At 41.7% G+C, this 60,999-nt stretch overlaps 1 protein-coding gene across 4 annotated transcripts; it reads left to right on the top strand.

The window, feature by feature from the left end:
- The first annotated feature begins 11,142 nt into the window (after positions 1–11,142).
- Positions 11,143–59,092, top strand: B4GALT5 (beta-1,4-galactosyltransferase 5). 4 transcript variants are annotated; one of them, XM_023761750.1, is made up of 10 exons: positions 11,239–11,259; positions 32,352–32,382; positions 36,706–36,840; positions 48,944–49,057; positions 49,967–50,091; positions 50,949–51,065; positions 51,667–51,854; positions 52,535–52,657; positions 54,959–55,060; positions 55,929–59,092. In XM_023761750.1, exons 1-10 carry the CDS (start codon positions 11,254–11,256, stop codon positions 56,074–56,076), a joined length of 1,089 nt encoding a protein of 362 aa, XP_023617518.1. In that variant the 5' UTR covers positions 11,239–11,253; the 3' UTR covers positions 56,077–59,092. The 4 variants fall into 4 exon arrangements, with proteins under 4 accessions (XP_023617521.1, XP_023617518.1, XP_023617522.1 ...); XM_023761753.1 differs by lacking the exon at positions 32,352–32,382 and having other exon boundaries at positions 11,143–11,259; XM_023761754.1 differs by lacking the exon at positions 52,535–52,657.
- Positions 59,093–60,999: the final 1,907 nt, after the last annotated feature.

A 60,999-nucleotide genomic window follows, 5' to 3' on the forward strand; every position in this document is an offset into this window, starting at 1 on the left:
AGGGCTACCGTGAGGTTTAAAGGAGAGAATCTTTGTCAGATATTTGCAAGTCTTTGTACTAGATAGGTAATTCAACAGATAAATGTCTCCATCCCCTTTCACATTTCCTTATCACAGTGCTTAGTTGGAACAGAGAGAAAAGGGGAAGGAAAGATACTTCCTGCCAGTGTTAGCAATTCTGATGAATTGGTACATGGCAGAGCAGGGTTGAAACAGTTAATTACAACACATTTTTTTCCATTACCCTGTCCTTCTTGTGAACCCTGGAAATGTAGATCTGGAAGAACAAGGATCAGCATGTTTGCGAAGGATAAGCCCTCCCATGCTGTGTGGTACCTCCCAGGCTGTGCTGAGCTGGAGGGGCAGGTGCTATAGCCAAGGATGCTGAAAGCTCCGAGGTGTCCTGGGAGCAGAGGATTACTGCTGGCGTGTTACCACCTGTGTTCTTTTGGTTCCCTTGGGCTTTTTTTCAGAGGATAGATTGCTAATTTCTGTAGCTATTTACGCCAGCTTTGACCAAAGCCAATTGCAAAGCTTGCAACAGAAAGAATGGCAAAAATACCTCTTTTAGGACTTGTTTTGGCATAGCTTTTATGGTGTATGTTTAGTAACATTCTCCAGTAGCCACAAATTAAACACTAATACCAGTTTAATTTGAGTATTGTTAGTTCTATTAATTTAATAGTTCTGTTATTAAAATAGCAAAACAGTCTGCATGGATTGAAATTATTGTTTTAGGTTGTGTATTGTATGTGTGAAAAACTGACTCTTCATTGTGATACTTTTAAAAATTCTCACCCTAGGATATTTTTCCATTGATTTTTAGAGAGAGTGGAAGGGGGAGAGACAGAGAGAGAAACATCGATGTGAGAGAGAAAGATGAATTGGTTACCTCCTGCATGCGCCCCAACCAGGCCCTGGGCCAGGGCCAGGAGCCTGCAACCGAGGTACGTGCCCTAGACTGGAATCAAACCCCAGACCCTTCAGTCCGTAGGCAGACGCTCTATCCACTGAGCCAAACTGGCTAGGGCTCATTGTGATACTTGAACAAACACAGATTATTTATGTAAGCTTGTGTCCTCAGAAATATCTTAGAATCATGTTCAATTGGGATCTAACAAATGTTGCCACCCTGTTCTGTTGAACAGCATTCTAAAACTATAAATCAACTTTAAGAATGATAAAAGGAAATTAAATAATTTATTCATAATCTCTTAATCACAAGTGTTTTCTGTCTCATCTTTATACACACAGATATTTGAAAAATTTGCACGTTAGGAATTGCTAAGCTGAGAGAACTAATTTTAGAAGGGTAGTAGTAACCTAGTGTTTGTGCTAATATAACCTTTTACAATTTCTTTGCTATTACCTCTTTTCCTGGTTAATTCTGCTTGCCCACTAGAACTCCACATAATGCCTTGATATGAGGTTATTTTTGGCAAGAAATTCTTGAAAGGAAAGCTATAAAGAAAATGTACTTGCTGTTTTTACCAACATATGGAAAACTTGATGGGAAATTCTAGCCCCTTTGGTGACAAGTTGATTAAATCTCATTCCTAAATATTAACAAAATTAAATAGAATTTCCAAATTTCTTTAAATGTTCTAACAATGTGGCTACTTTAATATGAACGTATAATATTTGCTCTATCTCCTCTTTTGAGTGGATTCTACAAAGTAGAAGTAAAGGCTTTTTCAGAAACCTATTTGTACTTAGTGTTTATTTTTCCCCAGTCTGGTATTTTTTTGCCCAGTTTTCCTATTGTAAAGTATATCTATCAGTATGTACCCATGCTCTTTAATTTTTAAAGTTTACTTATTTTTATCACCATGGGCTTGTGACTTTAATGTTATTATCATTATTTATGTTCATGCTCAATTGTCCTGATTAGGCCAATAGGAACCCCTTTGCCCTGACATCTGTCCTTTTTATATATATCCATCATTCTTTAACATTTCTTTCCTGACATAATAAGATGTTCTAGGCACATTTTGTGCTTTCCTTATCCCAGACCTAGAATCACCTATTTCTCCACAGAACTGATTCCTTTTAGTGGAGAATGGGTATTTAGAAGTCAAGATCCAGGTGCCAGGTGCACTCATTGCTATTGGAGTGTTGTGGCTTCTAGGCTATCTCAGTGTATAGAGCTATGGAATATATGTGTGCATACACATGCACATATTGGCATCTATATTTAGTTCTACACACATCTATATATGGAAATTGTGAGTTCACACCAATACCTACTATTTAAATCCTACACCTCTGGGTTCATTCTAGCTTTCTTCCTTTCCATATTTGTAACTCCTCTCTTTGACAGTGAGAATCCTAACTCCTATTTTCCTTAATACATTTGATCAATCCCTTGTTTGTAACCATGCTACTCTATTCCCAGTCCCTTTTTGGACATTCTTCTCACCCCAAACATATTTCAGTTCTCTTTGCTGGGCTGTCCTTTCTCCTCACCCCTCTTGAGCTCCCACACCCTGCACCAGGCCACCTACCAGCATGGGTGCCCTCCTCACTCCACATGGGCTCTGACACCCTGTACAAGGCTGCTCCTTCTTCCCTGTGGGACACTCCTCTGAGCCCTGCTTGTACTCTGGTACCCACCCTGCCACCCTGCTCTTCCCTGCTGGATGCTCTCCTCACTCTCCTTGGCTGTGACGCCTCATGCATTGCAGCCTTCCTCATCCTGCTGTGCGCGGACATCCCACGGTGGCCCATTGGGTCTTCCCTGGCTGTCCTTGGCACAGACACATTGTTTTGGGAAGAAAAGGTGAAGGTGAAGGGGTTTTAGAAATCTTTTTGATTGGTAAATTCCCTTTATTTTTGGGGGGGGGGTATTTTTTTTAACCGTGTCACCTAGTTTTGCATTCTGAAAATATAGTCACCATACCTTTCTGAAAATTGTTTTAGACTGCTTCTCTGTCTCTCGATGCACAGGATAATCTTGATTTCTTCCTATAAACTGCACATTTTTAGCTAACCAGAGGGTGACAGAGTGAAACATTTAGCTCACGTGATTACGGTGAGTCTTTCTCCTCCTCTTCAATCTTTCCTATGACTTAGATAGGGACTGTGGTGTGTGAGAAAGCCTGTTTCCCAGAAGTGACTAACACTGGTCAGTAGTTTCCATTTCTGTTTCTCCCTTTCCACATCTTCAGTCCATCTTCCTGTCTCCCAACATGGCAGTGGCAGCAGGTGCTGCTTCCATTTGTTGAGCCGGTTCTATAGGTGTTTTGCATCTATTATCCTATTATTCATTAACCCCTAGCCCTGAAATGTAGTGTTTACAGATGAGGAGACTAGGCTTGTAGAGCTAAATAATTTATTCAAGGTCACATAACTTGTGAGGGGTGTAATTTGAATACAAGCGCTTGTTTTTTTTTTCTTTTTTCTAGAGCCTAAACTCTTTTTTTTTTTAATCTTTATTGTTAAAAGTATTACATAGGCTTTTCTTTTTCCCCCATTAACCTCTTCAAGCCCGCTCCCATCCTCCCCTAGAGGCTAAACCAGGGGTCCTCAAACTTTTTAAACAGGGGGCCAGTTCACTGTCCCTCAGACCGTTGGAGGGCCGGACTATAGTTTAAAAAAAAACTATGAACAAATTCCTATGCACACCGCACATATCTTATTTTGAAGTAAAAAAACAAAACGGGAACAAATACAATATTTGTATTTGCATGTGGCGCGGGCCGTAGTTTGAGGACCCCTGGCCTAAACTCTTGAATAAGTCTATGCTGCCTCTATAGGATCAGGATACATGTGATTAGATAAAGTTTTTCACTCACTGTTTTTTATTCCTTTTCATTTAAGAAGAGGAAATAGAAACTCTTGAAAGTTATAGTCAGAAGAAGAAAAATAGATGCTATTAGCTGCCTGGAAACAATGACCGTTAAATGACTATATTACTGGATTAGGCTGTAAGGAGTGGTAGTAGGTGTGAAGCCTGGATAAGTAATGTTTTTTTGTTTGTTTTTTCCTGATCTGGGGACAATTTCTGCCTTTATACAGAAAGGGCACTTTTGAATTATGAGGATCAGAACTTTTCTAACTTTTCTTTGGAAATGTGAAAAGTAAGGTCTTAAAGTGGACTTAATCCTACAAGTCGAGCAACGCTTTAGTCAGTAACCTATCTTAATAAATGTTCACTTAGTTAAGTCACTATAATTTCGGTTTGCAGTCAGATGCAAATTCTATAAAAGTAATATTCAAACTGAACCATAAAGGTTTTATACCTATAAATGTATAATTCACAGTGCAGGTATAGCAATTGTGAATCTTTATGTATGGAATAATGCAGGCTAAAATGAGTTGAGGAAAAAAGTTGGAAACATGAGGAGCAACTGGTAGAATCATGTGTCTAATGCTTCTTTATCTGACAGATCAAACAGCAACAAATAAACAAGTTTAGAGATCTAATAATAAAATGAAATAACTAGTAGAACAATACTGATTATTAAGCTCTCTGATGCTTTTTAAGAAAGAGCAGCTTAGACTTCTGCTGAGCTTACTTTATCAGCCTATCTCAGGTATGTTATTTTTGTGCGTGAATGGAGTGATGTGACTCCTTGTTAGGTTGAAAGTGGATGTCCATCATGTGGTTTTGACGTATTTTCTAGTTGCAAAGATTTTGTCCCCCTTCACATCAGCGCTCCCTTGTGTCTGGTGTTAGCCATTTGGGAGGGAGCTGTATGGAACTGGGGAACTTCCCCCAGGCTACTCCTTATGCAAAGAGTTGTTCTGTAGGCAAAGCTGCAGGCCTGTCTTGGAGTCACTGCTATAACCATGGAACTGAGGTAATCATATCTAAGCATAAACACACTGTCAGCCAGGCTTTTGAAAGTAAGCTTGTTTCTTAATGATGTATAACTGTGAGATAGTAAGTATATCTATATTCAATTCTCAGTCTCCTAGATATAAGAGGTATAGACTTTCTGTCTATCAACTAGTGGCCTAGTGCATGGATTCGTGCACATTGAAAGGAAATTAATTAGAAAAAAAAATTTGTGTTACATTACTGCAAAAAATTGCATGTCAAAATAGTATATATAATATAGTATTATAAAATTAAAACACACATGTGATTGGCACCAGCAAGAGCTTTACATGTATCACGCATGCACAAGTCAGCGTTTATTTTTAAATTACCAGTGCACGTCATATGTACCAGCCAGTTGGTCGGTCGGACGGTTGGGTGGGCGTACAGCCAGTCACTTAGCCTTTTATATCTCGATATCAATCATCTGTGTTGTGTTCTGTTTAGGACAAAGGGAATTTGCCTGTACCTGGGAGATATAAACCTCAGTGAGCTCTGGCCCTGGTTGAAGTTGCTTAGTGGTTAGTATCAGCCTGTGCACAAAAGGGTCTCGGGTTCCATTCCCGGTCAAGGGCACATATCTAGGTTGCAAGTTGATTCTGGCCATGGTCAGGGTGCATGCAGAGGAGGCAACCAGTTGATGTGTCTCTCACATCGATGTTTCCCTCCCTCCCTTGCTCCCTTCTCCTTCCCTTCCTTCCACTCTCTCTCAAAATCAATGGAAAAAAAATATCCTCAGGTGAGGATTAACAAAACAAAACAAAACAAAAAAAAAAAGAAAAGAAAAGAAAAGAAAAAGAAATAAACCTCAATGAGCTCTGGGGCCACATCTTCTGAGCTCAGTCCCAGCTCTTTAATTTGTGACTCTGGGCAAGTTTCTGAGCCAATCTGTTCCTATATCAGGTTTTTCATGGGATGGTAATAATTCCTACTTCATAGTGAAGTGGTTAGCAAGGTCCCTCTCTGGCAATGAATGATAGTTGCACCTGTGATTGATATTCTGCCTATTGGGAGACTGTGATCTTAGGTGTGTTTTCGGGACTAAGTCCATATATAGAACATAACAGGATCTGAAGAATTACAACATAAAAGAGTGGGAGAGGATAATCAAGATTACTGGAACAACCTCTGTGTTTTACAGATGGGGAAATGGAAACTTAGAGGTGGTAAAGGATTTACTCAGTCTTCCAGGCAATATCAAGACTAGAAATGATTCCCAGTGAGCTATTAAACCAAGGATTTTCATAAAGTTGGCATTGGGTAATGATAGTGATGATGTTGATGATGACGACGACGACATCAAGATTTTTTTTTTTTGATTGGCGGTGAGGCAGAGAGAGTTTTGTGTATAAATAGAAAAAGCACACTCAACATACTTATTGGTTTTGTAATGCAGACTACAGTGAATAAGTTAAAAAAAACAAAACTTGGCAGATGGAAATACACTGAAGATAATGAGAAAGCATGATTATAAGGAGCTTGGGTTAAAACAGTTGAATTATTTACTGTCTGTTATCCTTACAAACGTGTGGTAAGTGGAATTTCAGATATTTTGTTGCTGGAAAAACCAGGTTATATGTATCTTTGGGGTGAGCAGCAAGATTAAAATAGGTACAAAGGGCTTTGTAGCTCCTTAATCAGAGTATGATGGGGATCATTACAGGATGGAATGGCTAGCATTTTGGGCTTTTTTCCCCCCATGGTAGTGTTTATTTATTTTGAATTATAAATATAATATATTCAATGTATGAAATTTGGAAAATACAGCAAAGCATAAAGAAAATAAAGACAGCCTAAAATCTCATAACCCCAAAACAATTAATTCATTATTAACATTTGGGTGCTATTTCTTTCTTGGTATATGAAATTTTTCAGAAACATAATTGAGCTCAAATTATATGTACAGTTTTATATGCCACCTTAAAATGTTAAAAGTATATTCTAGAGCAGCGGTCGCCAACCGGTAGTCCCCGGACCACTGGTGGTCCGTGAGGTCTGAAAGGTTGGCGACCGCTGTTCTAGAGGCAGAATGACTATCTGGTTTTCAGTCCTATAAGAGAACGTGGACTTGACCATATGCCATAGAAGAGCATTCTTTTGTGTGTATTTTATGTAGTAGTAACGTCTAAAGCAGGCTGATAGTGCTGCACCTTAGTTTTTATCAGAATGACTCCTTTTCCCATCAATAGGTAGTCTCAGAAATGAAAATATTAAATTACTTGACCCTCAAGGAAGTTTTGCCTGGTTCAACAAGCACCGTTTTGATCACATAAAACTCTTTTCTGCTGAGTAATATTCTAGGACCAGTGTACAGGCACAATCTGCTAATTTATGTTAAATTAACTGGTTGCCAGATAAAGCCAGGTAACCACACTTCACAGCTGAGAGAGCAACCCATTTTTGCCAAGAAAGATTCGGTTTGGTCATATGCAGAAAGGAAAGCCGAATATTTAAGGAATATATAGTATAGATAAAATTGAAATCCAAACATGAGGATTCTTCGTTATTTTTCTAAGATTGACTCCTTCACACCAGAGACTTAAAGATTGTTCAAAATACAGCTTTGAAAAATAGTGGGTTAAAAATAGCACTTGTTCTTGGAGGGGGAAATGAGTATGGGGATTGACTGGGAATGGGCTTGAGGAAACGTGCAGGGGTGATGGGAGCGTTTCCCATCTTGATAGGGATTTGGGCTACACAGGTGTGTGCATTCTTCAGAGCTCAGCAAATGTACACTTACTCGTTTTATGAAATTTTACACCAAAAAGTTAAAAATGTATCCAAATATTGATCTCTTATTAATGATGTGTACTTAGATCTCTGCAATTTACTTGGAAATGCATGAAAAAATAAGATGAATTGATGAATGGATATATTTGTGATAAGAAAGTTAAGAGTATATGGGTGTTCACTAAAATTCTTTCTACGTTTGAAAATTTTTATAATAAAATGTTGGTTAGAAGGATGTTATACATTAGTACCTTTAAGGTTCTAGTTACAATTATTGGGCAGAAATGGAGCCATTTGAATCTGACACTGTCTTGATCATTTTACCTTTGAGATTGCTCAAGAGAGCTAAGAATTGTTGGATTCTTTATCTTTACTATGTTAAGGATCTCTTCATTTCTTTCTCATTGAGTCCAAAGATTATTTTTGTGATTATTGTACTGTCCTGGAAATGACCAGGTGGCATAAAGTTTATATTATTGTCAAATCGGTAGCACTTGTGTTCATTTCTACATAGAAGATCCATGGATACATAATCACTTTTGCCAGGACACTTTCCAAGGTTGGCACTCAGTACAAATCTATACCTTTCTGTTCACCTCCCTTACTCTCCATATTTTAGTCTAGATATTTTCTATTGTCCTGTCTTCTAGTTCACTAATTCTCCTTTTTTGCTGTGTCTAATCCAGTATTAAATTCATCTATTAAATTAATTGCAATTGTATTTCTCAGTTCTAGAATTTTTATTTGATACTTTTTCTAGATTCCAGTTTTATGGTGAAGTTCTCCATACCCCCGCCCCCATCTTTTTCTTTATTTTTTTCCTTTTATTTTCCTGAATGTAGTTATTTTAAAGCTCATGAATAATGGCTCCAATATCCATATCACCTGTGGATCTTTCCCTGTTGTCTGGTTCTTTTGATATTCAGTCATTTGGTCCCATCTCTTGGCATGCCTGATAATATTGATTGAAAACTGGAAGTTGTGTACAAAAAAATGTAGCAGCTGTAGATCATTTTAACCTCCTCTAAAGAAGGCTCACTCCATTTACTAGGCAGATAGAATGAGGACTGGTTCCATTTATCCTATCAGGGATTGAGTTGACCAAAGCTAGCCTGTGGTTTTGGTAAGGACCCATTTACTTCTGGTTTCCCTGTCTTCTTAGGGAGCAGCCCTCCAGGCGTTCCCGCTGAGAACCTTAGTTGTTCATCGAGACCCTTCTCCCATGGTGTGTCTTGAGCTTTAATCTTCGTCTCCTCAGCACTTGGGGTGGATGAAAACTCTGCTGCTCTTCAGAGGCTTTCTGTTTGGTCCGTAGTCTCCTGACCTGTGCAGCTTTAGGGTTTACAAATCTCTAAAGGGGAAACTCCTTCAAATCTTTCCACAGGGATCCTGGTCCCTTAAGTCACTATTTTTGTTTCTTCAGACCTGAGATACTGCCAAAGTTCTGTTGGTTTCTCTGCCTTATAGTAGTGGCTCCAGTCCTGTGCCCAAAGTGTTTGGCTGCTTCCTCAGACTTGTGCTTGGTACCCAGAATTAGCAAGTATTTTGAGGGACAAACCAACTGCAGTAAGTTGGCTCACTTCCAAGGGGGTTCATCCTTCTCTAGGATTTTGTTCCCTTAACTCCTTGTACGCTCAAAAACTCTCAAAAGTCTTCAGAGTTTCTCTCTCTCTCTCACACACATTTTACCTGGCTTTTCTGGTTATTCTGTGAGGGATCCCATGTCTACAGCAAGGTATTTATTTAGTCATAGTCAGAAGCAGAAGCTGCTTTACATAAATCCTGCTCATGTGTTTTAGTCTTTATCTTGTAAGGAAGACGTTTCCAATTTAAAATATATTAAGGAAGACGTTTCCAATTTAAAAGGAATTAAAAAGAAATATCTGTTTAATAATCTAAACGTGAACCAACCAGGCCCGATCAGCGTGGCTCAGTGGTTGAGTGTTGACCTATGAACCAGGAGGTCACGGTCCGATTCCTGGTCAGGGCACATGCCCAGGTTGCTGGCTCAATCCCCAGTGGTGGGCATGCAGGAGGCAGCCAATCAATGATTCTCTGTCATCATTGATGCTTCTATTTCTCTCTCTCTCTCTCCCCCTTCCTCTCTGCAATCAATTAAAAAATATATAAAAAAAGAACCAGCCATTACAAGCTTTATTAATACAAAACAACTATGTTTTCTGTCTAACAATATCAGTGGTAAGTGTTAGCATAAAGAAGTTAAATGGTTTAAACACGGGTTTCTCAGTCCCAGCACTAATGACATTTTGGGCTGGATAATTCTTTGTTGTTGGGGGCTGTCCTGTGCCGTGTAGAGTGTTTGGTAGCATCTCTAGCCTTTTACCTACTAGATCCAGTAGCTCCCTCTCCCCCAGCTTGTGATAACCAAACATGTCTCCAGATATTGCTAACTGTCTGCTAGGGAGCAAAATGACCCCTGGTTGAGAACTGCTGTCTCTTTTGATATATCTTACCAGAGACGCAGGATTGAGTTCTGAGTTACTGAAGTCATCGTCTTTCTTTCCTGATTGATCACTTGATGCCAGATTTGGGGGTCCTAAAATGGTTCTAAGAATAAATGGAGTGTTGCACCATTAGCTTGCCTGCAGTGATTTGGGAGCTTATGCCACACGTTTACATGTTCTAGGATTGAGAAGACGGACTCTTAATTCTAGGTGATATGAACTGTTCCAGGTCATGTGCGGGTATCTCCTTGGGCTTCTGCAGAGCAGTATTGTTGCAGTCTGTATTCATTATGATCTAACACATGTACAGTCTTTAAGCTGACAGAAGCAAATTAACACAAGAGAAGTCTACTCAGAATGTAAATAACCATTTGAAATTTAAGGTAGAAAGGACATAAAGAGGCCAAAATTAGGCCTAAAACTAAGGGTTAAAAGAGAAAAATATCACTTAGAATAACAGTGACTCAGAAGGGACATTTCTGAATGGCATGACACTGTCAAAAATCATTTAAGCTGTTTGCTATTCTTTCTTTTATTCTGTGGACATTTTCCTGTTTTCCAAATCATTCTGCTTTGATGCCAAGTCTTTTATTAATAATGCACGGCCTTTTTATGGTACTCGCTTCCCATCATGCCTTTTAGGTGCTGAGTCAGAGAAGATTGTTATAGCAGCAGCTCAGCACTAAGAGGAGAGATCCCTCTGCAATGCTCATGCTGCCGTTTTTCTTGCACATATATCTCGTAGCAAACGTTTCACCTTGATTACTGTAAAGCTCCAATTCAGAGGATGCTTTTTTCTTACTTCTAAGGAATAAAGCTTTAAAAACTATCCAGAAATGTCTATGACATGAGGTGTTTGAGAGCTCTTAAAGGTGGGGTCTGAAAAAAGAAAAAAGTTCTGAATGTTAGTGTGAATTGCATTCCATCTCTGGGGCAGTAGCTGTCCCCGTCCCCCCTCCCCCCCCATTCTAGCTGTTGTCTGCTGTGAGTCCCTGCTTTTCTATTTTGTAAAATTTAAACTGATATTTTCACATTACCTTTATGATAGGCAGCTGCTAGGAGTCAGACAGATATGAAGGAGTGGGACAAGAGATTGACTGATTGTTGGGTGAGCACTGGGATCCAGGCTTGGAGCCAGTATTTTCCTTCCTTCCTTTGCCAGCCCACAGCATTCTGGATGGCCACTCAGAGTCTGACCTTCGAGAGTGCAGCAGCTGCTATCCACGCTGCTTTCAAATGCAGGTCTGTCTGGGCCACAGTTTTTCATTTCCTGGTTGGTTAGGGCATGTTGTGTTGTGATGGGTCCTGGGGCAGAAAAGAAAAATTTGAAGCTATTGAGGATGAGTTGGGTGGATACCCACTGCACCTGCTGAAGCTTCTGTTGGAGATGGTAGCATGGAGAAGGTGTTGCTGGTTTGGCTCAGTGGATAGTGTGTCAGCCTGTGGACTGAAGGGTCCCGGATTCGATTCTGGTCAAGGGCACATGCCCAGGTTTTGGGCTCAATCCCCAGTGGGGGGCGTGCAGGAGGCAGCCAATCAGTTATTCTCTCTCATCATTGATGTTTCTACCACTCTTTCCCTCTCCCTTCCTCTTTGAAATCAATAAAAATATATTACAAAAAAAAATGGTATTCTGTTAAAAGGAGACAACCACCAGGCTACTCAGCACCTCCTCATTGCATCAAGGTGGGACTTGTATGCCTGTTTTTACCAGATCTTTCAATATTTCAAGAGAATCTAGAAATTTGGATTTTTATGTGAATAATAATAGCAAACATTTAAGTAAATGTGGTGCTTATTATGTTCCAGGCTTTCTTCTTAGTGTTTACAAATATTAACTCATTTATTTCTAAACGAGGTAGGGATATTGTTATCCCCATTTTATGGATGAAGAAACTGAGGCACAGAATAGTTAGGTAATTTGCCCAAGGTCATTCTAGGATTTATTACTAGGTGGTTCTCCAAAGTTGATACTTATAATTACCAAGCTATTTACCTGGCAATTCACAGTTTAAAGATGAAAGGAAAACTAGAAGACACCTGATCGGTCAAATAAAACACATTTGTTTGCAGATAGTTTGTTAACTTCTCATCTGATCATTAACTGTGAGGTTGAAACAATTTATTTCTAACCTAAGTGCTTCATTAATGATTTTCAGTTGAGAACTTTTATTTGTGGTATACAGCTTATTTCTAGTATATAATTTATCTTTATTTTTCTCTTACAAAGGAATATGAAGTTATGAAATTCAAACATTATAGTAATACTAGAGGCCCGATGCACGAAATTTGTGCAAGGGGCTCGGTCCTCGCAGCCGCGGTGGCTTGCCTTGGCCCCCGCAGCCGCGACTTCCTCCGGAAGGTCATTCGGCTGTATGATCTAATTGGCATATTACGCTTTTACTGTTATAGATGTAATCTTAAAAAGTCAAAAGTCCTGAATAATCTTACCTGTTCCTCCAAATGAAACAGATTTTTCTAAAACTGTTTTTTGTTTCTGAGTTCATTTCAGGTATATTAGTGTTGTTAAACATCAGAAGGCTTGCTTATTACTTTATTTGGTAAGTTCAAAATCTGGAGTTCTTACACATTGGCCTTTCAAATTTCATTAATGTTCTTGATTGTGGGGCAAAGAATTTACTATCCTTCCATCTTTGACTTTATTTGCATGATACATTATTTTTTCTTTTAAATATTGTTTATAAAAATTAGAGTTGCCAATTTTGTTAGCACAGGGTTGGTTTAGTTTTTGTGTATTCTTTAAAAATTTTTTTTTTGTTAATCCTCATCTGAGGATACTTTTCCATTGATTTTTGGAGAGAGTGGAAGGAAGAGGGAGACACACAGAGAGAGAGAAACATCGATGTGAGAGAGACGCATCAATTGGTTGCCTCCTGCACGTGCCTGACCAGGGCTGGGATTGAGCCTGCCCTTGACAGGTATGTGTCTTTGACAGGAATCAAATCCAGGATCCTTCAGCCCTCAGACTGACTCTATCCACTGAGCCAAACTGGCTAGGCCTGCTTTCTTTCTCTCTTTTTTTTTTGGGGGGGGGGGGCTTTATTTCTTTATCTTATTTTATTTTATGTGTTGTTAATCCTCATCTAAGAATTTTTTTCCATTGATTTTTTGTTTTGTTTTGTTATTTAGAGAAAGTAGAAGGTGGAAGGGAGGGAGAGAGGGGAGGTAAAGGGGGCTGGGGGAGAGAAAGAGAGAGATTGGTTGCCTCCTGCACAGCCCTAACCCGGGGGTCGAACCTGCAACCCAAGTACTTGCCCTTGACTGGGAATCGAACCCGAAACCCTTCAGTGTGCAGGGTGGTGCTCTAACAACTGAGAAACACTGGCCAGGGCCATACCTTTTATTTAAACTACTTTATTGAACAGGAGGTTTTTTTCTAGTGTTGGTCATTTCAGCTAAGAAGGTAAATATTGGAATAGAATAATAGAATATGTATAAATTAAGATATAGACTTCTGAAGATTAAAAAATAAAGTTCAGTAGGATATAAATTGGAGAGCTAAAGCTTGAAATAGGTTTCAGATTGTGAACACATGTGGCATTTATTACTTAATTGAAATTCTAAACTGGTGTTCAATTTTTTAAATCGAGAAATTTATCTTTAACTTTGTATTTGGAATGTGTTGTAAGCCAAGATTGTGTTTTCAGATTCTTTTAAGGTACAGATCCTAATTTCCCCAACCTTTTTTGTTAATCATTTGACTTTTTTTTAACCTCCTACAATTAGAATAGAAATCTTGAAATTTTGCCTTAGGCTCACTAACTATGCCATGATACTCTTTCAACTATATTTAACAAATATGTATTGTGTTGGAACTATATTCTAGGCCAGCTGTGGGCAAACTACGGCCCGTTTGAAATGAATAAAACTAAAAAAAAAAAGACCGTACCCTTTTATGTAATGATGTTTACTTTGAATTTATATTAGTTCACACAAACACTCCATCCATGCTTTTGTTCCGGCCCTCCGGTCCAGTTTAAGAACCCATTGTGGCCCTCGAGTCAAAAAGTTTGCCCACCCCTGTTCTAGGCACTGTTCTAGGCTCTGGATACACAACTAAAACGCAAAAAGATCCGCCTTCATGGAACTAATAATTATTCTAGTGTGTAGAGGTCAAGTCAGACAAAGAAAATTATGTGTCATATTTGACAGGTAGTGCTATGGAGAAAGATAAGCAGAGAAGGGGAGAAGTGTGGATAAGTGGATTTTTGGTGTGCGGGGGTTGCAGTTTTAACTAGAGTGTGGTTGGGGAAGGTCTCCCTGAAGTGACAGCTAAATAAAGACTTTCAGTAGTTGCACAAGCAAGCCTTGCAGTTGGTGTTGGGGGTGGAGGTTGCAGCCCAGCAGAGAAAGCAGCATTGGCAGTGACCTTGAGTGGGAGCTTGCCTGCGCCTGGGCAGTGACCTTGAGTGGGAGCTTGCCTAGGGTATCTTGGAGCTGCCAGGAGGCTCTTGTGGCTGGAGCAGAGCCAGTGAGGCAGAGTAAACAGAGAGGTGAGGATGAGGCACAAGTCATTTAGAGCAGAGGTGGGTAGGCTTAAATGGCCAGGAGTAAATGTTTTTGTCTTTGCAGTACTCAACTCCGCCTTGTAGCTTGTGGTGCTGAAGCAGTCATAGACAATACTGTACATAAATGAATAGGTGTGGCAGTGTTCCAGTAATACTTTGTTTATAAAAACAGGCAGTAGGTAGGATTTGGCCTCTAATGTTTGCTGACTCCTGATTCAGAGACTTGTAGGCCATTTTCCAGAGTTTGACTTTTACTCTGAGTGAGATGAGGTTTTTGAATAGAGAGGAGTGAGATCTTTGATTTCTATTTTTAAAAGATGCCCTGGCTGCCTGGTTGAGAAGACTGTCAAGGGCTGAGGGTGAAAGGGTAGAGTTACCATTAACCAGGACAGAAAGGCAACAGGTGGAGCAAGTTTGTGGGCTGGAAGGACAGTGTTTGGACAAGTTAAGTGAGGGAGGTCTGTTGGATGTTGAGGATGCAGTTGGTATACAGACTAGGTGTTCAGGGTAGAAATTAAGGCTGGATTTATAAATCTGGGAGTCTTCAGCATACACATGGCATTTAAAGTCATGAGACTGGATAAGAGAAGAATGAGACTGATTAGCTTAGTCTGGACTGTTTTGACACTTTGGGAGTGTTGATTCTTTTGACTCTTAAATGTATTTTAAGTTTAGAACCTTCATACCCCTTGGGTTAGGTTTATTATTTACCACCTTTAATCTTATTAAGTTACAACTCTGGTTTTTATATACAGCTTTTTTATTGTGGTAAAATGCATATAAAATTTATCATTGTAACCATTTTAAGTGTACAATCTAGCGGCATTAAGTCCATTCACAATATTGTGCAGCCATTACCACTGTCCATTTCCCTAACTTGTCATCCCAGATGGAAACTTCACACCCATTAAACAATTTCTCAGTTCCCCTTCCCCTGGCTCTGGGTAATCACATTTCTACTTTCTGTCTCTCTGAATTTGACTCTTCTAGGTACCTCATGTACGTGGAATCGTGCAATATTTGTGCTTTTGTGTTTGCCTTATTTCACTTAGTACAATGTTTTCAGTGTTCATGTTGTAGCATGTGTCAGTGCTTTTATTGTCTTTTAAAACTTCTTTGAATGATTAATATGAGCCTCTTGTATTGAGTCTTACTTGTAAGAGGAATTCTTTGCTACAGAGAGGTGTCTATAACTTTAGCCTTGTGTTCCGTGTTCCAAAGAAGTGTCTCTAGCCTATGAAGCTCTCTTTCTTATTTGTGCTCTGGTAAAATAATGACAATGATATTATGTAACTAGATGATTTACTCTCTGGCTAACGTGATATGATGGATTTTCTGATATTATGTGGCATTTTTAATTAAAGATAAGCTTGTCTCATTTGAAATAGAAAAACTGAAAAAGTGACAGCTTAAAAGTAGCAATCAAATCAGAATACATTCCTTCTGGAAATGGGCTGAGAGATAGTTTGGAGGCCATAATTTTTAGCTTGCTCATTTGACAAACTGCTGAGCTTGGGGTTAAATCCTATAATGTTTGCCTCTTGCTTTAGGCAGTTGTCGAGTTATTTGCAACATCTCCTAAATAATCTCTTCACTCTTCGCTTGATAACAGCAGTATTTATGGCAGTGAATGCATTGAGGGAAAACCTGGCTCTTCTGTGGAGTTCAGAAATTAAGGCCACTGAAATCTCCGCTGACATGTGAACAAGGCGTCGTTTGTTTAACCAACATTTGGTCTCATAGTCAAGTCTCAGTAATGCTCTTGACAGTGGTGGCAGAGAAGATGAAGGCTGGAATGAAAATTAAATTTTAGCTTAACTTCAGGACTGGCAATTGCAAAAAAAATCCTTGTTAGTTAAAAAAATTTTTGAGAAGAAAATTAGAGGCAAGAGGTTATTTCTAAGACAGCCCCAGTTTAGTCTTCCCAGTAGACCTTTCAGGTCATTTCCCATAATTCATTGAGGCATCCAACCAGTGCAGAAACCATCAGCTGTAATGAAAGTTGAAAAGATCAAAGTATCCATTGTTCTCTCCTTTTGAATTGTGGTTAGCTTTGGGTCTTGGCCCTAGATTTTCTTTTTTTATGTAATTATCTGTGGGCAAAGAATTAAATTAATATATCAGAGAAGTTGGAGTGGACTTTGCTTTGGGCTCTAGGAACCTGAGAACTTTTCACTTTGCTCGTTAACAGTAACAGCAACAACAGTGTCTGCATTGAAGTACATATGGAGGCCAAGCATCTCCAAGGTCTTGGGAGCAAACTTAGTGGGAGCGTTTAAGCCAGATCAAGGCAGTGATTGACTCTAGGCTTGTTTGCTATATAATTGAAATAATACTTATTTCATCTAAATTAAATGAAATCCTTCACTCTTAATTTTTTTATTTTGAATAAGGCTTGAGCAAGGAGGAAATTTCAGAAGAGTGTGTCCTTGTTACATATCCTATCTCACTTTATCCTCACAAAGACTGAGTTACTGGATGGCTTCCAGGGCTCAGTGATAGTGTATCTTATCAAGCATGCCTTGGTAGGCTTCTTTTCAAGACCTCATGGCCAGCTGATTATAAGTCTTGCCCTTCAGAGGCAGTGCCCACACCTCCCAAATGCACCCCCAACCAGTGGTGTATCCACCTAAGGCAGTGATGGTGAACCTTTTGAGCTCGGCGTGTCAGCATTTTGAAAAACCCTAACTTAACTCTGGTGCCGTGTCACATATAGAAATTTTTTGGTATTTGCAACCATAGTAAAACAAAGATTTATATTTTTGATATTTATTTTATATATTTAAATGCCATTTAACAAAGAAAAATCAACCAAAAAATGAGTTCGCGTGTCATAGGTTCGCCATCACTGACCTAAGGACTCAAGGCTGGTGCTTAGCTTGTGGCTGCAATAGGAAGGCATTTGCATTCTTTGAACAGCAGGTGAATAAACTTGGGAAAGGGCCTAAACTCTTGTCTAGCCAAATTATTATCCACCTGTCCTGGACTATAAATAATGCTATGACATGCATTCAGTCCTGTTTGATTTCTAGGATTGGTTCTGCTTTTCTATCTTGATTCCCTTGTGCTGTCTCTGGGAAGTTAATAACCGAGCTGACCTTCAACTTTTAATTTAGCCCAGGAGCCCTAGGCTGTATCTGATTGGCGTATCAGGAGGGGTGAGATATAGGCTCACTTCCAATGTCATCTTATTCTCTACCTTGCCATTCTCTTGTGCTCTGAAGAAATAAAATTTGTTTACTCTGTGTCCTAAGGTAGAAAATGTCTTTTAGAGCACATGCCGACATACGACTTAAAAGATATTTTACCTATCATATTACACAAATTCATATGTAATTTTGGAGGGTGTGACTTATTTTGTATTACATTCTGGTTTATTTAATTTTTGTTTCACCCATTCAGATGCATAATAAAAAGCAATTTCTACTCTTTCTCCATGTGGACAGTTAGACTTCAGAAATAGATTCTATAGAATCAAAGAAGCCTTACTTTAACAAGATCACCATCAGTATTTGCACTCAGCATTTGGGATCAGAGATCAGTGTGTTTAGCCTAAATGGTGTGAAAGGAGATTAAAAAATGGAAATAATAGTACACTTTAGCCAATGTTGAAGTTGTCAGTGGATTCAAGATAGTGCTGTTCTGGAGATACTGTTTTGGAGAAACTGGAGTAAGGGTATGGTGCTGAGAGGGATCAAGGGGTGGAAAATGATTTAGGAACATTTTACCAGACTTAATATCTGGAGTGTGTTCTTAGGGCCAGACTTTTGGGAGGGAGATTACTTGAAGATATCACATACTCAAGATGAACTTGTACTGTAGTTGCATGTGGCTCATTTTTTCGCAGTAGGTAGTATAGTTGTGGCTGTCCTATCTTTGAAACCTTGTGGTTCTCTTTCTAGTCCATGCTCTCCAGATGACATCAGAAAGTTGCAGTGCTCTCTGACTAATACTCTTAAGTTTTTTTCTGAAAAGGCTGTAAAAATACTGCAGGGAACAAAAGTCAGCAAAACTATAATACCTTTTAAAAGATAGGCACGCACACCTCATAGGGTGGTATTGGAATGCCCCAAACCCGTAATTTTTGAAAGATTGTGCCTAGTAGGTAGAAGTAATTCTCTGCTTCTCAGGATGACTCCTCTTCATTACTCAGGAGAAAGCAGCAGGTACTAGTCAAACATAATGTATGGATGCTGTTTCACCTGTTCTTTTAAAGAGTGAAAACTATTGCTGTGTAGTTTTTCCCTCTCCTTTCACCATCATGGGCCAGGACAGGCCATTTCACTGTTCTCTATCTGGTTGTGCCTCTCCTACATTCAGTTTTGTGTGTGCTTGCACTAGCCCTGCGACCAAGAAGCCTTCATTGATTTCACAGACACCACACAACTGCCAAGTGCAGAAAAGTTCATAGTAACAATGAACTTTTTAGAAGGAAGAGGTCAACTTTTGTGCTGGGCCTATAAGGTACTTACTCATTCATCCTCACTTTTTGGGGACAAGGTTAGTACATTCTTCAGTCAATAGCTTAGTTTCATTTAGGCTTTTATTAATATTCCCAGCATAAATTACTTAGCACAAATGCAGACATAATCTCATAAAATTACTTAATATTATTGTCCTGATGTGAGCATTTTCTTGAGTGTGTTGTGCTCTAACAAGTTAGCAAAGACACTTTAAGAAAAATCTTTCTGTAGCTTCATTTAGAAGAGTTGTTTAGGTGAAAAGTTATAATTGTTGCTACCTGATCTTTATTTTTCTTTAAGTGAATTTTCCTTTTATTCTTACATAGTTCACAGCTTTTTTAGAACAATGTTTTTAAAAAATGTTTTTATTGATTTTAGAGAGAGAGGAAGGGAGAGGGAGAGAGCGAGAAACATCAATGTGAGAAACATTGATAGGTTGCCTCCCAAATGCACCCCCAACCCCCCACCCCCAGGACCAAACCCAAACCGGCAACCTGGGCTTGTGCCCTGACTGGGAAGCAAACTGGCAACCTTTTGGTACACAGGACGATGCGCAACCAACTAAACCACACCGGCCAGAGCTAGAACAATATTTTTTTTAAATTAACTTTTTACCTGATGATATTTTAATCCCTTAAAAATTTGTCAGTTACCTTATCAGTGGGCTGAGTCATTTTGTGAGCAAAGACTCAGAAACTGCCAAGCTATGTTGGGGGAGTTGGGGAAGAGGCAGTAATAAAACTCAGAGCCTATAGTTATGTGAGTTTAAGAATTAGGTTTGGTTTAGGGTGGTCTCATAGTACAGTGACCCTGCTTGATAGATGAAGTCATACTCTCACCTCTTTAAAGATTTGCAAGATTGTTGAAGTAAAGTCTAGAGCTGAAAATTTTGCTCCTTTTTAACAGTGTTCTAATTGTGAAAAGCACAGATGGCCACCGACAGTTTACGAATGGTAGGCATTTGCTGATTTTAAAAATAACTGTGAGAAGGGAAAACCAAGGTGAGAAGACAGACTAAGAATCAAATAGCCACATTAGGTTTGGGATTCAGACTGCAGAAGAAGCAAAACAAAATACAGGCATACTAAGTTTGCTCAGGTGCTTATACGCTGAACCCCTAATGCATTGATTGTAATAGGTTATTGGGCTGAGGCCTCTGCTGACAAACCCACAGGGTCTTAACCTTGAACCCAAGAGACTCGTTGTTAGGTGTGGTGGGAAATGTTAATTGGCCTCTGAGTGAGTACTGCGAGGATTCTTATCCCTTGATAAACATACTCCCTCTGGCAGTCTTGTTAATATTTAAAAACAAAGTGCTAAATCTATTACAAAGCAACATAATTTAATTTTTGCAGCATTTCAGTGCTACATGGTTGCCTGCAGAGGGTCAGTATCTTAAGGTCGTTGGGCGCACTGAGTTGTATTCAGCACTTAACCTTTGCAGTTTTTTTTATTGTGGGGTGTACAAGCCTAGGAATTGATTTTAGTCTGAGAGTAAGGCCAATGTCAGGAATTAACCATTTTTCTTTTGGTAAACCTACTGTCAACATGAGGTGCCCAAACCTGTAGAGAATTTTTATGAGTTTATTTCAATCAAACTGATGACAATTGCCTGGAAGCAAAATCTCAACGGATTGAGAAAATGCCCCAGAAAATGGTGGTTTTACCACTTATTTTACACATCAGAATCACAGGAGGAGACATAAGGGGGTTACATGAAATCCATTGGTGATAGATTAGGGAAATAAGAAAGCAAAGTGGGGAGATCTGAGATTGGATAAAAAGTAAAACAGACACATACTTTTACATCGGTAGAGGTATAGGTTAGTTAATAATATTTACAGCACATAGAGCTGTAAGTGGGAGAACAGATAACAATGAGTGGTTCTGTGGCCTCCTGGTGGGAGATTGTGCCCTGATAACATCCCAAAGGTATGTTATCATAGATGCAATAGACAGGCTCAGGTAAGGCAAAGACTGACCTTTGTCAAGGAAGCTATAGACCTAGGATATGACTACCTCAGTGACTCACTTTTAGTTAAGGTGTTAAGTTCAGCCCATCCTATGTATGTGGTTACTTTAGGTCTCTGAGTTGGTAAGGCCCGCCATGCAGGCCGTCCCAGAGCTTGCCCTCCCCTGAGTTTGTGGTCCCTTTTTTTTTTTTTTTAAATATATTTTATTGATTTTTTACAGAGAGGAAGGGAGAGAGATACAGAGTTAGAAACATCGATGAGAGAGAAACATCGACCAGCTGCCTCCTGCACATCTCCCACTGGGGATGTGCCCGCAACCCAGGTACATGCCCTTGACCGGAATCGAACCTGGGACCTTTCAGTCCGCAGGCCGACGCTCTATCCACTGAGCCAAACCGGTTTCGGCTTGTGGTCCCTTTTTAATCCACACTAGGAATGTAATTGAACAGGTCCACGAACAAGCCAACTTTAGGAATTCTACATGGTAAAGGCAAGGGATGCAAAGATGGGTTTGGACTTCACTAGAATTTCCCCCCTCCTCTCCCTTTTCATCCTGAGCTCATGCTTTTGTTATGATAGTTGATTTTTCCTGAGATTTTTTCTTATCTTCATCTTGTGTTTTGTGTCTTTAATTGTTGGACAATATGAGCACATTGTCTGATATCTTGGCTGGTTTCAGAGAATTGCTGATGCCCATTGTGGTTGGAATTGAGGAGTGGCAAGATCTGAGAGAGGGGCCCAAGGTTTTATGGATTCTTCTAAGACATGCTAACCATGAGGAATTTGAGCTTGACTGTGAAGGCAGTGGAAAGCCATTCAAAGATTAAGTGAGAGAGTAACAGAAAGATTTCTTTATCATTTCTCTTTAGCTCTCCTGTGAAATTATAGCTAGAGAGTAAATGCAATTCTTGGTTCCAATAGCAAATTAAAGAAGGGGGAGGGGCATAGAATAGCTGCTGAAGTGTTAACTTCTGATGTGAACATTATTAAGGTATTTTCTCCCTGTATTATAATTTTGGACACATTTACAGGATTCTTAGTATGATTATGGTATTAGTGTACTTTATTTTAGTTGGCAATTTACATACATCCAAAAAAAAAAGTTAAACATACAGAGCAGTTAAAAGAACACAATGAATACATAATCCTCCACCTAGAGTCAACAAATATTTCCATTTTGCTTTATTTATTTTAACTCTGGCTTTCTTTTTACCCCCCTAAACCATGTGAAATTAAATTGTAAAATGATATCAATATACTTAACCTCTGAATACATCAGCATGCATCTTTTTTAAAAATAAGGATAGTATTCTCTTATATAATCACAATATTATTATAACCACTAAGAAAATTAAGTGTACTTTCCTAATATCTTCTAATATCCAGTCCATATCCAAATTTCCCCAGTGGTGTTCAGAATGTTATTTATAGTTGCCCTCCCCCAAAATCATGTATTTGATTATATCTCTTTGGTCTCAGTCTTAGCCACCTCCTCAACCCCATTCCCCCATTATAGTAACTTTTTTTGAGTCTAGGCCAGTGTTTTATAGACTGTTTACATTCTATAATTACCAGGTATCACTCTGATGTGTTCCTTAATCCCCTGTATTTTTGTAAACAGGAAGATAGCTTACAATCTTGGTTAGATTTAGGTTAAAAGTTTTTGGCGAGAATACTTTGGCTTGTTGGCTTGTTCCAATGTTAGTGAGGCCCAGTTTGATCCCTTGGGCAAAAGGTGCTTGTCTGATCTCTCCATAGTAAATGTGCATTTTCCTCTTTGCAATCAAGTCATCTCTGAGAAGAAGTCATTTTTAATGTTCGAGTCATCTTACAAGTTTTGACCATGCATTGTGCTTTTCAACATTCCCTTGTAGAGTAGGTTGGGCCTTCTGTTTCTGTGGACTTGGTGGGTCTTGCATTGCTCTATCAGGTGAACTAAAGAAAGAAAGTTAATGTCTGATCATTCTGGATCCAGTGAAAGACAAAGCAATATAATAGATGACAGAAAATGAGCGTTCTGCATGGCTCAGAGGACTCCTTTCTAGGACTATCATTTGATGTTTGAAAAAGTCAAGTCCTCTGGTCTGGAGGAAGGATTTCATACCTGCAGGGTATGTTTTCCTACGTGTTTTTGCCTTATAGTCAAGACATTTTCTTGTGCTTTCTCTGATAATTTTTGCCTTTCTATGGAAATCATGGCTCTGATTTCATGTGTTTGACAATTTGGGTGTTAATATTGGCTAGAATGATGCCTTCTGGAAACACTTAAATTCCCAAAGAGTAGATAACCCTGTTAGTCTGTTATGATCTTTCAGGCTAACAGTAATATGATTATAATATATTATCCCCATGACACAGAGAATAATCTCCTTTCCAAAAGAGGATCAGGAGGGAGACCAGAGAACTGCCAATAGAAGAATACTTTAGGATTGTCAGCTAGACAGAAGAAACTAGCTTGGTGAAGTTATAACGAGAAGCACCAAAGGTTTTAGGATAATTATAAATCATTGGGGGTAGGTGAAGGTGGAATAATAGTTTGGGATTGGGGAAATCATTTGTGTGTTGTTAAAAAGCAAAATTCAGTGAAGTAAACTTGATCTAATTGGCTTTATTAAGCAATTCATGAACCAGGCAGCATTTCATCCAGCAACTAAAAGGCTGCTCTGCGGGGTTGTACAAAATGGAAGGTTTCTATGGAAAGAAGGGTGGGGCAAGGGAGCTATAAACAGAAGAAAATAAAAGACACCTTTGGGGGGGTGGGGGGGGGCGGGGTGGAGAACCGGAAGGGTTTTTATCATGCAGATTGCCTCTCTCTATGGAGTGGAGGCTCCTCATTGGTGTTGATCAGAAAATTCAGTCTGTTTGATTAAGATGATATTTCTGGGAGAGGTTGAAACTGCAGTTAGATCAGCCATTAAATCTAGGTTTGGTGTCATGGGCTTTTAGCACTGGTGCCACCTGTGGTTTTCTCTTTAACAGCCCGGAGCAGTAAAAAGGGGAACTCCCATACGACAAAAGTTTGGTTGTGGGTGTTTGTTTTTTGTACCCTCCAATTAAAAAATGTATGATTATTGTTTTAAAAAATGAAAAGAAAGAAAAAGAGGATGTCATAAGGCAGCATTCATAGAAATTAAACATGGGCTGTGTAAAAAAGGCATTCCCAGTAACTCTGGAAACTTGAAATTTGAGGTCATTTCAAACAGATTTGGTTACTGCAAGAATTTTCAATGTTGGAACAGAGAATCTCTTTATCATACAAGAGTTTTTTTTCTGACAGTCATGGAAATGCTACGTAGTAACAAAGAAAAGAAAGTGCAGATGACCCATAATTCTAAGCAGAAACGACACTGAACATTTAAATGTACAATTTCTAAAATTGTTTTGTGCATATGTTTTCTTATGTCTTTTTCTTTAACACAAATATGATATACTATATACATTGTTATACAATATGATTTTAAAAAAATATTTTAATTGATTTTTAGAGAAAGTAGAAGGGAGAAACACCTGAGAGAAACATTGATTGGCTGCCTCTGGAACGCCCCCTACTGGGGATTAAGGCCAACACCTGGGCAGGTGCCCTGACCTGGAATTGAACTGGCAACCCTTTGGTGCCCAGGACAATGCCCAACCAACTGAGCCAACACCAGCCAGGGCTGCCTGGTACATATGATTTTGTTGTTGCTAAACCCACTGAGGTGATTTTCTCCATTGATTCCATTGATTTTCAGAGAGTGAAAGAGAGGGAGAGGGAGAGAGAGAGAGATCTCTCTGAGAGAGACATTGATTGGTTGCCTCCTACACTCACTCCAACCGGGCTGGGGATTGAACCTGCAACCCAGGTACATGCCCTTGACTGGGAATCGAACCCGAGACCCTTCAGTGTGCCGGCTAACTTCTTCACCAGGGAGCCACACTGGCCAGGGCATACAATATGATTTTTTTAAAAATGAAATAATGATAGCTTAGTTTTCTATAGTATGACTTTGACATAATTTTTCCTCCGAGTCCCTTTTGTTGCACATTTAGGTAGGTTTGGGGTTTTGCTTCGTTGGGGAAGGAACCAAACTTTCCTCTACCTTCAAGGCTCTTCTGGCTGATCTAATAATGAAATAGACATGAGGCAGATTAGCAAAAGAAAATAACCAAATTTACTATATACATATGTAAGGGAACCCTGCATCCCTGAGATGGTCAGAGACCCCACATTCAGGAGAGGTTCAGAGACAGAAAGGGAGGTTGAGGTATTGGACATCCTGAGGTGGGGATGTGGTAACTGGGGGCTTCAAAGGGTCTTTGCATAAAGCACGGACGTTTAGTAAACCGAAGCTCGCCCTGCCCTATAGACAGGTCAAAAGAAGTTATGTCTGATAGTCTCTTCTTATGGGCAAGACCCCTAATTCAAGTTCTTCTAGGTAGTTAAAGGGAGGGGTAGAAGTTTCTCTTGGGCCTGAAGCTAAAATTGCCTTTAGCTCAAAGTAATCTGCATACCACTGAGGCACATCTTGAGGTGGGTCCTCTGAACCCCCACAGCTTTTTATTAATACTGAGATAGACATCCTGAACATCTTGTTTGTCCAGTTGTTTCTTTAGAGTGAATACCTGAAAGGGGGGACTATTGGGTTAGAGTATGAGCGTTTCACTTTGGTATCTATTGCCAGGTTGCTCTCTATGGGATATGCCAATTTATGTTCTTTCCTGCAAGGTACGAGGTACCTATTTCCCCAATTCTCACCAGCATTCATTATGACCACTCTTTTGAATCATTTAGATAAGTAATTTCTAGCTTCATCTTAAAATCTTGCATTATGTATTTGCAAAGGGATAGAAGAAACTTAGTTGCAGGTGGAGAGCATTTCAGAATTCAGTTCTTTGCTGTAGAATTGTATTCTTTTAAATCATCGCTAAAATGCAACTTACCAGCATGTTAAGAGAGGAAGAAAGGAAATATAAAGAATTAGACCCATGTCCACTCTAGGTAACTCCAGTACAATCTCCTGACCAGTATGTATGAAGGAGGAGGTGGCTACGGAAATGTGCTTTTCCATCTAATTCAGGCACTACTCCCCAGCTTTAATCACAACGAGGGCTAGAGCATCATTGTTCTGGAAAGGAAAGCCAGCTGTGTAGGACAGTCACACTCTAATCCCCTATGGAAAGGGAGAAGAGGGAAGACAGTCGGATGTAAATCTGAGGTGTATGTAAACCAGATTTTCCAAAATGAAGGGAGGAGGGGAAAAAATGAAATTATAATTGTGGGGTTTTATTTTAGTATTTTAATTTATTTTTTAATTATAGTTGACATACAATATTATATTAGTTTCAGATGTACAACATAGTGATTCCACACTTATAAAACTTACAAAATGGTTGACCACAATAAGTTTAGTAACATCTGTCACTGTACATAATTACACTATATTATTGACTCTGTTCCCTATGCTGTACTTTCGAATTGTGGGATTTTAAGTTGAGAGAGACTTTGCAGTCTAGTGATTCTCAAGGTCCAAAGGGAAGGGAGAAGAGTCAGAATTTACAGGGGTTTGTGTAATTTGTAAAAGCATAGTCAATATTATATAATTTATATTTTGAAAACATTCAGTGTAAATACAAACTAAGGTTTTTATTTGCAAAAGGCCTCTGTATGAATGTGCTCTGGTGACATTAAAGCTCTAACTAATCTTTAATGGTTCTTTTCATAGCTTTTCAGTGTATCAGTGATGGGGGTCGGAGCTTGGTTGAAAAGACTGAGAAAGCCGTATCTAGTTCAACAAAACCATCTTCTAGATGTGGTGGCTGAGCCAGACAGAACTCACACCAATGTTATTGGCCTCCTTAGTCCAGGAGTTTCCCCTCCACCTTTCTTTCTTAGAAGGAAGATTTTTATAAGAGAGTAGGAGTGTGATAGTCTATGCTAGGTGTTTTACATTTGTTCTATTTATAAGGTTTCATAGCTTTTCCTTTTAAAGCTATATAAGATTCTGCCCTAGCTAGTTTGGCTCAGTGGATAGAGTGTTGGCTGGTGGACTGAAGGGTCCCGGGTTCAATTCCAGTCAAGGACACTTGCCCGGGTTGCAGGCTCTATCCCCCCAGTAGGGGGGGCGTGCAGGAGGCAGCCAGTCAGTGATTCTCTCTCATCATTGATGTTTCTATCTCTCCTCCTTCTCTGAAATCAATAAAAATATATTTTAAAAAATAAAAATAATGCTATATAAGATTCTGTCAAGTGTATGTATCAGTTAACTTACCTGTTATTTTGTTGTTGCTTTTGAGTTGTTTTCCAAGTTCTTTTAGAAATAATTTAATAATAAGCTGTGCACAGAATGTCCTCATGTTTGGGTTAATTTATGTGAAATTGTTAGATTAGAGGGTATGTCTCTTTGTCGAATGTGCAAATAGTTTTCCCAAAAGGTTATACCGATTTACACTTACACCAGCAAAGCTAGTCGAGTATCAGTTTCACTCTGCCCTTTTCTGGCTTACAGAATCTTTCTTCTGTGGTTGCAGAAAAATCATTGTACTTCTAACTTGAAAAAACATGGTGCCTTCACCGAGTGGCCACAGCATGCTGCGCACTAAGCAGTAATTTGTTAATTTAGTCAATTAGCTGAGTGTCTACTATTTATCAGACATTGTAGATGAAGAAAAGGATAAGACCACCGGTACTCTTAAGGAGTTACAGCCTGCTGGAAGGGACATGCTCAGAGTTCTAGGAGTTATGGATGGAAGTTTACGTGTCAGTTGGGAAGGAGCCAAGACACTTCTAATCGGGGAGGATGCTGTCAGGAAAAGCTATGAAAAGAGCCATTAAAGCTCGGTATGAGCAGTCGTCACCAGAGCACAGTCATGCAGAGGCGAGGTGTCAGCAGGGGCAGCAGGCATGGTTCTGCCTGGTCAGTGGGATAGAAAGGGGAGAGGTTAGGCCCAAGAGGTGGGCAGAGCCTTTGTTCAGAGTCAGCTCCAGAGAGCAGTGTTGCTCTGCTGGTCTGTGTCTCTTCTAGCACATGCCCATCAGGGACATCTGTACTCACTCTGAATCTTTACCCCCAGGCCAAAGTGGATACAGGCATTCAATGCAGACAGCACCCCAAAGGTAATTTACAGTTTCCTCTGACCCAGGGTTACATTTAGGTTATATATACAGTGCAAGATTTGGGCATCCTTGTTTGCTGAGCCCCTCTCTACGTCTGGATGTTGGTAATTGATCATGCTATTAAGAATTTGGGGAGAAACAAAGCTGAATCAGTTAAGTGATTACCATAGACCAGCGATTTTCAACCTTTTTTATCTTATGGCACACATAGACTAATTACTAAAATTCTGCAGCACACCAAAAACTATGTTATGTATTTTGCTGATCTGACCTAAAATATAGGTATAATTTTTATTCATTCACACCAGACGGCTATTGTTGTGTTGGTTCTTGTTATTTTTTTATTTGACAGTCTAAGGGGAGAGAGGTCAGTGCCCCTGACTAGTCAGGTATTGCATGCTTTAAGAATTCTTGTGGCACGCCTGCTGCAAATCACTGCTATAAACTACACAGCTAGTTAGTATCTGTTTAGGCAGCATTTTCATTTCTAATCTCATGTACAGTTTAATAATTTAACAGAACATAGACTAACAGGTCAGCGGAAATGTTTACAGGGTATTTCATAGCTGTTAAATTTTACCACTTGGGTTTGTTTGTTTTTTAATAGCTGGGGATAAAATCTAGAGAGAGGGTGGAAAACATAACCTATGACCGACTTGGTGGTTTTTCTGCCTCAGATGGGAAGGAGGAGGAAAGCAAAAGATTCATCAAATGAAATTTTCCCCCAAAAGTAATTGTTGGGATTCCTTACTCTTAATTCCTCCTCTTACCCCAACACAGTTTTCTTTAAATAATTTTTGTGTGAAAATTGTCACACAATTGCTCCAGAACATTAAAATAGATGTGTCAAAGGGTGAAATTTTATTGTAAAAAAATGTCTTGCATCTTAAAAAAAAAGTGTTTTTCTTTCTCAAATGTATCACCCACAACTTTGGACCTTACTATCTCTCAGTGTATAGTATGAGTATTGTTCGGTATTATTTTAAGTAAATCTCAAATGTAAAAATTCTAGGGTTCACATTAGAGCTTCAAACTTACAAAAAATTCTTATGGAACTTATTAAAAGTGTTAAGGATGCAGCCTATTTTATTGTGAGCATTGGAACCACTACTGAAGTGAAATAATGGGCCAATCATATATAAGATATCACCGGTAAAGGGCCAGGTGAAAGGAACCAGTAAGCAGAGTGTGGGGATGATAGCTGTGGATTCGAGGGCTTTCTGGGCATTGGGAAACTGAGAGACGATAGAACATGATTGTTCAACACTTGACTCTGAAGACAAAGGCTTCTTGTGAAATCTTAGCTCCACATAGTCCTTACTTATTTCAACCTCAGTCCCCTCGTTTACAAAATGAGGGTAATAATCTACCTCCTAGTTTCGTGTGAGGATGAAATGAGATAATGCTTACAGTATTTAGAGAAGCACTGGTTCATTGGGACTCCGTAAGTGTATACTTTTTACAGGAACCCATCTCTCTGTAAGTAGAATAAGTGGATTTATTTACACAACATCTGTTGTGCAGAGCAATGAACCCTGATAATCTTTGATTTGGGGGCTAGAGATCAATTATTTTTCAGGTTCTGTTTTTTCTCAGAAAATATTGATCAAAAAAGGTAGTGCAGGATTTGCAGATTTTTCAGCGTGGCAAAATCAAGCTTCAACAGTCCTCGGACACATTTCTGTTGTTTCCTATTAATTTTTATTGTATCTTTAATGTATATCATATATGAGAGGAGGGAAACAGTGAGAACCTTCCTGTGTTTTTTTTTTCTATTTATTGCTTTTCTGCTTCTGTTCCGTTCTCTCTCTTTCCCCTATCCTTTATTTTGAAAGCAGGGACCTACGAATTGGGGTATAACCCCTGGTCCATAGATTTGTTCTAGTGTTTTCATGGAATGTACTTGACTCTGTTATAAATCACACACCGTGTGGTCTGTAAGGGGTTTGCAGAACGAAGATGCATGATGTGAGTAAATCCAGGGAAAGAACACCGAGTCTGACAGGCCCACCCTAACACTGACTGCCAAATGCCTGCTTGCTGCCCCAGCTGCCCCGGCCTTGGTTATTATTAGTGGCACCGGCTTTATATCTTGACATCATCACTCCATCTTCTTGCTCCACGATTTGGCAGATACTGTATTCCTCCTGCTGATTCATGTACAGAATAAAAATACAACCTTGATCAGATTTGGACACCCAACTTTCAGTAACCAAATGGGATTCTACTTTCAGAACCCATTCAATTCATCCAGAGTCCCTCCCTTTAAGCAATTTGTGTGGATACTAAAAAGCTCAGTCTTTTATCTGGAGCCATGAGTTTGAGTTGGGTGAATTTACTCGTTTTGATTGATACCGCCTAGTTGGCACACCTGAAATCTGATCCGGGACCGTTTCTTCAATGTCCAGCCCCTAAATGTAGCACATAAAGCCCTTTGTGATCTTGCTCCCCTCTGTTTCTCTAGCCTCCTCTCAAGTGTTTGCCGTACATATCCTCCATCCAGCCACACCGAACTGCTTTTAGTTCCCCAAATGTGTTTTCTCCCTTTGTGCCCCTTTGTCTTCATTTGTGCCCTTCACTTTCCTATTTCAGAGCTTTTCTTTCAAGACCTTATCCTAGAATCACCTCTTGAATATTTTCCTGCCCCTGCCCTCACATTATGATTTAATAGCAGTTCTCCTGTGCTCCCTTATTAATGTATAACATGTATTAAGATGTGCTCAAATAAGTGAATACCTTGATGAATTTTTACAGAATGAGTATACCTATGTAACCAGTACCCAGGTCAAGAAATAAAAGATTACCAGAACCCCCCTTCAGCCCCCCTACCCCCATACCTATACTCCTGACTTCTAACACTGTAGATTTGTTGTGCTTGTGTTTGGACTTTCTGTACATGGAATTATACCTGTTTGGTGTCATTTTACATAATGTATGAGAGATTCATCTGTGAGGTTGCATATAGTCGTAGTTTGCTTATTCTAATCACTGCTGAAATTCAAATAGGCTACAGAATTTTAATCTGTTCTCCTATTGATGGACTTCTGGGCTCTTTTCAGATTGGGCTATTTTGAATGGTTCCTCATATTACAAATAATGTTGCACAAGGTTTTGAATAAATGTGTGCCTTATATTAAGGAACATTACAAAACCAAACAATTTTGTGAGGAGTGAGAGTACCAGAGAACTTTTGGGGGGGAGGGGCGGGGAGAGGGGGTGATGAGCTCTGCTCAATTGGTAAAAAGGAATTGCTGAACTTTTCTTAGGAACAGGTTAGTGCGGTGAAGCTGGTTAACTCACAACATTTTGGGTTCCTCTCATAAAGGAGTAGGGAGCTAATATAATAGAAAGGCTTAAATACCATTATCCAGGCCTCCTTCGGCACAGCTGAGTTCAGAAGATTCATTTGTTTATTGTCCCAACTTAGATCCTCATTTATTTAAATGTTTATTATGAATCTTCTGTGTTCTAGACACACTGTTCTAGCCACCAGGGAGGGCATAGCATCTTGCCCTCATGGGTCTCACAATCTATTGAGGGAGATAACAATAGACAAGACAAATGAAAAAATATGTAATATGTTAAATAGAAACATAGAGCAGGGAAAGTAGAGAGAGAGTGTTGGGGTGTTTGGGCACTGAGAGTAAAACAGATTTTAAAGAGTGATCAGGAAATGCCTTCTTTTTCTACTTCTCTTTCAGCTTACCAAGCCAGATATAACAAACATTAAGGATACACACGTTTAGGATAAAAAATTATAAACTCTTAAGTATATAGAGTCTTGTAATTCTTTCTTTTCCTCTTGGGTTCATTTTGCTCCTAATCTGGAATGACAGATTTCATTATCTTGTGAGGAATTTTTATGAGTCAGTGGCATTTATTAATGTGTGTGTTCAAGTGACAGTCATGTTACCTGATTCATAGGCTATGGAAGTTGACTGGAATTCGAATGGAGAGGGGAAGGGTTTGTCTTCCTGCTAGGGGACCCGTGCTTTGCTCCCGGAAACTTCAGTTAAAGCCATGGCCCAAGGCTCTTACATTGGCATCTGGCTGGCATTTCCCATTATGTAAACCTGAATGGGGCTTAGTTTTCTCAACCAAATTGTGGTCATCAGAGCTCCCTCCATCTAGATATGGGGCTGGATAATTATTACAATTTCTCATGAAAGTGTATAAAAGTTATTAGCACGCCTGAATTTGTAGTAAATGTTATTTTAGCACGTGTCATACTGTATTATAATTATTTAATTGTGTCTACCTTATCCTTGTCTCCCAGTGGCCTAGGACTGTGTGTGGAAAGCTCTCAGGCAAGTAGCTACTCAGTAGATACGGAACCAGTGGGGGATTTAACAGCTGTGTGTCAATTCAGAAAAATGTGTTTAAGCTGTGATTCAGCCACTTTTGACCAGGACCATATTATTGTAAAGTACTGTTTTTTCAGAGTAAAGCTCATCAAAATGTGTCAGAACCTCACTTCTCTCAGTTTTTGACTTCACTCACTTTGTGACCTTGGGTAAATGACTTCTGGAGGACTTGACTTTCTTATCTAAACTAAAAAATCAAGATGCTATCTGCTTCACAAATATGTGAATTTTAAATGAGATAATTTAGATTGAAAGCAGTGTGTGTACATATACATTTCCTAGCTTAGGCCAGAGCCATGGGCTAAATTTAGCAATAAGACTTTTAATAGGGACACTTGTAAGCTCTATATAACCAACTGCATGGGCACAGAACAGGAAAAGTAACTTAGCAGCAACATATCTAATAAGATTGAGGATTTGCTTCCAGCAAGCTTAATATGAATCAATAATATGGTGTGACTATTTTCCAACAACAGTATTAATCATCTGATTAACTGCCATGTAATGGAAGTTTTAAATGCTATGAACAGAAATATCCAAAACAGAATTTCCCATTGTGAGCTCTGTAGAGAATCACTTGATGTTACTAATTATTACATGGGGTCGGGGGTGGCTCTGGTTTGGGAAATGGTGGGTTGGTTAGATCATTGAACATCTATGTTGGAGAATTTCTTTGGTCTTGAGTTATTGTGAATGTGGGTCTCCATGAGGGGGCTCGAGTTGACAGAGCTTTGGTAACAGATGGAACAGGGCTGCTTGTTTCTGGACCCGTCAGACTGCACCTGGACCACTCTGCCAGCGTGGGCAATGCCCTTTGTCAAGTGTAGACTACAGGGCCAGTATCCATAGGAGAGCAGCCAGGATGGGGAGGGAAGTGTGATGATACCATGGGAGGGGCACATGGCGGGGGCGGGGGAGGGGAGATGGGACAGTTAGGGTAGAGGTAAGGGTGATTGGTTGGGTGTGAGGGAGATTGAAAATGTCTGAAATGCAGGAAAGGGATTTGACTGTTTTGTCAAGGGGCAGAATGAGAACCAGTAGGTAAAAGTGACTGGGAGATATTTTGGACCCACCCCAAAGTAAAATTTTCCTTGAAGATGGCTGTATTTTACATGCTGACTCTGCTCTTGGAAGGCATAGTTTTGGGGTGGTGTGGAAGCATTAGGTGTTTTTGAAAAGTGCTCTTTAAAATACCATCCAGTCCCAAATCTATGAATTTGTGATATTTTCTTTTGTTTTGTAAAATTTATTTCCTCAGCCTTTTATTTTTTCAGCATTGTGCTCATTCCTGTGGATACTTAGGAAAAGCATTAATAAAATGTGGTTTAAGTTTATTGGTTGGATGACAATACTGACACATGAGACAGTTGTTAGCAAACTAAGAAAATATAAACAAAAGGCTCATTTTGATAATCTGTAACAGAACCATAGAGATCTTCGAAGGGGGAGACAGGAGAAGTATGTAAACGGGTTTGAAGGATTAATAAGGTTTGCATGGCAGGAAGAACAGAAGCACTGCAGGTCAGCAGAAGCTCAGGGATGAAGGCAAGAGACATAGAAGGCTTTGAGCTGTAGCAGTGTGGATCAATCTGTGATTAAGAAAGATCCATCTGGCAGCTTTGTGTAAGAGATAAAGATTTGAGAGCTATCTCCTTAAGAGTAATTATTTAAAGCTTCAGGGTTCTTGAAATCTTTGAGGAGATTGTGGCTAGAACATGGATGAGCAAGGTCTTAAAGCTTAGTGGTTAGAGCATAAGTTCTAGTCCTGGTTCAAGTCCATTTCGCTGTTGACCTACGTGGAGAAACTAAAGCCTAGAAGTTGACTGTAAATTGGATTGTTTACTTTCCTATTAAGATAATTATGAGGATTAAATGAGATAAAGAATTATGTAACTAATTGCTCAATAAATGTTACTTGCTATTATTTATTATGTAGCTGAAGTTCCCTAGAACTGTGGTTCCAGAAATAGGGTTCTCTGATCAACCACATCTATCACTTGTAAACTTGTTATGATTGCACGTCTTCGCCACCCCTCTCTGACACACTGAATCAGAGTCTCTGGGGGTGGGGCCTAGGAAGCAGGCTTTAAAAAGCTGCTCAGGAGACGGGCAGAGCAAAGTTTGAAAAGTGCCTTAGCGTTTGGGGTCCTAGAACTAAGAAAGGGAGAGAATTTAAGAGGGGCTTGACTAAAGTGTCCTTTGCAGAGAAGAGAGTGAAATTTGTGGGGAAGGAGGTCGTGTATTTTTGGCAGTGCCTACACGTAATGTTCAATGAATACATGTTTTTATGCTATTGAAGACAACTGGTTTCATAGTAGGTTGGGAATGGAAGGAGGATTTCAGGGCAGTTATATATAATACATGCGATGTTCATATTCTGTAGCCCAAAGGATAAAAAATACCACAGAACCACTTTAGAAATTTGATATTGAAGTTTAAATCTTATGTTTAACATATAGTTGTGGTCTGCCTACCACTGTGACCAGGCACCGTGCTATCTGCTGTAAATAAGAAATGAAATGTAACTCTTTGTTTTCAGAGGCTTCACAGAATTACGTTTTTTAAAGGATTTAAAGCTATCTTTTTTTGTAACTTTCCAGCTATAGAGAATAAACACTCTCTGATCTATTCTCGGCCAACGCCAGACATTAAGCAGGTGCTTGCCTTGCAGTCAACGCAAGACCTACTTTGAAGGTGCTACCTCATTTCTGAAAGCATTCTGAACATTGACTTCTTTTGTTTATTATTTTATGGCTCGGCATATACCTCAGAGATGATTTGAAATCTTTTGAAATATTTTATGTTCCTGTTTAATGTGGGCCACCTGAGGTTTTCAATATTGAGAGTTAGGCAGTTGGCGGGTCCCCATGTCCACCCCCATCGCCAGCACAAGCACCAAACACAGTAGCTTGGAATAAAGTAAATTGACCTCTAAACTTCACCCATTTAGTTATTTACTGCCCATTAGGTACAGGACACTGTGATGATAATGATGTCTAGTTGAAGAGCCAGGGCAGCCGCAGGCCATGTATATTGAGTCTGGAGGAGTGGCTCTAGCTCTCCATTGAGTACCTGCCTGGGGCTTGGTTGGAGTTCAACCAAGGGTTCAGAGGATCCTAATACACCAGAGTTTAGGTTTATAAATGTGCTACCCTGTGAGACACCCCCCTTCACAGTGGTGCAGGCAAAGTGAGTAAATTAGATTGACTAGTTAAGAAGCTATGTCTTTAGACCTCTCGATTCTTGAAAACAGATGGCATGGTATTTGAGATGGCAAGTGGAACACCAGAATTATATTCACTTGTATTTGTGATCCCTGAGTTTCATATCATAGAGAGACTTAAAGAAAATGCAGTGGAACTCACTTTTCCAAAATGACAGTGATTGGGAAGTTAATCAGAATAATCATTTGTTAATATATTTTTGTTCTGTTCTGATTTTTATGAATATGTAATTGATATATAACATTATATTAGCATTGGTTGTACAGTATCATGATTTTATATTTGTACATATTGCGAAGCAAATATGTTTCAATTGACACTTGTACTTAGCCCCTTCTTTTTCCCATTACTCAGGACTTCAGGGCTGAGGTGGGTGGGGAGTGAATACTGCTTACATTCTTCCATTATTTTCTTTTTCTCTCCAAACACCCCAAAGAAAAGTAGCTGGAGTCTTAGTCCACCATTTTCATAAGGTTGCCAAGACCAGACCTAGATCTGAGTGTTTCATTAAGCACAGCAGTCAGTGGTTTCCATCAGGTATTGAGAAGGTGAATTAAAGAGATCAGAGAACTTATTTTTTTAAAGATGCTTTTATTTACACTTTACACAAGGTTGAGAAACATTGTACTGTCCCTCTGGCCATCACCGCACTGTTGTCTGTTTCTGTGGTTATGCATATATGTGAGATCAGAGATCTTTTTTAAAGATTTTAATGATTCATAAAGGTCTTTCTGATCGTCCCCTTGCTAGAATACAGATTGAATATTTGAAGACCTGGTGGAGTATAATTTTTTAAATGTATGGTTTTTCTGCAACTGCTGAATATTGACAGAAATTCCCCCTACGTCCTACTAGCTACCCAAGGAATGTTAGTGTCCTGAAAACATTGAACCCAGTGTGGAAAACAGAGTTATGGCATTTGTAGGGTTTTAGAGCTGAAAGAGTTTTTAAAAAAGTAAAGAAACCAAAGTTATATATGTTTTTTGTTTTAATGGTTGCTTTTAATTCACCCCTTTTTTCCTCTTCCTTCTCTTTCCTGCAGTGAACACCTACCTCTTCATGATGCAAGCTCAAGGCATTCTGATCCGGGACAACATGAGGACAATAGGTGCTCAGGTTTATGAGCAGGTGGTTCGGAGCGCTTATGCCAAGAGGAATAGCAGCGTAAATGACTCAGGTATATTTTTAGTAAAGACGTGGTCTGCTTAGAATGTCTCCTCCCAGGAGAGGGAACATTGGTGGGAATAATTGTCTTTGATGAGAAAAAGTGCATTGTAAAAGAGGGAAGGTTTGGCTGAGTCTTACCTTATTACTAAAAAGAAGCTCTTGCAAAATGAATCCTTGTTTCTTTTGCTAATAGTATGTTAAGCTCAACTAAATGACTCCATTTTCTGTTCCTAATACCTACCAGGGACAGGGAGGTAAAGAGTATCTTTCAAGACACCTTTTTTCAGTGTAGTTGCCCCAAGTAGGCAGATGAAGCACAGATTAGGACACCAGCAAAACAGGAGCACCAAAAGCTGTTTCTGGAAGTAATTTCAAAAAATGTATCTGTACTGGCAATGAGCAAAAACAGAACTGGGTTGGACTTCCTGATACTTATTTTATGGCTTCACATGTGGGATTTGTTAGTTTTGTTTTTTGAGTTACACAGGGTGATGACAATGTTCCATGTTGTTTTCAAAGCTAATCTAGCCTGGTTCCCACACAGGAAGAGTCACTCCAGCTCTGTTCTTCCTATTGGACTCTACTGGAATTTGTTCCACCCAGTAGAACGCATTGTCCATGAATGCTTATTAATAACTTCACTTCATAATAATCATGTCATCCGGGACAGTTTCCACAAATTAAAAAAGCAGCTTCTGAAAGAAGTTTACTAGGTCACCTGGTTTACCTTTCCCAGTCAGGTGTGGTTTTCATCCTGTGGTTTAATTCCAACTCCATGGCCTAGCCTGATGGTCAGATTCATTCAGCCTTAAAGAATTCATTCAGCTTTTCATACTATTCATTTAAACATTGCTATGGTGAACACAAGAGTGAACATTTCTGCACCAGTCTTTGGAACTTATACCTGTGGCTTTTATTACATTACTAGAGGCCCAGTGCACAAAAATTTGTGCACTCGGGGGAGGGGGAGGGTTCCTCAGCCCGGCCTGTGCCCTCTCGCAGTCTGGGACCCCTCAGGGGATGACCACCTGCTGGCTTAGGCCTGCTCCCCGGGGGATTGGGCCTAAGATGGCAATCAGACATCCCTCTGGCAGCCCGGCAGCCCTCGGGGGATGTCCACTTGCCAGCGGGGAGCAGGCCTAAACTGCAGTCGGACATCCTTAGCGCTACTGAGGAGGCAGGAGAGGCTCCCACCACCACCGCTGTACTGGCAGCCATCAGCCTGGCTTGTGGCTGAGCAGAGCTCCTCCTATGTGAGAGCGCCCTGACCACCAGAGGGCAGCTCCTGCATTGAGCATCTGCCCCTGGTGGTCAGTGTGTGTCATAGTGACCAGTCATTCCCAGTCTTTCTGCTGTTAGGGTCAGTTTGCATATTTTCCTTTTACTATATAGGATAGAGGCCTGGTGCACGGGTGGGGGCCGGCTGGTTTGCCCTGAAGGGTGTCCCGGATCAGGGTGGGTGTCCTGCTTGGGTGCCTGGCCAGCCTGGATGATGGGCTGATGGCTGTTTGCAGCTGGTCACACCCCCTTCAGGGTGGGGGTCCCCACTGGGGTGCCTGGCCAGTCTGGGTGAGGGGCTGAGGGCCGTTTTCAGGCTGGCAGGTGACTGAAGCTCCCAACCTCTCCTTTTTTTCTTTTTCTTTTTTTTATTCTGGGATTTATTTACCTTCTATAGCTGTCACTGGAGCTGAGAGCTGGCTCCAGCTCTGAGGCCCTGCTCCAGCTCTGAGGCTGCAGCTGGCTGAAAGCAGGTATCTGGGTTTGTTTAGATTCTATAATTGAAACATTGTTGCCATCACTGCCGCTCTAAGCTCTGAGGCCGAAGCTGGCTGAAAGCAGGTATCTGGAGCTTGTTTAGCTTCTATAATTGCAACTTTGTTGCTTAGAATGCAGCTTAGAGCTGGGCTGCAGCAGGCGGGGAATGTTGGCTTCCTCCGTCACTGGAGCAGGCAAGCCTCCTGTTCACTTCAGCTGCCTGGCTGCCGGCCACCATCTTGGTTGGCAGTTAATTTGCATATCTCGCTGATTAGCCAATGGGAAGGGTAGCGAAGTTACGGTTAATTACCATGTTTCTCTATTATTAGATAGGATTAGAGGCCCAGTGCATGAATTCGTGCACTGGTGGGGTGGGGTGTGGCCTGCGGGGATCGGCCCACTGTGGGAGCTCTGCTCATCCCGGTCAGCTGAGCAGCTGTGGACCTGCCCTCTGAGTGACTGCTGAATGAAGAAATTAGTCTGAGCTGATATTTCGGGCTAATGTCTTGGGTAAAAGCGTGTTCTGTGTCCTGGAGGAACCTGGCGGAGAGCTTTGCACCCCAAAGCCACTCGGTGAATGTCCTTGATGTGTGATGCCAGGTCGGTGACACCATTGGGGATGTTCAGGGCAGCCGTGCTCCAGGGTCCTCAGCCATCAGGACAGCCTCCCTGGGGGGTCCACAGTCATGTCCCCTCTTGCCATCTGCCTATGCCAGCTGCCCACACTCTTTCTAGATCACACCTTAGAGGGCCTGCATCAGCTGGTGGGGTCAGACCAGAGTCTGGATTGTCTCAGGTATTTGATAGGTGCAAAGACTTGGCCTCATCCTGGGGCCGAGCGGCGCTCCCATTGTGGGAGAGCATTGACCACCAGGGGACAGCTCCTGCGTTGAGCATCTGCCCCCTGGTGGTCAGTGCACATCATAGCGACTGGTCAACCAGTCGTTCTGGTCATTCCGCCATTAGGTTGCTGGGCTTTTATATATATACTATATAGATAAGCACTAATTATATAAAGAGGAGAAAAGAGCACAGGTTAAATGGCTTGCCTAAAATAATATTGTAAAGAACCTGTTCCTGACTATTTTTGTAAAAGACAATATACATAGGCGGTTCTTTACCTTTGAGAGAAAGCTGTCTTTTTTATGTCTCTCTTTTTTAACGCTTCCAAAAATTGAACAAAGGAAGTATTTCCAGATGGTTAAATGGGACTGTCGTGAGGCTTGTCCAGTTGAGCCAGGAATGATTTTCATTTTAAAAATAGATTCTGAGATTTTATTCTGCTAAGCATTCATGATTTGTCTCTTACTTCTCTAACTAAGGACTAATGTGCTTTCCTATGGCTTCTTACTGATTTCACTCAAGCCTAGTATTTTAAAATATGTATATTTAAGTTTTTTTTCTTTCCTTCAAATCAGTCCTCCCTTCTTCGGCAGCTCAATGTAGAAATGAAATTGTCTTTGCAGACATTGCTAATGAGAATTATTCTGTGTGCTTGGGATCTCAAGAGAAAACGTTGCCTCTTGAAGGGAAGTTAAATCTTTAAAATTGACCACATTCTAATTTATCAGTCTGTCCTGCTGGCCAACTTGGCAGCAACAAAGGACTATAGTTTGCAAACCAGATAAGTGTTGGTAGTTCCTTCTTGTTTACAGAGAGCAAGTGATGACTTTTCAGAGTTTTTTAGCCAAACTGTGGTCTCAGGACAAATTGCCTGAGCTCTGAACCATACCCGGGAGAGGAATCCCTGCAGCTCCCAAAGGCACGGAAGAAGGAGAGCACATCTTTGTGCCCTAATTCATCCTGTGTGGCATTAGGTTTTGCTAATGATGCCACACACTTTGTGTGATTTGATTAGAACATATGGCTCAGTCAGATGGACAGGATTTTATGTTACTGCCGTTTTTCACAGGTAGTACAAATCATCTTGGGGGAGTTGGAGTGCCTTGGTCATGTGACATTCCCTGAACCCTGCCCCAAACCTGCTTTAGGTTGTGTGGTAAAATTAGGGAGTTCTTTGCCCTGTTTCACTCTGGATAAAGGAACATTTGTGCTGTTGTGACATTTATCCAGTCCAAGTGATCATGCCACTCCACGGTTAGGTGATGCTAGCTTTCTGGGCATTTAGTGAGGTGGTCTGTTCTCTTTGAGAAGTTATAGGGGCGAAAGCAGGACTCTCCCTACACTGCTGCTGGTCTTGAACACAGGTTCTCACTCATTCCCCGGGGGTTATTGTCCTTCAAAACTGAGTGCAGGAGTGACTTGCGCCCTTGGAAGGCATATCCAGGAACTCATTTGGTTTTGCATGTATTTCTCAAATTATCATACACCAAAGTAATTCTTTCCATCATCCTTGTGGTTGAAATAGTTAATCATCCATTTTGTGTTTAATTTGTGCTATTTCCCTTATAAATTGGAAGTCTTTGCTGTTGGGGGCTATGTTATTATGCTATGCACTTTACTTGCATTACCCCCATGGAATCCTCACAAGAACTCAGTAAGGTAACTACCTGTCCCCATTTAAGGTTGAAGGGGTCAAAGCATACAGGAGTGAGAAGACTCGAGGCAGCAGTGGAATTGGGATTTGCTGGTCTCTGAGTCCCAGCAATGCCCTCACAGCCTCTGTCATCTTTGTATCCCCAGTTCCTTGTACACTGCCTAGACCAGCGGTTCTCAACCTGTGGGTCGCGACCCCTTTGGGGGGCGAACGACCCTTTCACAGGGGTCGCCTAAGACCATCAGAAAACACATATATAATTACATATTGTTTTTGTGATGAATCACTATGCTTTAATTATGTTCAATTTGTAACAATGAAAATACATCCTGCATATTAGATATTTACATTACGATTTATAACAGTAGCAAAATTACAGTTATGAAGTAGCAACAAAAATAATTTTATGGTTGGGGGTCACCACAACATGAGGAACTGTATTAAAGGGTCACGGCATTAGGAAGGTTGAGAACCACTGGCCTAGACCCGTGGTCAGCAAACCGCGGCTCACGAGCCACATGCGGCTCTTTGGCCCCTTGAGTGTGGCTCTTCCACAAAATACCACGTGCGGGCGCGCACCTACAGTGTGATTGAAACTTTGTGGCCCATGCGCAGAAGTTGGTATTTTGTGGAAGAGCCGGTATTTTGTGGAAGAGCCACACTCAAGGGGCCAAAGAGCCGCATGTGGCTCGCGAGCCGCACTTTGCCGACCACTGGCCTAGACCATAGGAGACTCTCAGTAAATGATTTTTTTTGAATGTGCAAGGGAATAGATTTAATAAGAAAACACAGGTAAGTGTTGTCGCCTAATTCTGAGATTACCATATTGACTGGCTTCTATGTTATTGCCACATCCTTAGTGAGTAAGTATTAAAGAAAAAATATCATTTCATTTAATGTGTACCCAGTGAAAACCTATCAGTTTTATTCATTCCTAAGCAGTTCTCTGCCTAGCACAGTCAGAGAGGGCATTCTGGATCTAAAGCTGCTGAGATAGTCAGGTGACTGTCACGTCTGACCCAGCCACTCCCACTAGGAGTGCTATGGGCTTGAGGACAGTAGCCTGGACTATGGTCGTCTGCCAACTCCTGCCCTACCCTGTAAGTAGTGCCGTGGCACACACGCACATTAAAAGGCCTTCATTAGCCAAGTGTACTAAAAAGCATCGTGTGACATTTAAGTAGCGCTAGCTTTCTGCACCCTTAAAAGCTAAAGTGGTGGTTGTCTAATAAGAATGTTCTTTGGGCCGAAACCGGTTTGGCTCAGTGGATAGAGCGTCGGCCTGCGGACTGAAAGGTCCCAGGTTCGATTCCGGTCAAGGGCATGTACCTGGGTTGCGGGCACATCCCCAGTAGGAGATGTGCAGGAGGCAGCTGATCGATGTTTCTCTCTCATCGATGTTTCTAACTCTCTATATCTCTCCCTTCCTCTCTGTAAAAAATCAATAAAATATATTAAAAAAAAAAAAAGAATGTTCTTTGGGGGGTAGGACTATGAGCCTGGAATGAGCCTGACTTAATGACCTGAAGAAGCTTCTTGTTATCACTGAAAGCCATAGGTAGGGGAGACTGTGGATCCTGTAGAACTTACTAGGAGTAGTAGGAGAGACAAGCAAGATAATATCGACATCAGAAGAGAATTCTCTGGGTTCATCCAGTCTAGCTATTTAGTTTTATAGATGAGGTGAGGAGTTGGATGGCCTGGCATTTCTCATACTTACTTAAATATGAATTTCCAGGTGCTATCCTATCTAGTAACATTTTTTAAAAAATGTATTTTTATTGATTTCAGAGAGGCTTGTTTGGCTCAGTGGATAGAGCATCAGCCTGTGGACTGAAGGGTCCCGGGTTTGATTCCCAGTCAAGGGCACATGCCCAGGTTGTGGACTCTATCCCCAGTAGGGGGCGTGCAGGAGGCAGCTGATCAATGATTCTCTCTCATCATTGATGTTTCTATCTCTCTCTCTCCCTCTCCCTTCTCTGAAATCAATAAAAAAAATATATTAAAGACAAAAACACAAACAAAAAAACCCAGATCTGTTACCATAGGCAAATAAAATGAGTGAAGTCATCGCCATGTACTCTGATATATTCAGTGAGGTAGATATTCATACCTTTCTCTCTGGTTTTTAGATGCTCAGTCCATAGTCTTCTTTTTGTCTGTTCTCTACAAGTAGTCAGCCTTAAGCATGCTAACTCTTGAAGAATGCTAATTCTTTATGTTCCACGGATATTGTCCCCATGACACCTTTCTAGCATATATACGTGTCTATATTTTTTAAGCAGAGAGGCAAGTGTTTGTTTTTTTCTCAAAGGGAGGGGAAAGTGGTGGTTCTTTCTGGAATCTTTTGGTGAGCACTTTCCAGACCCTGCTCAACTAAATTTGGTAATATAAGGAAGAAAGCAGGTTTTTGCCACACCTCATAGTGAGGTAGCCATGTCAGTCATGACTGTACTTTGGAATCCCCTGGGGTGGGGTGGGGGCTTTAAAAAATACTGATGCCTGCACCATGCCCCCAGAGGTTCTTATTCAATTAGCCTGGGCATAGCCTGGGCATTAGGGTTTTTAAAGCTTCTAGATGATTCTAATGTGCAACCAAAGCTGCCGAACCACTGGCATAGAATAAAGTTGAATAAGCAGGCCATTTGAATCTGTAGGTAGGAAGGATGTGTGTTGTTTTCCCATTTTATAAATGTAAAAACAGCTGCCTTCTTTGTCCTTCCACCTCCCTTGCTGGAAGAATGAAATGAAATAGATTTAAGTAAAAAGGTAAAACCGTGGCATGGACATTCAGCAAGCTTGTTCTTTTTCTTTCAGTAGTTCCCTCATTCAGTAAATACCTGCTTTAGAAGAGTAGCCATTGATGGTTGGTCCCCCCGAGAAGCACCTGCAGTATAACCCACCCATTTCCAGGCCGTCAGGAGAACCAGGGCCCCACAATAACCATGCGGCTTTACCAGGCCAGGAGCAATTCATGTCCTCTTCCTCTTCCACTTCTTTAAGATTTTTATCTATAGAACTTAAAATTAGAAAAGAGGAAATTAGGGGCTTGGGGGGGGATTCCCCCAAGATGTAGGGCCAAGTTATGGAGGACTTCCATGTAGGAGTTGTGTATTTGAGGGTTGTTTTTTTTTAACGACACTATTAATTTAGTAACCAGAAGAAACAATATGTGGTGTTTTGTCGTGTTTTGTTCCATGCTAATTGCTAGCAGGCTTATTATATCAGTGTTTGAAAGAAGTAGAAAGGAACTGATCTGTCTTTAAACCCCCAAAAATAGGATCAAGGTTAGAGAGTGTCTTGTCTCCTCTTCTACATGTTTTTTGTTGTTTTGTTGTTTTTACTTAATTCCTGTTTAGGTTATAGCTCCAAGGTTTAGTTCTATCATTGCCCAGAATTATTATTCACTTCTGTTTTTTGTTGATTTGCTTATGAAAATGCTTATTATAATACCTCTGAGAATTTCTTTGCCTTCTAGGAAAATATAATTACTGTGATGCTGTTTTAAAGAGAAGTGTGTGTGTAATTAAGCAAAATCAGAACCATCCAGAGTAATGATTAGTATACTAGGAGGTTCTTGACAAAGCTTTTGAAATGTTAATACCTTCAGAAAAGGCTCAACAACTTAGGACAGGTTTGCATGTGTAAACTAAGGACTTTGGGCTAATTTCTGTGTAAATGTAATTTTACCTTTGGGGTTAATGCTGACTTGGTTTACGTCTGTATATAAATGCAAGCTTAGTGTTTTTTGTTTTAATATATTTTATTGATTTTTACAGAGAGGAGGGGAGAGGGATAGAGAGTTAGAAACATTGATGAGAGAGAGACATCGACCAGCTGCCTCCTGCACATCTCCCACTGGGGATGTGCCCGCAACCCAGGTACATGCCCTTGACCGGAATCGAACCCGGGACCCTTCAGTCCGAGGGCCGACGCACTATCTATCCACTGAGCCAAACCGGCTAGGGCCAGGCTTAGTGTTTTTCAGGAAAGCTACAACTTAAAAGGACAGAAAGTGTCTGTTTCTTTCTCCCCCTGTTAAGTGACTGTTAAAATTCTCTCCCAGTTGCCTCTCATTGAGTTTTGTCCTCTGAGTACTTGTAGAGTAGGCAGTCATGTGCCTATACTGGTATTAAAGGATTCACTATATTAGAAATTTAATTCTTGGAAACTATCTCATGGTGCTTTTTAAAAAATATCTGAGCCCAGCTGGTGTGGCTCAGTAGTTGAGCATCAACCTATGAACCAGGAGGTCACAGTTCGATTCCCTGTCAGGGCATATCCCCGGTAGGGAGCTCAATCCCCGGTAGGGAGTGTGCAGGAGGCAGCCAATCGATGATTCTCTCTCATCATTGATGTTTCTATCTCTCCCTCAATAAAAATATATTTTAAAAAAATATTTGAGTTGAAGATTCTGGAATTTCAGGTTGCAAAGTGAATTTGAATAGGAAGTTTTAATGTTCACAGAATCAGTATGAGTCCAAAAAGATTGGGAAGAGAGACTTTAGTACTCTGAAAAAATAGTACAGTCCAATGGAAAGATCTCTGACCCAGAGTTTAGTCAGATTTTTGTCATGTACTAGCCAAGTCTCCTTGTACAGGTTGTCTATATGGGGCCTCAGTTTCCTTATCTGTAAAAAAGTAAGAGGTTGGAGGGGCTTCCTTCTTAGAGTCCCCTAGGGAAAAGGCGTCTGCTTCAAACACTTAAAACCCCACTGAATGACAGTAAAAAAAATGTGTGTGTGTGCATGCTGCATGTGTGTATGCATACATAATGTTATAAGCCCTTAAGAATGAAGAGAACAAGAAAGCAGACCACAGCAAAAATTTTTGGAAGTTGGAAAACAGATAAAAGGATATAATAGACCCCCGCAAAAACTGACTGCTAATGTGGCAGCAAGGAAAGCCATCAAGCACTCCAGTTTATACCCCCAGAATCTTCTAGAAGCTCAGGAATGAGCAATATCAAGTACTTCTGGAGATAAAAATAAAGGTGGCACCTGGCCAGTGTGGCTCAGTGGTTGAGTGTCGACCTGTGAACCGGAAGGTCATGGTTTGATTCCCGGTCAGGGCACCTGCCCAGGTTGTGGGCTCAAGCCCCCCAGTGGGGGTGTGCAGGAGGCAACTAATCAATGATTCTCTCTTATCATTGATGTTTCTCTCTCCCTCTCCCTTCCTCTATGAAATCAACAAAAATATATTTAAAAAAAATAAAGGTGGCAACTTAGATAAAGGTTGGTTGAAAGCTGTTTGAAAAGCAATCAGATGCCCAGAACTCTTTCCCCATCTTGGCAAAGAATTGGAAACTTGATAACATTCAAAGATGGTAAAACAGAGGGTCTCCCAACTTGGGTCATCTCATCTTAGTGTCCTCAGTTCCAGGATGCTTATAGCCAAAACTGCAATTCTGGCAGGAGGTTAGAATAGACTTCTATGGGGAATGTGACGGGACCAAGAGGAAAGACACGACGATATTGGTGCTGGAAGTTTCTAAACCAAACTTCTGACTAGAATACCCTATCATGAAGAACCTCAGTTCACACCATTTCAGTTAGCTGATTAGTGTCCCACTCAAATATCAGCAGATGACCAAGGATTGTTGTGCTAGGGATTGAAACAGACAAGCAGCAGCAAATTAGGAGAAACAAACTATGCTGGGAGAAGAATATTAAAACAACAATAATATATATTCTCAAGGGTAAGAGAAAAAAGGATACCAAACATGAAACAAGAATATATTATATGAAATGAACATTCAGAAAATAAAAAGGACTCTTTGAAATAAAAAATATAATAGCAGAAATGATCATTAAAAGTAGGGCTGGGTGAAGGAAAAATACCACATGATCTCACTCATTCATGGATAATAGACCATTATAAACTTATAAACAAAAATAGATACAGAGGCAGAGCTGCCTCAAACAGATTGTCAAACTGCAGTGGGAAGGCCAGGGAGAGTAGGTGGGCAGAAGTGGGGGGTAAGAGATCAACCGAAGGACTTGTATGCATGCATATAAGCATAACCAATGGACATAAGACACTGGGGGGTAGGGGAGGCCAGGGGAATGTCAAGGGCAGGAAGAAAAAGGAGACATATGTAATACCCTTTGTAATACTTTAAGCAATAAAACAATATAAAAAAATAAAAGTAGGGCTGGGTAAAATTGAGAAAATTGATAGAGTAGCAAAATGGCTAGGTATGGTCAACACAGTGGCTAATAGGCCCCCTAGCAAGGCACACCACTATGACATTTTCTGAACAACGAGGAAGTTCTTTACCCTTCCAGAAAGATACTACTGGGCACCTTGACAGAGATCTAGAATTGGAATGGCTTTGGACTTAGCAGACACAGTGGAATCTAGAAGGCAGCTGGACAGCACCTTCACAATTCTAAAGGAAAATTATTTCCAGCCCAGAATTCTATAAGCTCAACCAACCGATGAGTCAAGGGAGGAAGAATAAAAACAATCAGATGTACAGGTTTCAAAATCACTTCCTATTTCCCCTTTGTAAGAGCTGCTTTGAGGATGTGCTCCATTAAGCAAGAAAAAGGGAGAAATTGAACTTGGGGAAAATGAGGAGCGATTCTGTAAAGAGATGAAAGGATTCTCCAGGACACCGAGGGAGGGAGAGCCCAGGATAGCATCTGCACGTCAGGCACAGAGGAAAGCCAGTCCAAATTGGAGTGGGTCAGAGGCACTGAACATTCTTGGGGCCATGAAATGGAGAGAATACCCGGTACCTGTGAATGCAGTGATAAAGGGCATGGTGTTAAAACTTGGCAAACAGCCCTGGCTGATTTTGCTCAGTGGTTAGAACATTGCCCCTCAGACTGAAGAGTCCCGGGTTTGATTCCAGTCACGATCACACACATGGTTGCAGGCTCAGTCCCTGGTCCTGGTCAGGCCATGTGGTCAGCAACCAATCGAAGTGTCTCTCTCACATCAGTGTTTCTCGCTCTTTCCCTCTCCCGTTTGCTCTGTCCAAAAATCAATGGAAAAAATATCCTTAACAAAAAGCCCTCACAAAAACAAACAAACAAAAAATCTTGGCAAGCACAAAAACAAGACAGTCACTCGGAAAAACAATATTCAGGAAAGGAAGGAAAAGTAGTCATAACTCTCCACATTTCTCAGCTATGAATAGTATCCATAACCACAATTATCATGTATGATTATTAGGAGACTGGAGGATGGAAATGGCATGTGTGTGGTGAGGCAGGGGAAGAAAGGGAGGGAAATCCTGTCCCCATAGTGGGAAGTCAGCAGTCAGACCCAAAGAGGAAGCATCACAATGAACTGTGTAAGCGAAAGGAGGTAACTAGTAAAGTGTTGGCTAACAGAAGTGAGAGTAGTTCCTTTCGAGCAGGGGTGGAGTATGTCTGGCCCGAAATCATATGGTCTGGCCCTGCCAAGGCATTAGGGGTGAGTTTATTAAATGTTTAACCAAATATAACAGGCTAATTTTTAAGTTGATAATTTTGTCTGGCCCGTGGATGATGTTATAAATACCCAAATGGCCTTTGGCAGAAGAAAGGTTCCTCACTCCTGCTTTAGAGAATAAGGTACAGGGTGTGTGTGCTGTTTTTATAATTACATTGTGGAGTAATTTGACAGTAACCTGAGTGCATATAAAGCTGTAATATCAATCAGAATAGAAACACTGGTTAAAATAGTGTCATCTGGTTAACATTTTTATTGATGGGATCAAATTTATAGCTGTGGTGAAGAGCTAGTCCAGAATCCTGCTTCACAAAAAATGATGTCTAAGAAAAAAAACTTCTTTGGTAGACATCTGAGAATTGCAGAACTGATCACATGTACGTACCAGTCTGAGTGCCTTTTTTTCTTACCTTTCTAGATTATCCTCTTGACTTGAACCACAGTGAGACCTTCCTACAAACCACCACTTTTCTTCCTGAAGACTTCACCTACTTTGCAAACCATACCTGTCCCGAAAGGCTCCCTTCCATGAGTGAGTAGAGCTCTCCCTTATCTTCCTCCACTTTTGAAACTGCTGTCTTTTTATTTGATTAAAATAAGAGGGAGGCTGCTCTTGTTCTCTGTATGCGTCTACCTGCATAGAAAACATAAACATCTCCCTGGCATGGGAAACAGGGGCTGTGAAACTTACCTGTGCCCCGACTCTTCCTCAGCCCCCCTGCAAAGGCGCCCGTGTTCTGAGTGCCATTTTCTACATTGTTCCCGCTGCCCTTTGCACATGCACCCTCGTTTGTAACTTGGGGCCTGTAAGGACGTCCTAGAGAAAGTATAGGTAACCAACTTCATCTTTTATTATGAATCTTACACTGATTATAGCTTGTTTGATATGAGAGAAGTTACTTTCTTCACAAGTGCTAGTTTAAAAAATTATTGGCTCTTTTTTCTTTCCTATTTTCTTGAAATCCCATGCTTATTCTAAGGCAATGACAACAAAGCATTACACCTTCTCTGTATCTTAGACAATTCCACTTCTTAACTTAAGTTAGAGATGTGTGTTCTGAGTTTGGGCACCACCAGTCAGGGTCACTGGTAAATGAACTGGGACAGTGCGTCTGCACTTGCCTCAGGAGCACGCAGGGATGGCTCCAAGCTCAGCTTTTTTCTCCTTCCTCTTTGAGAAGTTCAATTGCTGTCTTTCTTACTTGGTTCTAACTTCTCTATATAACCTGGACAGAAGCAGAACTCTACGTCTTGGTTTGGCTGCAGTGGTAGTGACAACCTGAAATGCAATGAGTTGGAAGGCAGAGGAAGGGACTCCCACTCCTATTAGGAACACAATAAGCTGAAAAATCATCGACCTGCTCCAGAGAGTAAAACCCTGGACATAGGGGAAATAATCTACCATTTTCTGGCCTTAATTTTTTTCTCTCTCTCTGTTCAGAGGGCCCAATAGACATAAACATGAGTGAAATTGGAATGGATACCATTCATGAACTCTTCTCCAAAGACCCAGCCATCAAGCTCGGAGGTCACTGGGCACCTTCCGATTGCGTGCCCCGGTGGAAGGTAGGGTGTGGAGTCAGACCTGAAGTGCTCAGACTTGCCATTGTTTCAGATCACCATGGGATTCACTGATGAGGACATTCTATAATTTGCTTCCTGCTACCCAATGAAAAGTATTTGCATTTGATGGAAATACTTTGGAGGAATGGGTTTCCCCTAAGGACTCTTGTGTAGCCAGAAATTTACGTTGTTCTGGTGACTGAGCAGGACTCTTTTGTCTCCTTAATGGACCATTGGCTAAGCAGCGGGGAGGGTTGGTAGGTCTCTTAGGACACATTTACAGAGGCCATCTTCACAAATTCAGCGCTTCATGCCCTATTCGCCATTGTTACTATAAGTTCAGTGGAGTAAAAACTGGAGGTAGCTCACCTGACACTGAGCATTTTGAAGTACTTGTTCTGTGCCAGCCCTGGGAGATGGCTGGGTGCAGCCGTGACCCAGGAGGGTCTGGAACAGATCAGTGTTTCCAGCCTGTTGCTAGAATGTAAAATCAGTGTAATGACCATCATTAAATAAATCTATGTTAAAGTGCCTTGCACATTGTAAGGGGAAGTACTGTATTTTAGTTGTAATGTTTATGGATATATCCGTGTACTGGGTCACCATGTAGATGTGTGTCTTCCTCTGGGCTGTGGTCTAGAATGACTCCATCCAGCAGGCCCACTATGTGTACAGTAGGGCACATATAAGAACAAGCTCCACTTACTCCAAAGGTTTGACTTGCCAAAGTAGTTCTTCCTCTAAAGGAAGTTGAGGTCAAGGCAGCCTCCAGCCTGACTCCCCAGGGGCTGGCCGCTGATTCTGCAAAAGTCGAGGGGACTAACAGGGCGGCCTCTTTCTCTCGCTGTGACCCACTCCAGGTGGCGATCCTCATCCCCTTCCGGAACCGCCACGAGCACCTCCCGGTCCTGCTCAGACACCTGGTTCCCATGCTGCAGCGCCAGCGCCTGCGGTTTGCATTTTATGTCATTGAGCAAGTGAGTGGTCGTCCTTTCTCTCCTCTCCTTTCTCTTCTGAGGCAGCAGTTAGAGTGCTTCAAGCTAATCCATCTTCGCTGTGAAGAGCTGGTAAAACGGAAGTCTTGTGACTGAGTCACCCTGAGCTGGGGAGGGGAACAGAGAGCAATTCTTTGCTCCTCTTTGAAATGTTGCTCAGTCAGTACCACAGATTTGAGTCCAGGGTGGAGCTTTGTTTACCGTGCACAAAGGCCTCTTGTGTGGCCGTTCGCTGGAGTTGCTTTGGGTGGTGTCTTGGGCTCCAGGAAATTCCCCTTATGATAAGGCGCTGTGAGTAGAAAGGGCAGTGTTCTTCCTTCCTTTACGGGCCGGGTAATCCAAGCGCTGTCCGCCACAGCCTGGGAGAGCAGCTCGGGCTTATCATCCCCACCCCCTTTGTTTCTAAGGGAACCGAGGCTGGAGGTCAGGTGGCTTGTGAGTCAGTGGTGCCCGTGCTGGTCTTGTCTCACTTCCGGCCCAGCCATCTTTCCCAGTGGGTTTCAGTAAGCGTTCCTCTAGGCAGGGCAGAGGCAGCAGCGATTTTGCTTCAAGAATCCTTTTAAAAATAAAGTTCTCCTTTTAGGTTGGCACCCAACCCTTTAATCGAGCCATGCTTTTCAATGTCGGTTTTCAAGAAGCAATGAAGGACTTGGACTGGGACTGTCTTATTTTTCATGATGTGGATCACATACCTGAAAGTGATCGTAACTACTATGGATGTGGACAGATGCCAAGGCATTTTGCAACTAAATTGGATAAGTATATGTATCTGTGAGTATCATTTCTTCTTAATTAAAGAAGTTAAATCTAAAAGGATGATGAGATGCAAAGATGGCAAATCCAATTAGCTCCAACTCAAATGCCCATCAACTGATGAATGGATAAACGAAATGTAGTAGATCCACACAGTGGAATACTGTTTGTCAGTATAAAGGAATGAATTACCGATAGATGCAACAACATGGATGAAAACATGCTAAGTGAAAGAAACCAGTTACAGAAGACAACATATTACATGATTTCACTTATATGAAATTTCCAGAATGGGCAAATCTATAGAAACAGAAAGGAGAATAGTGGTTTCATGAGGGAATGGGGGAAATGAAGAGTACCTGCTAATGGCTACAAGGCTTCTTTTGCGGGTAATGAAATGTATTAAAATTGATTGTGGACATGGTTGCACAACTCTGTGAATATACTAAAAATCTTTGAATTATGTTCTTGAGTTATATGGCTTGGCAAGTATATCTCAGAAAAGCTGGTATAAAAAATGTTCAATGAGCTACTCAGGTTGATGCATCTCAGCGAGAGGAAACAATTTCGGATGGTTCAGGGCAGTAGCACAGAGAGCCTTGTTTACTGTAGACATAGTTTTCCAGCGAGATGGCCTGTTCTAGGGGGGAAATCGCCCTTTTGTGCACAGATGATTGATGCTCTGCATCTCCTTTCAGGCTTCCTTATACTGAGTTCTTCGGCGGAGTGAGTGGCTTAACAGTGGAACAATTTCGGAAAATCAATGGCTTTCCTAATGCTTTCTGGGGTTGGGGCGGAGAGGACGACGACCTGTGGAACAGGTACTGCCCTTCTTCCCGTGTCTTCTAGAAAAGCTCCTTTAGACTCTCCAGGCCAGTGCTGTCCAATATGAATAGAATGCATAATTTAAACATGTTCTAATAGCCACATTTCAAACCGTTAAGAAAGAAAAAGAGGTCAAATTAATTTTAATATGGTAATAAAATTTGCTAGCAATGTATTTATCACAATGTTTCCAAATAATAATATTTCAACATGTAATCAATATAAAATGTTAATGAAATTCTTTACATTCCTTGTTTCTTACTAAATCTTCAAAATCTGGTGTGTGTTTTCCACTCATAGCACATTTCACTGAGACCTCCCCAAGCCAGAGGTTGAATGTTAGTGATGTGCACAGATTTATCCATGCTATCAGTCAAGGCTTGTATTATACAAGTTTGTGTGAACAGTTCTGTGACTGGTGTAGTAATTCAATAAGGCATGAATAAGCAAAAGCATTGCCACCTCTGTTTACTTTTAGATTGGCTTTAAAAAAGAAAGTATGTGTTGGCTGTTAATTACAAAGTAGTATTTGTTGGTAAGAATTCATGTGATACAAAAGTACATACACCAAAGAGTGTAAGTCTTACTTCCCTTTGCCATCCTGTTTCATTCCCAGGAAGTAGCCATTTTAACACTTGTTTCTTTCTGCTTCTTTCTATTCATGTATAAGCAACTCTGACACATCCTTCTCCCCTCCCACCACGATCATATAGTGAGGACCACTTCATTATTTTAATAATTGCGTAGTATTCCTTTATGCACATACACATTAATTTATTTTTTAATATATTTTTATTGATTTCAGAAAGGGGGGGAGAGATAGAAACATCACTGATGAGAGAAAATCATTGATCCGCTGCCTCCTGCACACCCCACACTGGGGATTGAACCTGCAGCCTAGGCATGTGCCCTGACACGGAATGGAACCAGGACCTCCTGGTTCATAGGTCAATGCTTAATCACTGAGCCACAGTGGTCAGGCCACAGTAATTTATTTTAATGCTCTCCTGTTGTTTACGATTTTGAACATCCTTTGTTCACATGTGCAACTGTTTCTTTCCATTAAATTCTTAGTTGTGGAATTACAGAGTTAAGAAGTAAATGCACTTTAAATTTTGATAATTATTGCCAAATTTTCTTTCAAAAAGATTCTAGTCAGTGGTGCCCATTTTCTTACACCACTGCCAACAATGGAGATAAACGACCTTTTAAATTTTGGCCACATTTTAGCCTTTAAGTAGCCACAAGTGGCTCATGGCTACTACACTGGACAAAGCAGCTCTGGACAATTCTTGCTCAATCTACTAGGTAAAAATGGCATCTCATCCTTTTAATTTGAGTTTCTTAGGAACCTAGGGAGGATGAAGAGCTTTTCCATACACTTAACTGGTTTGGCTGGTCCTTGAATCCAGTTGATCTCTCCCAGAACATCTGTCACAGTTTTCCTCTCTCTCTTTCTCTCCCCCTCCATTCCCCAGCTCAGGGGAGGGGGGCAGTTTCTGTGCAGGAACTGTGGTTGGTTCGTTCCCCAGCACCCTGCACAATTCCAGGCACACAGTAGGCATTCCATGTATACTTATCAAATGAGAGTATAATTTGGAGTAAGGAGGATATTGAAATAATATGAAAATGACCGTAAATTTTCCATAGAAGACAAAGTCTATTAATGATTTCTTAGAGCCCTATTAAGTTTCCAGTACACCAGCTTGGGAAATCTTACCTTTATCATGGCAGGATAATATCCTGAACACCTTCTCTATATTCTGCCTCTCTTGTAGTAACTTTTCATAAATTGTAAGGTTTTACATTGAGAGATTGTCGTGTAAATTTGTTCATCTCTGTAGTGATGGGGGAGGTGAGCGGAGACATAATTTAGACCTAAGCAGAGAAAACCCATAGCAACTCTGACTTTTCTGACTTGCTTTGTGGGAGCTTGTGAAACGGAAAGGTTCTTTCCACCCATGAGAAAGGTGTGTCTGATAGGGCCCCAGCGAGCCGGCAAGAGGGAGTGGGTGTGCACTCGTCGGCCAGAGGCACCACTGTTGGACCTACCACCGAGGACCCGTGTCAACCTTACCCTCAAGAATTTTGAACCTCATTTTGAATTTATTTTTTTCCAAAACTTTTTTGTAGATTTCTTTTATAAAACCATGAACTTATCCAGAGAGTATAGGTAATTTGAATATTTAGATGCAGAGAAAGTTCTGTTGTTCAACTTGGGTTTCTCAGCCTCGGCCTAGGTCACCTGTAGGACTTGATCACTTTATCTAAACAGCCCATCTCTTTGTCTTGGGCAGAGTACAGAATGCAGGCTATTCTGTGAGCCGGCCGGAAGGTGACACAGGGAAGTACAAGTCCATTCCTCATCACCATCGAGGAGAAGTCCAGTTTCTGGGAAGGTTGGTGCCTTTTCCTTATTCCTCTGAGGACTGTCCTCGACTTTGCATTTCCAGGTGTCCCAGGGCACACTGAGCCCCTCGCCTGACCCCCAGCCTCTCCCAGGTCCTGTTCTGACAGCTGTTTATAGGTCCCAAACAGACTTGACCTGTGAGGCCAGCGTTGGAGGGTGAGATCGGACTGTTGATTGTTAGGTCCTTTAAGGGAATCACTCAGTCTTCATCTTACGCTTTATCGTCTCCTCGGTAGCTGCCGAGAGTTGGGGGAAAGTCCACTCGGGTCAAGGTCTTGGACTTTCACTGACGTGACAGAGCGGAGTTGGCACCTGCCTGCAGACTCCGGTTCTGAGGGCGGCCCTGAGCCTGTTTGTGTGGTTGCAGTTGCTTTAACACCTCTCTGCTTTCAATACGTAAATCCCAGGTGGACTCTTGGGGAGTGTGGACGGAGTTGCACCTCCGCATTTTCAAGGGCAACTCTCTGTCTTGTTAATGGGGAGGATGGTCTCTGGAGAGCCAGTTCTGAGGGCATGAGCTCTCTTCACGGGAATTACAGGGCACTGAGTACAGGCTCTGAACTTCCCATCTGATGTGTTAGTATCTTACCTCCCACTTCCCCATTCTGTGACCTTGGGCAAGTCATTTAACATCATGAGCCTTGGTTTCCTCATTTGTTTAAGAGGTGGGTGCCTTAAATGAAATCTGTAATCAGCTGGCACGAAACAGGAGGTGTTTCTAATAATAAAGCATCGGGCATGGAGTAGCTGAATGGCCGGTCACCCGCCATGTGTCCTCCCCTGTGGCTGCCCTGCCCCATCGTCTGTCCTGGGGGTCAGACCCCTCTCAGAGCCACCTCTGTTCTCTGCACCAACAGGTACGCTCTGCTGAGGAGGTCCAAAGAGCGGCAAGGGCTGGACGGCCTCAACAACTTGAACTACTTTGCAAACATCACATATGACGCCTTGTATAAAAACATTACTGTCAACTTGACCCCTGAGCTGGCTCAGGTGACCGAGTACTGAGATGAGGAGGGAATGTGTGTTGCTTTACCCACCACCACCAAGAAAGCAGCCTGGTGTGTGGAGATGTCCTGGGGCTCCGCACGGGATGGGAGTTAGAAGAACGGTGTCTAATGAAGGATCACAGGGTTCAGGAAAACTGTGGACAGAGCACACGCACAGAACCTTCCTGTTTGGACCCGCTGGGATCGAGGGCGTCCGCTCGGGAACTCCTTTCATCAGGACTGCTTTCTATTTTCACAAGACAGACGTCTGTCCTGCTGCTCTTCTCCCCGTCTCCTCCCCGACGTCCCATCTTAGCCACAATCTCCAGAACCGGAACTGTGATCCGCCGTGGACCTGCCCCAGAGCCTGTCCTACGAATGGCCTTTGGAGCTTCTTGGCCTTCAGAGCAGAGAGGCGGACAAACGCACCGCAGGGCAGCTGTGTCTTAGGAAGAGCAAATGAGACTCCACACACCACCGTCTCTGGTGTTCTCTTCGGTTTCATTTTTTTTAAATTACCTGCTTTGGGTGGGGATTGAGGGTAGAGGGGAGGGATTGGGGAAGATAAATAGACATGTAACAATCACTTCTTGAAGAAGTATAATTGTAAATAAGCCATGTAAAATGCCTTTTTTAAATTTAATTTTATAGCTGGCTTCGATTCAAACTGAGGATTTATCTTATTAGATCATTATTTGGTTGGCAACTGCAGGAACTCCGTTAAAATGCTGTGGAAGAATAGATCTCCCAAATCGCGGTCACTTTGGAAGGGGGTGGATTTAGGGCGCGTCACAAAAGAACAAAACAGTCCAGGCTTTGTCACTGGCACCGACTTCTGCCCTTCTCCCAAGGTCTTGCTCTTGACTTTTGCTCTGGATTCCCTCCCCTGTTGGGCACGGACATGCTCTTCCCAAACTTTTGCTGAGCAGGAGGTTGCTGTTTTACAGCAGGCGCTCCCTCTGCTCAAAGCAAGCCCTTTGGGCGGCGGGGGGGGGGGCGGGGGGGCGCTCACCGGGCACACGCCCACCCACGGGTCCCTGCACTTTGTTTCGTTCTTTCATCATCATCAAGAGAGAGGATGAGTGGTGTCTCCCCTCTTCCCCCCTCCCTTAAATTTTTTTTCCCTCTTGAGGAACACGACCACAATTTCTAAAATCTGTGCCTAAATTACCAACTAGCGACCAACTAGTGATCCCTCTGAATATTTCCTTTACTGATTTCTGGAAAGATTCTTTGTCAACATTATTAACTAGTACATAGAGCTAGCGAGCAATCGAATGATGAAGAACTCATCTGGGAGCAAGTGGCACTTCTGTGTCGTGGGTCAGCTGGGATCCAGGTTAGACCAAATCAGAGCTTTAAGTTGGACTAGCAAAGCCAGGGTGCAGGAGCCACATGGGCTGTTCACACCCCATGTGCTTTGGAAGTCAGATTCTAAATTGCATTTGAATTTGTCCCTCTCTGTTTTTGCCCTGAGCCAAATCCCTCAATTCACAGTCCCCGTTGACTTCTGCAGAATTTTGAAAAATGCCAGTTTTCCCCCTCCCTTTCCATAAAACATATTTATAAATCGTGATTGGGAGTACTTTCTGAAGAGTACTTCATATTTTTTTTAATTGCCTTGTTTGCCTTCAACTTCCTTAATTTCATGGTTTACATGGATGTGTGTGTAGGGGTATATTTGTATACACGTGTGGGTTGGGGTTTTCTCCATTGCATGTGTTGGTTCCATGGACGTATGATCCCCACAAGCTGTGGGAGTGATTGGCCAGGCCTTGTTTTTGTTAATGTTTTTGTTCTTTTGAAGAATAGAGTGGTATTTAGAAAATCAGTTGCTCTTATCGGCTCGTATGAGAGAGCAGGCTGCTGCCCTTGAAAATGCTGGTAAGTTGTATCATATGTTTTAAAAGAATTTGAGAATTTCATGCTTTAAAAGACCTTCACGAGGGAACATTACACACAGTTCATTTGGTTTTCCTTTGATGTATGGTGCATATAGCAATAAAGACTACTTTCCCTCTCACCCCTCACTCCCCCTCCCCCCCACCCCGAGACCTCTGTGCTGGCCTTGGCTTCTCACCCTTCCCGTTCCCCTTCCCCTTCCCTCCTCCGTCACTGAAGGCCGAGCTGCTCTCAGTGTGACAAAACCAGGATGCCGTTCGGCAGAACTGGCCAGGACAGACTGCCGGGCCGCTGGCGGTGTTCTAAAGTGATCTTCTTTGAAGCTTTTTTAATTAATGTCGTTACAGCCAGGAACCAAATGTTGGCAAAAGGCTGACACCTGACTTAAAAAAGAAAATGCTGGGTTGAGGACAAAAAGGAAAGGTCTCATGAAGTGGGGTCACTTAAATTACCTTGCAATCACGTGTAAGTTTGTATTATTAGTGTGAACTCTTATTGTGTGCTGTTCGTCATTTATCCACCGCGTTGAGTCCTGTGTGGGAAACTGAAATGTTAAACACACACAGCTAGGCCTGAGTGCTGTTAATGGTGTGAAATTCTCATGTCAAAAAAGAAAAGGAACAATAAGAACCAAATGTGACCTTGTGCATATTTTGGCAGCTGAAATTAGTTAAGGCTACTGATGGGTGACCCCTTACATCTTTCTTGTCTTTGATTATTGAGTACAGGGAAAGGTTTTCCTTTCACACTCTGGTTTGTTTTTTTTGGGGGGGGGGGTGGTGTTACTTGCAAAAATATTCATTTTGACATTACAGGGACTTTAGTAAGAGCTCCTCAATCGCAGACATTAATAGCTGAGCAACAGCCACATGTATTGATTGTATCCACTCACCATTGACGATGACATTGAACGTAGCTAGCTTATTTCCATCACTACGTTTTTTTGAGCTTGCTCTTATGTTTTAAGAGGTGCCAGGGGTACATTTTTGCACTGAAATCTAAAGATGTTTTAAAAAACACTTTTCACAAAGATAGTCCTTTGTCATTACATTATTTACTCATGTGTTTGTACATTTTTGTATGTTAATTTATGAATGATTTTTTCAGTAAAAAATACATATTCAAGAACCAAACCTTGGTGGTTGTCTCTCTTTGCCTAGGACCCTGTGGCTTCTTGGGCCCTTTCCTTTCTTATGCGAGTTCAGCTCCTCCATGTGTTCCTTCAAGCACCGGGCTTCTCCTTTGCTCAGCTCAGCACTGGGGGTTCCTAAGAGAAGCACTGCCCACCCGACCCTCGAAAGCAGACCAGTGAGTGAAAAACACAGCCAGTGTAGCAAAAGCACCGAACCCCACTGTCCTATCCAGGCCTCTGCCACACCAGGGTTTTCTTTGAAGAATTGGCCCAGGTGATGCCCAAGTCGAATAAGACCTCCTGAGCACGGGGAGGGTTAGGGTCGACGGTTTAGATGCAGAAGGTCCGCTGGGGTCACTCCAGAGTTTGCCGTCTGCTTGATTCTGCTCAGAGATTCTAATCATATGAATGCTGACCACTCACTAATATTTATGAGTGTAAAGTTCTGTGCCCAGGAGTTGGGGACATAATGACGAGCAATAAGACAAGGTCAGTGTCATTGCTTACTGTTCCACCCACCGAGGTTGAAGTTCCAACCTTGATGAGTGCTATGAAGGAGATACTGTGTGCCCCGGGTGCACGGTGGGGCAGCTGTCCCTGAGATAGAGTGGGTGAGCTGCAGGAACAGGAAGCCAGGAAGGTTAGAGAGATCAAAGGACCACACTGGGCACTGTTAGGCTGAGGGGTTGGGTTGGGCCAGACTGTACTGCAGGGCCTTGTGGGCCAAGGTGAGGAGTTTAGATTTTAACATTAGAGCAGCGGGTGCAAGAGTTTCCAGCAGGTAGGGCTCAGTGTCATGTGATTAGACAGTAATTTTTAATAGATCGCTGGCTGCAGGGAGAGTGGGGGATTGTAGAGAAGCAAAGGGGAAGAAGGGGGGCCAATCCGGTGAGTCCAGTCCATGGGCCCATACGAAGGAGAGGAGGGGTGCTGGGGTAAGACAGCCGAGGAGAGGAGGGGTGCTGGGGTCATACAACCATGGAGAGGAGGGGTGCTGGGGTCAGACAACCGTGGTGAGGAGGGGTGCTGGGATAAGACAGCCGTGGAGAGGAGGGGTGCTGGGGTCAGACAGCCGAGGAGAGGAGGGGTGCTGGGGTCATACAACCATGGAGAGGAGGGGTGCTGGGGTCAGACAACCGTGGTGAGGAGGGGTGCTGGGATAAGACAGCCGTGGAGAGGAGGGGTGCTGGGGTCAGACAGCCGAGGAGAGGAGGGGTGCTGGGATAAGACAGCCATGGAGAGGAGGGGTGCTGGGGTCAGACAGCCGTGGAGAGGAGGGGTGCTGGGGTCAGACATCCGTGGTGAGGAGGGGTGCTGGGATAAGACAGCCGTGGAGAGGAGGGGTGCTGGGGTCAGACAGCCGAGGAGAGGAGGGGTGCTGGGGTCATACAACCATGGAGAGGAGGGGTGCTGGGGTCAGACAGCCGAGGAGAGGAGGGGTGCTGGGGTCATACAACCATGGAGAGGAGGGGTGCTGGGGTCAGACAGCCGAGGAGAGGAGGGGTGCTGGGGTCATACAACCATGGAGAGGAGGGGTGCTGGGGTCAGACAGCCATGGAGAGGAGGGGTGCTGGGGTCAGACAGCCGTGGAGAGGAGGGGTGCTGGGGTCAGACAGCCGTGGTGAGGAGGGGTGCTGGGATAAGACAGCCGTGGAGAGGAGGGGTGCTGGGGTCATACAACCATGGAGAGGAGGGGTGCTGGGGTCAGACAGCCGTGGAGAGGAGGGGTGCTGGGGTCAGACAGCCGTGGTGAGGAGGGGTGCTGGGATAAGACAGCCGTGGTGAGGAGGGGTGCTGGGATAAGACAGCCATGGAGAGGAGGGGTGCTGGGGTCAGACAGCCGTGGAGAGGAGGGGTGCTGGGGTCAGACAACCGTGGTGAGGAGGGGTGCTGGGATAAGACAGCCGT

Source organism: Myotis lucifugus, unplaced genomic scaffold (assembly GCF_000147115.1).
Source record: "Myotis lucifugus unplaced genomic scaffold, Myoluc2.0 scaffold_215, whole genome shotgun sequence".
Lineage (NCBI taxonomy): Eukaryota > Metazoa > Chordata > Mammalia > Chiroptera > Vespertilionidae > Myotis > Myotis lucifugus.

What these genes read in the sequence shown, in the direction of transcription:
- B4GALT5 (XM_023761750.1), top strand. An exon ending in CGAAAGGCTCCCTTCCATGA is followed by an intron (nt 49,058 to 49,966) that starts GTGAGTAGAGCT and finishes CTCTCTGTTCAG; the next exon opens with AGGGCCCAATAGACATAAAC. An exon ending in GACGACGACCTGTGGAACAG is followed by an intron (nt 52,658 to 54,958) that starts GTACTGCCCTTC and finishes TGTCTTGGGCAG; the next exon opens with AGTACAGAATGCAGGCTATT.